Genomic DNA, 72,089 nt, shown 5'->3' on the forward strand with positions numbered 1-72,089 from the left:
CCATACATATCAATGTACTTTCACTGGTCAAGGTGCATTGCCTTATGCAGTCAAATGAGAATTCATAGAACTCACACGCATAATCAACTTAACCGGAATGGGCACAGAAATAAGAATATGTCAATACAATAGGTTATAAACCTCAGGTCATGTGCTAGTGATAACTAAAAGATTTATTCTTGATTAGTTCCTGAAACTATTCAAGACCATTAAGACTCCCACTAACCTCTTGACATATAAGATTCTCTGTCAAGGAACATTCCTCAACAAACAAATATTCAAGAGTTAGTGTGGGTTCTTAAGAAAACACTTCATCTAATTGGTCTTAGTTGGTCTTTGTTTTAGCCAAAACATCACAACTACCAATTTCAAATGTTCAAGAGTAAGAAAACATTTCTACTCCACATTTCATGAGGTGTTATAAACCTACTTAGAACATGTTGCTCAAGGTACAACATGGGGTAACTAGAGTATAACTCTAAAACTTGATTTTGGAACGAAGTATGACTCACCTTTTTGATTTAACCATTTCAACAATTCCTGATTCCTCTTTTTAGTCATACAAATTCACTAAGATGTTCTTAGAGGATCAATTGTGACATGGTTCCATAATCATTAGGATGATCATAAAACATGATACTAAAGTACTCTCCTTTCCTTTCAGATTGGAGAAACTTTTATCTTTCTGCCCAATTGATTCTTCTTATTCGTTCTGCTATACTTTGAGACTTTTCAAGGTATCAGAATTATACATAATCTTATAAGCATAACCATATTTCATGAACCAACAGTAAATCATGATGAATAGACTTTATCGTTCTTTGTGGTAGATCTAACCGGTCCACATCGATGTATACTAGATCCTTTCGCCCTTCACTTGACTCACATATATATGTGAACAAGGAATTTAGTCTTAATTTTCCAAAGATCAAGATTCTCATACATCACACAATTCAAATCGTATGATTCCAAGTTTCTTTCCAATTGAACCTTTGGTGATGAGAATCCTTCCTTATTTTGTAGATTATGACCCTACCACAAGGTATATAACTAAGAATCAAGTTCATTTTCAACATTGCTAATAAGATAAATATAAACACCAATTTTCATAAATGCCATTACAAGTAATCATAAAGTCAATAAGATAAACCACAAAAATTTACTTTATTGATAATGTGCGGAAAACTTGTTCTTACAATGCAAATACACATGAAAACTATGTTTCTAAATATTCCTAAGCAATCTATCATAACTTCTAAGTAGCAGCTCTGAATCCTGGTCACTGAACCATGTGACCGAAATCCATCTCTTCAGATCTGAATTAGCCTTCACTTTCCTTAAGCTTCCTTCTTTCTCTTAGATTCTCCAAAACATCAAAATGCAACTTTCACATCATGTATTAAGAATCTATGAACAGGAACTTAATAAAGGAGTTAGATAGTGGATGTACATGAAGTAGAGTCATACAATTTGACTTTACCATCTTTAAGATCTCTCAGGTAGTCATGGCAACTTCGCTTCCAATTCCCCTTCAATCAGCAATAGAGACAGGTAGACTCTTTAGGAGTGACACGTGAAACTATCTCAGAATTGGTCTTTCTCTTACGGTCAAACTTTTTGACCTTGGCCGATTTCTCTTCCTTAGGAGAAGAAATCATTTCTGGACTATCATCGTTGTCATTGCCTACGTCCATGGAAATTTGGGAGGTAGATCTTCCAAACATATTTGCTTGACCAGTGCGCCAAAGCATTGCTGCTTCAGCAGCAATTAGCAAATATGTCAGATCAAAAAGGGTCATGTCGTGGTAAGTCATATAGTAGTCCTCAACGAATTGACTGTATGAATCAGTAAGCGATTGTAGAACCAAGTCAACAACTAGCTTCCTTGGGAAAATGACACCCAACATTCCCAATCTGCCAATGTGCGACTTCATCTTCAGGACGTGTGCACACATAGAACTTCCATCTCGGTGTTTGCATGCCAATAGCGCTTGAGTGACCTTAAACTTTTCAAGTCGACGAAAATGTGGGTCAGGGAGAATCACTGGAGGAGGTGGAGGAAGTGAAGTCTGATTTCTAGTTCCACCAATGCACGAGGATGGGAATGATCTTTCACCTTGATCGACACTCGGAAGATCATCTTCAAAAAGAAAGCTTTTTCCAAAGGAATGTGGAAGACCATAGTTGTCTGAACTAGACATCTACAAAAGGGAAAAATTCAAGTGAGTTGATTTAATCCTTAAATTAACACCCAAATGAAATATTAAGGCTAGGACCCAATACAATAATTTACAATTCAGAAGAGGGATTCCGTAATACAATTGTAAATTATTATGAAGATAGGTAAATGACGATTTACCAATTCCACCACGAAAAATGAAATTAAATAAATTAGGTTTTATTAAATGAAATTCCTAGATCTTTGAGATTCATTGAAATCTTCAATGGCATGTTTAATCTCGATTACGCCCTTCAAGTTTGTGACTGTGATATCGAGGATCACAAACAAGGTGTGAATAACCATGCAAATTAGCTTGGTACTCTCGATGTCATTTACCAACTAATCAATGTGTCGGTTAACCACAAACGCTCAATTGATCAATGATAATTTACGGGCTACCCATTTCCACTCTTTGTTAATCCAGATTAGTGTGCCGGTTAACGACACACGCTCCCCTAACGACTTGACAAAGTGCAATGTGCAATTTCAAGGATTAGCATCAAATTCACATTTTCCTAAAGTAACTAAGATTATGAATTTATAAAAACATTTAGTTACTTTATATTTATCATTATACTTATTATGGAGAGGATTAATATATTATCCTACCCATTCGGCTATAAACCCTCCACTAGTCAAGAGTACGGTGGGTAAGAGTGGATACCCAATGGCGGTAATTTACATGGCCGCTTCCTTAAACACCCCTTATAGACTAGCTTCGTGAATGAGGCCTACTAACGGTAAGACTGACTTTTCTTATACATATATAATATTAAACTTTTAATATATATATATATATATATATATATATATATATATAGTATAAGGGTGTATTTTAAACATTTCAAAATACTAGGGTTTTTAATCTAATTTAAAATTTTCGAAATTAATACCTTTTAATTTAAATCTTAAATATTAAAAACCTTGATTTAATAATTATCCAAAATTAAACAATTAATTTAAATTATTAAATCTCATAGAATTATCCATTAAATTAAATAAATAATTTAATCTAATCCTTTTATCCCTTAGATTTCGAAATTTTGGGAAGAGATATATCAAAATCATCAATTATCCATTTAAACAATTAAAAGATAATACCTACCCAAAACCCTAGAAATCGAAATCATGAGGGTCAAAGGAAAGGGTTCAAAAACCCTAATCAAATTTCGAACCTAGGGTTTTCAAACTCTAATTTCGAAAAATCCAAGCCCTAGGGTTTAATTACCATAAACCCTTTGTTGTCAAGTTCAATCTATTGTATCAAATCTAATTGAAAAAAAAAACAAAGGCTCTGATACCACTGATGGTTTTTTATACAAACAATCTTATGTGTGCATGCAACCCTAGATCGGATCTATGTTTTCTCTATTAGACATACAAGCATTGAAAACAAAATAGAAAACCCTAATATGCATCTAATAATTCGAAGTCTACATATGAAAGATTATATCACATACCTTTGTTGCTATATATTAATAACAACCAAACCTTGAAGATCCTTGCTTTTGAGAACAAGTACCACAATCGTAGTACCACTAATGGCTCACAAACACACTAGGGAAAAAGGATGAATATGAGAGAGAGGAGAGAGGAGTCACTTGCTCAGAAATTTGGCTTTTCTAGGGTTTCTTAGAGGTGCACGAATTCATGAGGCACAGGGTTCTATTTATAGTTGAGGCTGGCTAGGGTTTTAAGGTGGAAACCCTATCTCCTTAGCTTAGGGCCCAAGAAAGTCCATGGACCCCTTCCTTAGGGCTTGGACGAAAATCTCTAGAACCTTCTAGGGATTTTCGCCCCCCACCCCCTAATAAGGGTGATCCAATGGTTCAAAACCACAACTATCAAATAATTGCAAAACAGCCCCTACACTTTTAATCAGTTCCTTTAATCCCAAAGTTAATTCCGAATTAATTTATGATTAAATACTAAATAATAGTATGATTTATAATTAATATATTATTCTTATAATGTATTAATAAATCATTTTATGCACCAATTTATTATTCTTAATAATAAACTCGGCCTCTCTCTCCAATAGTCATCATGTCTAGTTGTCAGTGTGAAGGCAACCCAAAAGGACCATGTTACCATCAAATCAAGTACATACCAATTATAGTTATGGGCTTAGACACCTAATCCAACATGTTGTTCCACCTTCTTAACCCTAATCCTTCTCTCTTTTTTCTCCTTTGATTGACTGCCAAAGAACACACCGAGGTGTGTTAATTTTTCGATGAGGTCACCGATTCATAACCCTCTTCCTTTTGAAGAAGCAATCCAAACATCCCCTGTCCCTTTCGTGTTTTCTACCTGACGGAAAAGTGGCAATCGAGAGCCACCGGAGCAGCCCTCGTCGACGAAGCAACCGAAAACAGCCCCGTTGTCTCTCCCATCCTTCTTTCTTTTTCTCTGAAACAGTCGAGCACCGGAGGTGCTTTCCCGATCTACCTTATCGCTGCTTCCATTCAACCTCCTTCTCCAATCAGCAGAGGACCGAAGTCCTTCCTCCTCCTTTTTGTGTAGTTGCCGATCGGACCAGAAAAAGAAAAAAACCGTCAGAGCAGCCCTTCGTTTCCTGCTCTCCCTCCCTCAACAAATCTATTTTGTTGTCTCCGATCCACCACCTCTTTTCCTACTTCGATCACACTCCTTCCCGATCAGAAGAAGACGAAGACTTGTTACCTTTTTGTTTGTCTTGTTTTTCCCAAAAACAACCCCTTATTGAATTACTTAACCAAATTAGTCACTTCATGGTTTTAAAAGACCAAATCAGCCCCTTATTTGATTAATTTGACAAGAATAGCCCCTTAGGGTATTTGCATGATCAAAACAAACCTTCATTTGGTAGTTATTGACCAAATCATCCCTTCCAATAATTATACAAGATTTAAAACAACCATTTTGATTTAAATCATTACACAAATAATCCCTTTAGTTTAGTTTGTTACAAAATAGTCTCGAAAGTGTTTCAAAGTTCAAGAATTGTTGAAATTCGGTTTTTCACGTAAAGCTTCACCAAAACGAACATAGATTGAGATCAAACATCAAATGTGAGTTTCTATGGCCCCTCTTTTACGGTTTTCTTGTTTGGGGGAGAATACATGCATGTCTACTGAAATTTTTGATAATTTACAAGTTTTTATACATAAAATGGCATCATACTTTGTTAATGTTTAAAAGATTGTGAAATAGCAACTTAAAATGTTAAAAATCACCAATATATCTTCTAAGTATTAAGTAGGATTCTATAAATGACATGCTTATATTTTGTGGTGATATATGGTTATAAAAGTTAAGAAAAACCATAAACTCATAAGAATATTGCTATAATGATTCAAGTTAATATGACGACTTATAAGACTATGATGATTGTACATACAAGTTTGAGTATGTTAGGAATGTATAAAAGATGTAATTATAGCCAAAGACGTTATTTATGCATAAAAAGAAAGTACATTACCTTAAATGGTGGTAAAACGAAGCCTAAGAAAATATATAACTATTAGTTAACATTATCAAAAATTAACTCTTATTATATAAGGTCATGTAAAAATGAATTTTAAAACGATTCACTATATTTTTATATTAATTATAATAATATAATTCATTTTTACTAAATTACGGATTTTGTTGTATATTATAACATTATTAGCTTCGAGATTTAAAAATTGTTATTTACGAAATTATGTATCGTATTAATTATGTGACTTATTAGTTTTATAAGAATTATTGGTTGCACATTGGTTGAAACCTCGAAAATATCATAAGAATCACCGTTATGCTCCCCAAAATTTATCACGATAAATAATAAAAATGTGGAAATACGTTAAGTCTTACGAATCTCAAATACTAAAAGAATTCAATTAATAATTATTCTTAAACCTCAAAGAATTATAGGTGTTCAATGAACTTATAATGGAAAGTTTAGGATTAGGATGCCTAGACTCATTGTTAGGATCCAGCACTCTCGAGTCTCTCTGTACGAGATACGTTTGTTTTTGAAGCCATATGAGTTAAGATCATTTCCTAAGCTATATGTACTATGTTGTTGTCTACACTAAGACTGGGTGTCTTGGTAAAACCCATCAGTGTCATAGTTGTTAATTCGTATGGAACGAAGAACGTCATGTATAAGATTCATATTACTGGACTTATACGGTTCGACCACCCGCCTGAAGTTGCTAGCTACAACTATCGTCTGACGAGTCGAATTAGGCACGTTCAGTCTTTGTTTATCGCATTGTATATTAAAACGTTGGGAATGACTATCAACACAATCTTTTCTAGAACTAATGTTGTGGTATAGTGTCATAGTTCGGTTATGAGCTCATTAAAAATTCCAGAGTTTATCTAGTTGTTGTATAGAATCAAAATATGATTTATATGTGGATTTTGTTCACTTATACTAGTTTGAAGATATTGTATGTAGTGGGATAGTTGTGGCTTAAAAAGATTAGTGTCACTGTCAAAATTAAGTAAAACAATACTTTATAATTATTGTGAGAAAACACAATGTTTATGTGGGAGGAGTTTACCCCACTAATTAGGTGTCCGTTCCCAAATTAAGTAAGATAACACTTAATAAATTCTACGACATGACCATACAAAGTTTATAAACTGATTAACAATGAGTTATTCATATAAATATTACCATCTCTTGTACGGAAATTTAAACGTGAAAACGGTTAATCTTATACTTTAAATAGGGAAAAATAACTGCATTTTATATATGTTGATATTCGAAAATATTTATTTAAAAGACACTTTTGGATTATAAAAAGTCATGGAGTCAAAACTTGTAGAACTCACCAGCAATCTTTGTTAACGTATCTTAATGCATGTATTCTCAGGTTTATTAACAGATCGGAAGAGTTTGCATAGAAGACTTTCCGTTATTTTACTACATCTTTGTAAACGCCGAATTGTTAGGCGTGTGTCGTGATTTAACAATAGTCACTGTCAATGTAATTTTTATTTCGGTAATAATAGAAGATTATATTTGTATTGTTCAATGTATGTTCAATAACTATGATCATTGATTTACGTCACGCATTTTAGCGTTTCCACCGACAACCGAGGGTGTGACAATTGGTGTTGTAAATGAATTCTCCATGAAGGCAGTTTAAATCTCTACAATTGAATTCTCCATGAAGGCAATTTAACTTCATTTTGACTTGTTTGGTTAAATCATGTGAATGTGTACACTATTAGCATTGTTATCAAGTGTTGTTGCCAAATAAAGAGAAAACGTGTATTTTGTTTCATATATGTTTCCTGTAAATGATTTTACTTTATTTTTTTCATATTGATTTAGTCTTGGAAAAACTCTTTCAAGATGTTGTAGTAAAATGAGAAAATATGCGGATCACATCTAAGCTCTAGTTTGGTTTTGGTAAACAAAAAAGAAGGGTAAATGGTCATTTCCAGCATTCAACATAGTCAATCAAAGCCGTAATCTAACATGGTTTCAGTCAAAGGCAAGTTTGGTCAGAGCTTCATACCCGGTCAGCCCTGACTCAGTCAACAACTATCAAACAACCCCTTCATCATTAACATCCTTAACGATATTCCTTTGAATCAAGTCATACAAATACCTATCACCTCCATCCATCGAATACCCTAAGGTTGTACCCATCGGATATTATTTTTTGACACTCTTCCATAACCGAGCTTGCATGAAAAGATTAAGCGGAAATAAAAATTGAAACATATGTATCAAGACTCAATCCTTACCTATCATCTATTTTCTTCCCTAATTTTCTCTCTTCTCACTTTATCTTGACCTAGCCTTTTTAATTTGAACTCCCATTTAATCCACTCAATTCTTAGTTTAAAACACCCACAAAACATTAGAGAAACATAATGTATCTATCGCATCCACCTACAAATACTCTCTCTCTCTCTCTCTCTCTCTCTCTCTCTCTCTCTCTCTCTCTCTCTCTCTCTCTCTCTCTCTCTTTATTGAAAACCTGGAAACACAACCATCGACATTACCGGACACCCCCACCACACTACCACCGCTCCATCGGACCACTATCTCACCATAATTCTCCACCATCGCACCACTAAAAATACTAACCCTTAGCTCACTGTAGCACACTTGTTGCTAGATCTTCGTGCATACACACACATAGCCTCCGCTACTAGATCTAAGCACACTCACCCACCACTCATGCTCGATTTGTAAATCCTAAAGACTCATCGATTTGGAAACCCTAAAAGATCACCATCGATATCTTTCTCTATCTTCCATTGATTTGTATCTCTAACATTAGACATATATTGATTGCCTGCCTGCTTCATCCACCTGTTTTGGCTTTAGTTGACAGATTGCTTAAAGTCACCCCAGTGAGTTTTACTTTTGGGTGGCTTCCTCACGGTAGATTTGGTATCCCTTTCGATAAGGATGAGCATATGGACCGGGGAACCAGCGGGAACCGGTACCGGAACCGGAACCGGCACCGGAACCCGATGGAACTGGTCGTGCCGGGACCGGAATGTTATTTTTGTGGATTTTTGGAACCGGGAACCGGTAGGAACCGGAACCGATATAACCGGAACCGGTAGAACCGGCAAAAACCGGAACCGTATGAAGCTATTTTTCGAGGACCGGTTTCAACATTTGAAGACACGACAAGAACCGGGAACCGGTAGAACCGGCGGTCCGGTTCGGTTCGTATTTTCCATCAAGTTCGGTTCCCGGGCCGGTTCCGGTTCGGGTCGGTTCCGGTTCGGACCGGTTCCAGGCGGGGCGGTTCCTTTGCTCATCCCTATCTTTAGATCTAAGGTTTTTGAGTTTCTTGTTTCACATTAATTTTTTCTTAGAATTTTAAATATATGATGTGATCTACTTATTCCTAGTTTTTCAATTTTTTTTTACAGCTTGGATTTGTCTTATCCGGTGAGTTTTTGTCTACTCAAGTTTCATGAAATCAGTCCAATTCCCCCTGTTTCTTCACCACGACTCTCTGTATCCCTAGAAATTACATTCAAATTCAAATCATAATTTCAATTTTCAAACCTAACTTGACGCTAATCTCTCCCTCTCCCTGATTCTTAGTTCTTCAGCGTCTTTCATCACCAATTGATTTTGATATTTAGTCTTAATTATTCCTAGTTTTTCAATTTTTTTTATCAGCTTGGATTCGTCTTATCCGATGCGTTTTTGTCTACTCAAGTTTCATGAAATCAGTCCAATTCCCCCTTTTTCTTCACCACGACTCTCTGTATCCCTAGAAATTACATTCAAATTCAAATCATAATTTCAATTTTCAAACCTAACTTGACGCTAATCTCTCCCTCTCCCTGATTCTTAGTTCTTCAGCGTCTTTCATCACCAATTGATTTTGATATTTAGTCTTAATTATGCCTAGTTTTTCAAATTTTTTTTATCAGCTTGGATTTGTCTTATCCGGTGAGTTTTTGTCTACTCAAGTTTCATGAAATCAGTCCAATTCCCCCTGTTTCTTCACCACGACTCTCTGTATCCCTAGAAATTACATTCAAATTCAAATCATAATTTCAATTTTCAAACCTAACTTGACGCTAATCTCTCCCTCTCCCTGATTCTTAGTTCTTCAGCGTCTTTCATCACCAATTGATTTTGATATTTAGTCTTAATTATTCCTAGTTTTTCAATTTTTTTTTATCAGCTTGGATTTGTCTTATCCGATGAGTTTTTGTCTACTCAAGTTTCATGAAATCAGTCCAATTCCCCCTTTTTCTTCACCACGATTCTCTGTATCCCTAGAAATTACATTCAAATTCAAATCATAATTTCAATTTTCAAACCTAACTTGACGCTAATCTCTCCCTCTCCCTGATTCTTAGTTCTTCAGCGTCTTTCATCACCAATTGATTTTGATATTTAGTCTTAATTATTCCTAGTTTTTCAATTTTTTTTATCAGCTTGGATTTGTCTTATCCGATGAGTTTTTGTCTACTCAAGTTTCATGAAATCAGTCGAATTCCCCCTTTTTCTTCACCACGACTCTCTGTATCCCTAGAAATTACATTCAAATTCAAATCATAATTTCAATTTTCAAACCTAACTTGACGCTAATCTCTCCCTCTCCCTGATTCTTAGTTCTTCAGCGTCTTTCATCACCAATTGATTTTGATATTTAGTCTTAATTTCAAAACCTGTATATTCACCTTACACAAACATGCCGTCATTTTCTAAAATACTTTTTAAAACATCATTTATCCAACCATGCTTAAGCCAAAAAAAAAAATTTAAGAAGTCATAGATATTGCTACATATACTACAAATTAAATACCCAAGTTTGCTTGTTGGGCCCTCAATGCTACATGGATCAAAAAACAAACGGCTTACATTAACAAAAAAAAAATGGCAATAAAGACTTGCAGTTTAGGTTTCAATCCATGTTAAGCTTCCCATTAACAAGAACTTGCTGGGAAGTTCTCCACCTGATGGAGCTAGATATGTGATTTTCTTCCTGACATTGTAAATACAACACAAAATTAATTTGTATTCTCTATTTATTATTTAATCTTTAATAAATTCAGAGCTCTCAATCAAACCTTGGAATATCAATATCAGTGATCCAAATAAACCCAGCTATGTTGCTACATTAAAAGCAAATAAACCAAACCAAAATAGTAAGCACCATATATAATAAGTTTTATTAAAACAATTTAAAAGAATACCTTGAAAGAATCTGATCTTGTTCTTTTGCAAAAGAGACAGCAAGAACTAAATTAAGCAAATCCCTGTTGATGTTTACAGGAACCAATCTCATGGGGTCCGCCACAGGCTGTGCACCAATAGGGAGAGCTGAAGCTGGGGCCTGTGGGCCACCCCCAACTTTATAAATACTCAAATCATTGAAATTCGCTATACTTGAGTGAGGGGAAAGGTCATTTGAAAGACCATAAAAATATTCCTGTAATTAATTTAAAATAAAAATGTTAGCCAAAAAATTATATGATCATCTAAACTTTTGACTTATTTTGACTTACTCTTATCCTCTGACTCCTTGCACTTGCTCTGAATTTTGAATTCCTGGATACAACACCACCTGATTTTTGTAGTTTCACTACATCCACATTAGATTTTCGTTTTAGTACATCTTTTAACATGCTGCAAAGTTTCTCCTGTTTTTAAAAATAAATAAATAAAACAAAAAGTATTAGCAATTTATAGTTCAATTTCATCCATCATTTTATGACATACAAAATGATATTATAAACTTTATGGAGATAATTCTTTTACCTGACCCAACACAAGAACAACAGTAGCCTGGAATGTATCAATTGCATGCAAAAGAAGCTGCAAAGAGACACAAAATGCTAGTCAACATAAGTTGATTTTTTTTTCCTAATTATTGTATTGTAATTTTTTTTCAAGGTACAACTTTTTTCAACACATACATCATAACCAAGTCCATCAATGAATCCCATGGTGTTGATGACCATGCCTGCAGCCCTAGATTCAGGATTCCCAGCAAATTGCCTTTCCAATATCTGTGCTAGCTCCTTTACTAGTACCCTATAAAGATCTGCATTAACACTACAAAAACAAAAGTAAGAAATTTTCAAACAAAAACAAAAGTAACAAACACATCACAAAGAAAATAAAGACATAAATGAATGAGTGAGTAAAAGATTGATACGTTGGAGTGTTGTGTCCAAAAAAGTAAACAAGAGGCATTTCAAGAGGAATCCCTTCAACAGGGTCAATTGGCATTTCAATTGGGCTTGCAGCAATACACCCAGGGAGGGTTATAGATCCTTGCCCAATGTCCAAATCCACAAAAGTAGGTTTCCATCCTTGTTTGGCTGCCCAGCTAAGAAGCATTCTAGATAATGTACTCTTTCCAGAATCTGTGGGTCCCACAACAATCACCCTGGGACCCTAAAGAAATACAGAATTTGGTGAAATAGTTATTATTTTGTCATGGAAATGTTATTAGAGATTGAAAGCATAAGGAAAGAAAGGTAAAAGACACCTGGGAAGCATCAGAATCACTAGGAGAGGCTTTTGCACGATTTCTACGCCCTTCAAGTACAGCATGCACGTTTACATAACTGATCATTGGTGTCTTTATATCAAAATAGAAAGCAAAAAAATTAAGATTATTGTAACATTAAGCAAGTAAAATACAATGGTGACGTGATATAATATCCTACCTCATCTGCTACATAATCAGTTTCAGTGTTGTCTTGCATTTCAATGGTGGCCCCATACCATGTAAATATCTGAAATTCCAAAAAGAAGGAAAAAAAAGTATTACAAGAGGACAAGATTCAGGTGATCTTTAATATTCCTAGTGGGATTTTTTTTTTTCAAAGTTGTTAAGAGTTTACAGCAAATTTCATTCTTGGTGGGAAGATGAGCCAATTTTCTGGGGGCATTTCGGTCCCAAATATCTCAGCTGTCCCATTTAGTAGCCTGAGGCGAAGAGAACTGTTAAAATTGACTTCAATCCTGAGTTCACTTTCTTTCTCCAGTTTCACCTGCTTCATTGCAGGAGAACTGCCTGCAGCTGCAGGTGGGCCCGAAGGTGTGCCTCCATATGCCATAATTGACTTTATGTTCCAACAATGCTTCTGTTTGCTGATGCAATTACCTTCAATTATCTCAAACAATGTAAACAAGTTAAGTATTTCTATCCTTGCAGGCACTAGTAGAGTTTTTTAAAGAAAAAAAGGCAGAAAGAAGATGATGTGTTCTGTGATTGTAACAAAATGGAAATTGTTTGCAAATTTCATTGGATTTATAGACTATAGCATCTTATACAGTTATACTCAGATTCCAGAGCGACTACAAAGCCATGGGTATCATGTTTCCTACTTACCAAGCTTAATTAAACATCCACTAACAGTGTTCGTTCTCAATCTATCAGCTTATGTAACAATATTAGTCAGAAATACATTCATATGCGTATTGAAACACTATTTCAGCAACTCTGAATGTGATTAAGACTTATATTCACCATCAATTTTCAAATTCAAGCATTGAAATTGTCTACGGTTGAAAACACATAAAAATCACTGTATTCAAATTGTTCGGTGCTCAGAGTTGCTCGTGAAACTTTGGTTAAGAGACATAATTGCAAGATGAAATGGATCACGCAAACAAAAAAACCTAATCTATTAGATCAACTTCATCAATAAAATGCATAAGAACGATAACATGAAAAATAAATACAAATTTGAGTATGATTCAGACAACTTGGTGATTGAGCACAACGGGAAATCTAATAGCTTACAATCGACAACCGCATAACAGAAAAATGAAGAAAACAGAGTGAAACTGACCTGAGAGAATAACGTAGAAGGGTTTAGCAGAGAAAGGGGACGGATGATGTTTGGAAGCCCAACGTGAAATTGGTTTTTGGGGGAAAACGAAGGGGTGTTTATTTGGAGTTTCGGACTTGAGAGTGTAATTTTTGTTCAAAACCCCTCATGTTTCTGAAACTACCCGTTAAACCCTCTTATTGATTCCGACATTGTATTTGAAAAGTTCGTGTAACTTTAACAAAAATATTATCAATGAGCAAACTAATGTGGGTCTATTTTAATTTTAATAATTTATAAATTATAATAAATTTCTAAGGACAAAGTTTTGTTTTTTTTCTGTCCAAAAGAAACCGAAGAGGCAACAAAGCATGAGGAACTAAAAAGAAGGGAAAAAAAAGGAACCTGAAGGACCAAAGTAGATATTACTGCAAACCACATGACAATTAGTGTAATGTTGTCTAAAATGAAAATTTAAGGGTCTCGGACTGAAAGACAGGGAAGGGGAGACAGCAAATCAGGGGGCGCAGCTGCAGCCGGTAATTTTCTTCTCTTCTTTTATGGTGATTTATCTTGAGACGCTGCAATATAATCCTTTATTTTGCTTGAAAAAAATCATTAATTTCTTAATAGTTTTATAATGCTAATGAGGGGTATACTAAGAGCTTAACTTTTGGAAATCAAGGAGTTAGGACTCTAGTATTCAGGTGAATCATACTTAGGAACATATATGATTTTCGTTAATACTGTATATTTGAAGTTTGAAGCAACAGGTTCCTATTTGTTTAAAACAAGTATTTACATTTTCTTTAAATGCTGCTCTAGATATGCATGGCTTTTGGCTACGAATTTTAAGGAAATAAATATATTTGGTTTTGAATTCTACTTTGCAGCATTGTGGAGTATTAACTTTTGAGGAACTCATCAAGATATGAACCTAAATTCGGATAGAATCAGCACTCTTCCTCAAGACATAATTGAAAAAATTCTGACTCTTATGCCAATCCGAGATGCATTAAGGACGAGTATTTTGTCAAAGAAATGGAGGTATTCTTTGGCAATGCAATCTTGCACGTTTTGTTGCTACACAAAGGTCCGATTTTGGAAATCGTTGTCTGTATGGCTGATACGTATATCTTCAATGAGTTTAACCAGATTATACTTCATCTTTCAAGGAGCAATAACCTCAAGATATTCATCTTTGAGATTTGGTCACCTAATAGTCGCTACAAGCTACCCTCTTTGTTCTTTTCATTGCATGGATTAGAACACTTAGATCTTACAGATTGTGTATTTGAGCCTCCATTGTTATTTAATGGATTTAGTATGTTGAGGAAGTTGAGGTTTCATAATGTTGACATCACTATCAAGACACTTCTACGATTCCTTACTGATTGCCCCCTACTTGAGGAGTTTACCATGGTAAGGTCCATATGACCACTTATGAAGCTTCTTTAATTAGATGTGTTTTGTTGAACAACCTGTCAAGAACTTGGTTGATCTTAAAGACTATTCAGGCCTCAACTTGGCTCATCTTAAAGAATTTGAGATGACAAGTTTCCATAACTATGCTCCAGAGATGGAGTTTTTGAAGCTCATCACGACTAAGTCATCTCTGTTGAAGGAAGCACAAATAGAGCTCAATACATCTGGTTCTGATGAGGAAAAAGTTCAAATGTTTCAAGATTTGCTACAAATGCCATTTCTACATGCATCACTACCAACAGAATTCATTATCGAACGCATTTAAAATTTACATGTGAAAGTAAATTAAGTTTTAGTGGTAGTTTATTTGTGTTGTAGGGTAAATTTAAGGATTGTAAAAGCACAATGAATGCCTTTATTGGCTATTTTGAACTTGTTTAATTGTGTTTTTGATTTGATTATTAGCATTATGATGAAGCGCTATTCGTAAACTCTTCTTCATTGTCACTTTGATGCTTGAGCAATAAAACAAAAGGAAAAGCTAAAAAACAGAATATAAATACAATCACAAAAGAAATACGAATAATGTCTAGCATTTAAAAATGTATAGCTGCTTATTGTATTGATATGCAAATAGAGTCTGTATGTTATAAAGCAGATCCGTTTCCTTCCAAATATTATTGTGTTATAAACCAGATTATACTTCATCTTTCAAGGAGCAATAACCTCAAGAAATTCATCTTTGAGATTTGGTCACCCGATAACCATTATAAGCTATCCTCTTTGTTCTTTTTGCTGTATGGATTAGAACACCTAGATCTTACAGATTGTGTATTTGAGCCACCATTATTATTTAACGGATTTAGTATGTAGAGGAATTTGAGGTTTCTCAATGTTGACATCACTACCAAGACACTTCTACAACTCCTTACTAATTGCCCCCTACTTAGGAGTTTACCTTGGTAAGGTCCATAACTCCATAACTACTTATGAGTTATGAAGCCTCTTCGCTATTTTTGTCGCACCACATCTATCTTATTTTTTCCGGTTTTTTAGGTTGTCATGTTAGGCAACCAAAAAATAGCTTATAAACTAGCTTTTAAAAAAGCTTGACTATCGTTTCAACGAGCTTATTGGGTTTTTTTTAGTTTTTTAGATTCTCCCAAATATACATTTTATTAGTTATAAAAACACTCAATCGTCATTTTTTATCAGCTAGTTCGACAAACATAACCTAATTGAGGTATTTTGATGCAAATTGGAGATCAAAAAGACTTTACAGAGAAAACAAGTGTGCATTTGTTGATTTGTTTGAGTGTTTACCTTCGATTCAAGTTTTGGAACTCTCTCAGTTTTATGGGGAGGTGCTACTTACCTTGATTGTACTATCTCATGCAAAAATATTGTGTTTTAATCCTTGTTTTGGTATTTGGTTAAAGCTATTTGTTGTTCATGGTTCGCCATAGAAGCTCCCCACTTCTCTAGTCCACTTGAGGATACTTGTGCTTGAAGTGTGTTTTCTTGAGCTTTCATCTTGTGATCAACAATTCCCCAAATTTAGACAAAACTCGAGTGAAGGTAAATATAAACTGCATGCTATCACATTTTTGTTTATAATGGATTTTTTAGGGATAGAAATATCCATAGCATGACACGAAACGAAATTGGAACAAAATTAAAATTTGAATTCGTGTCTGTGTACATGTCGAAGTGTAAAAAAGACGATGTTGTGTCGTGTACGAATTTTACACGATATTATGTGTTTGTCGGGGTTTTCATGTTTTGTATGATTAATTATGAATTAAATAAACTAAAATGTTTATTTTATTTTATCTTTTTCGTTTTTATCGTGTTTTTTTAATTTGGTCGTTTTCGTGTTAGTACAACAAAACATGACATAGTGTCGTGATCATGTTATATAAAAATTGTCGTGTTGTGTTGTGCCAGTTAAAAACACTACACGACTGTCTGTCTGATTTGTCACCCGTAGGATTTTCACAATTCCATTAATAAATCTGACTTTGTTTTTCCGATTAGATGTGTTGGGAACATAGCTGGTGTGCTCAACAAACTTTCATGAAGTTTCTTGATCTTCAAGTCTACTCGGGCCTCAACTTGGATCATCTTAAAGAATTGGAGATAACAAGATGTCGTATTAGTGCTCTAGAGATGGAATTTGTGAAGCTCGTCATGGCTAAGTCACCTCTGCTGAAGAAAACACGAATAGAGCTCAATACATTTGTTTCTAGCGAGGAAGAAGTTCAAATGTTTCAAGGTTTGCTACAACTGCCATTTCCACGTGCATCACCAACAGCAAAATTCATTATTGAACGCCCTAAAAATTGAATGTGAAATGTCAATCAAGTTTTATTGACACAATTTATGTTGTTGGGTAAATTTGCGCCTTGTAAAAGCACAATTAATGCCTTTTAAAATCGGCTATTTTGAACCTGACTTTTTTTTTTTTGAACCGGCCAATAAGATATATATTAATAACCACAAGAAAAATAATCAGCCACAATTAGTGGCTTACAAAAGTTTAGCATAAAAAAAGAAAATACAAGGAAGCTAAACTAAAATTGACATAGTCAATAAGACAATGGGCATTGAGACCATGTTGCCCAGTCCAGCCGATTAATTTTTCCCATGTTTTTCACCCAGAGATATGTTGTTGATTTAATAATACCAATGACCTTGTCTGGTGGTAGCCGGTTTTTCTTATAGACTCTTTCGTTCCTTGATTTCCAAATATTCCATATTGTTCCATAGTAGATTGTCAGGAGGAGCTTTCTCTTTTTTTGGCACCATCCCTACCGAGAAACATAGTCCATAACATCCTTCACCAAATGAAAATTTTCCCTGTTCACATTACACCAGTTGAATACTCCTTCGAAAACCTTCCTAGCATAAGGGCTGTCCACTAAAACGTGATCAGTGCCTTCTTCACGTTCATTACACATAAGACAAGTCAATGTTTCCATAAATACCCCTCTCTTTGACAGCTCCAAAGCTACTGGGATCCTGCCCATTTTCGCCCGCCATATAAAACAATTGACTCTCAAAGGAACTTCTTTAAGCCAATAGAATTTCCTATCATTGTTGTGAGGCCGGTAGTCCCATCTTTGTCTGAGAGCACAGACTGTGTATGCTCTATTCGAAGTAAGTCCACATCTCCAGATTGCTCCATGAGCTATGGGTTGTTTAAATATCACAAACGTAACATAAATATCCTTTTTCACAAGGGCCTTTCTTATCCCAGCAATGTTATTCCACACTCCCGATAGAGATCGTTTTGAGTATACATCATCAGGTTTTGTCCTGAGGTTGTGCATGCTTACGATGACTTCTGCCCAAAGGCTGTAAGGTTCAGTTCTCAACTTCCACCACCATTTCATCAAAAGGGATATATTGAGGCTTTTTAACGTACCAACACCTAAACCTCCCGATTCCTTGGGTGCAACCACCGTATCCCAAGAAATCCAATGTATTTTCCTACTTTCTTCCGAAGCACCCCATAAAAACCTACTCCTTAATTTCTCGAGAACTTGGATTACACCATCAGGTGCTACAAACAGTGACAGGTAATATGTTGGTAGGTTACCAAGTACTGATTATATGAGAGTCAATCTACCACCAAAGGAGAGGGTTTTTTATTTCCATTTTGAAAGTTTGGCTTGAAATCTATCTACAATCGGTTTCCAGTTCTTCTTTAAATTCATGTTGGCTCCAACCGAAACTCCTAGGTATGTGAAGGGGAGGGAGGAGGGTTCACATCCAAGAACACTAGCCCAGCTTGAGACTTCCTGCATTTCTGATCCAACTCCAAATACTCTAGATTTGTGAAAGTTTACTTTTAATCCTGATGCAACATGGAAGCAGTGAAGAATTCGACCTAAATTATTGATGTTTCTCCTTTACCACTCACCAAGAAATAATGCATCATCTGCATATAGCAGATGCGAGATCAAAGGTCCCCCATTTGGAAGTTTAACACCTTGGAAGATTCCCCGTTCGCATGCTGATCGCATCGCAACACTAAGGCCCTCCATAGTTGTTATAAAAAGGAACGGAGATAGCGGATCGCCCTGCCTGACGCCTTTAGATATTGGAAATTCCTCGGCCGGGCTTCCATTGACAAGAACAGAGGATCTTGCAGATCCAAGGCATCCTTTTAGCCACATTCTAAATTTATTTCCAAATCCCATGTGCATCAGATTGGTATCTAGGAAGTTCCAGTTTATGGAGTCAAATGTCTTTTCAAAGTCCACCTTAAATAAGAGAACTTTCTTATTGGTCTTTTTCGCCCATGATTAAATCTCATTAACCACAAGAGGTCCATCAAGAATACTTCTTCCTTCAACATATGTTGTTTGCACCTCGTCAATGCACTGCCCCATCACCTTCTTCATTCTAAGCGAGAGGATTTTGGAGATGATATTATAGATGCATCCAATGAGACTTATTGGTCTATAATCGCTAATCAATAGAGGATCCTTGATTTTGGGGACCAGCGAGATGAAGGAGGAGTTACAAGAAGAATCAATTTTACCACATTGCTCAAAGTATTTCTTGACGAACATAAATGTAAATCCATCAGGCCCTGGGGCCTTCTCGTTGCCACACGCCCATACCACATTCTTTATCTCCGGGAGTGAGATAGGTGCCTCTAAAGCTTCCGAGTCACCGACGGGGATTTTCCTGAAGTGTCGGTTCACAAGTTTCGGCCTACTAGGCCATTTTTCACTGAATTTTTCTACAAAGAAAGAACATACCCCTTGTTTTATGATTGTCGGATCAGTACACCATTCACCATTTATCATTAGGCCATCTATCATATTTTTCCGGTTATTTTTATTAATAAATCCATGAAAAAAAACTTGTGTTTTCGTCCCCGTCTACTGCCCACTTAATCCTGGACTTCTGTCTGAGATCCATACTTCTGATCTTTTCCAACTCAATGATTGACTTATACCCTGAGGTCCTCTCCATAAGCTCCTGCTCAGTCAGCTGCCTTGATTCAGCTTCGATATCGAGTTGATGCACCATTTTCTTAATCCTTGATAAATTCCCCTCCTCCCTGGGATGTTCCTTGGCACGCCAATTTTTTAAACCCTTCTTTATATGCTTGAGCTTGGCAGCAAGGTACAAATCAGGTGTGCCATAACCTACAAAGTTGTTCCAATTGGATATGAAGGCTTTTTCAAACCCATCCCTACACATCCAGGAATTGAAGAACCTGAATGGGGCTGGGCCAATAATCTTTACGTGATGTGGACAAGAGAATAGGGCAGTGATCTGATATTTCTCTAGGGAGAGAGGTCACTGAAGCATGAGGGCAGATGTTAAGGAAAGTTGGACACACCAGGAATCGATCAAGTTTGCTTAACTTAAGGTCTGAGTTGCGGAAGCACGAAAACCGATGACCACCCATTTTCATATCAATGAGGCCCATCTCATGTAGGAAGTTATTGAAGTCACTTGCAGTTTTTGCACAAAAAATTGAATTAAATCTCTCCTCTTTCCTTCTCACAGCGTTAAAATCCCCCATTATGATCCATGTACCTGATTTGGAGTTTTTAATTTCCAATAACTCCTTCCAGAGAGTGGCTTTATCAGTGCTTGACTGAGGTCCGTAGACGTTAGCAAAGATCAACGGTTCACCCACACCATTCCACTTACCAATGTTTATTAGAAAAATGTTTAGCCGAAATAACCTCAATAGATTGGAACAAGCTACTGTCCCACACGTTCAAGAGGCCACCCGACCTACCTGATGAGTTAACCTTGCTCGAGCCAAAGGTATCAGCTCCCCAACACCCCCGCATGTCAATATTCTCTGCCTCCATTAACTGTGTCTCTTGGATCGCTAAGAAGGAGACCTTTTGTTTCAATTTTAGCCTCCTAACCCAATCCACCTTATATCTCTCACCAATTCCCCTAATGTTGATCGATAGAAAATTCATTGGGGCACGTTTTACTCTCCATTTACTCCAAGAATTTCTACCAACAGCTTGTTGGAAGCATCGATTTCAAACCCAATCATAGCTCCAACTTCAACTGTGACCTCAATTTCACTGATCCTCGGAACTTTGTTAGCTTCAGTGAGTTTGGGAGACGATGAGTTCAACCGAGGAGATCCAACCTCTGAGGAATGCCCGTCACCAACGCCAAACAAGTTGTGAACTGGGAACTTCGATAGTTCGTTTGTCGACGATCTACTAAGAGAGCGCCTTTTTTTTCCTGAACGCCCCATTCCGTTTACCTGATTCTCGATAGCTTGTTCAGTGAGTGGGGAAGTAATCACCTTGGACGGGAATGATCCAAAGCAACCGGATTGTGCGAGATTTGTGGGGAAAGAACTAGGCTTGCGAGAGCCCATCAACGAGTGATCCAGATTGGAAGCATGGGTCCTAATTGGAGTGTCCATGACCCGCCCGGTTACTATAGTATTTCCAGCACATGTTTCAATTGGGGTATCTTTCATATTTAATTCATTATTTCCCCATGAGTCTTTTCCACTTCCCCATTAACAGAGCATGCATGTACCTGTGGTGGTTCTAAGGTTGACCGCGACTTTTGAACTGGACTAGTTTCATGTGCATCGTGATTGCCGGAACCTCCATCTTCATCGGCGCCATCATGTCTCCCGCCACCAACTATTTCTCCATCTTCAACCTCGTCCACCCAGGTATTAGATATACCTTCTTCATCTTCAGCATCGTCATCTGGTTCTACCTCAGAGGTTGCATAATTCGACTCCGACTCGTATGGTTGGTCTTCGTTTTCAAACTTGAATGGGAACCACGGTTCGTCTTCATACTCAACCACCCCAAAATCAAAGATTTTTCCTTCAGCTTCTATTCTAATTACTTCGTTTATTTTTTTCTTCATACCAGTAAGAATTCCCACTTTAACCACTGAGAGGTCCAATCTATCTTCAATGTGATCAAAAGGAACTATGATTTTCCCAAACTTATGAACAATAGCAGAGAAGTTCTCCTCACACCATAGACGGATAGGAAGCCCAACAATCCTTATACAAGCTACTCTCTCAAAATTGTACTCATCGTCTTCCCCATATTTTAAATAGTTAAATATACCTCTCCAGTTGTTTTCATTATTCAAAAAGTTCTTAGCTAGAGTCGATGAATCAAACTCAATTATGGCCTTCATTCCACCAGCATATTTAACCTTCGCTCCAACCTCGCTATGAATGGAGATCAACGCTGGCAGGTGACCAAGATGATCCAATGTTTTCACCTCTCTGGTAAGTATTTTCCCGCTAAACATCCTCTTCATCCTGTCATCTACTTTTAAACGAATTGGAGGATTTACTGGATTTTGATACCTGGGTAAAGTGGATCTTGCACCAATAACTTCCGCATAGGTTCTTGTCACAACTAGCACTTTTGGCTAGGAAATTCTTTCCTCAGGTAAGTAAGGACTATTGTGAGATTTGTGCTAACACTCCTAAGTGTTCAATATGAGTTTCTAAAGAGCCATAAAGTGTTAGAATGCAAATCTCTCCAACTATAGTGAATCTCTCCCAAATCTCTCCAAGTATGTGAAATCTCTCCCAAATCTCCCTAAGTATGCGAAATCTCTCCAAGAATAATGAATCTCTCCCAAATCTCTTTAAGTATGCGAAATCTCTCCAAGAATAGTGAATATCTCCCAAATCTCTCCAAGAATAGTGAATCTCTCCCAAATCTCTCCAGGTATGTGAAATCTCTCCTAAATCTCTCCACGTATCTCAAATCTCTCTCAAATCTCCCTAAATACCTTCCTTAGTCGAAAACAGCTCAAAACCGGAAGAGGAAACCCCAAAAGGACCCTCTTGGTCCGGAACCTCTTGGTCCGGAACCTCTTGGTCCGGAACCCTCTTGGTCCGAAACCCTCGTGGTCCGGAACCTCTTAGTCCGGAATGCCTCCTAAGGAACCAAGAGGACTCACCACTTCGGAACTTCCCCCCTTCTTGCTTCGAAACTTCGCTTCGGAAGACTGCTGGCCGGACCGGACTTCGCTCGCATGACTCCGGAATTTGGAAGATGGCTTCGGAATTGATCAGACGACTTCGGATCCGAGAAGAGCACTCCGGAATGGCGAGATTTTGCTCCGGAACTTCACTGTTTGCTTCGGAATTTACTCCTTTGCTCCGGAAATTTCATAATGACTTCGGATTTCGCTTCTAAGCTCCGGATTTTTGCCATTTCCGGACCTTTTTATCATTTTAGGACATTTTGACGCCGAAAATCACACCAAACTCTCATTTTTCCTATCCTAAACCCCTTAAACCCCTATTTTATGCTAAAATTAATTATTTTAAGCATATTTTTCATAAAAATAAATGTTTGGGATTTAGGAAAACCTTATCCTAAATCAAGAAAAGGACAAGGAAGTTGACTTTGTGATTTGATAAAATCCTCATTTCCCATGCAAATCATAGTATTCCATGCTTTACCCACCAAATATCCATGCATGGACCACCAGATCCCCATGCATCAAAGATTACTTTCCTTTCCTTATACTCCAAAGCCACGACAGTAAGGGAGTTTAGACTCCACTTTCTCTCTCACTTTTCCCATTTTCTCTCAAAAACTCATCTTCAAGCAAGAACATGGGATCTTGCTGAAAGGAAATTCTCAATTTCTCCCTGGAGTTGAAAGGAAAGCATCCCTCCCAGGGAAGTTCCTCATCTCAGCAAGAGTTTAAGCTTGAGATCTTCACTCCATAACTCCAGACAACTCCTCAACTAACTCAATGTGAGCTTCATACCCCACCTTTTTCAATGTTTTAATGTTTTTGGGGGAGAGTACAAGTCAAATCTTGCCTAGATTATTAAATCATTGCATATATACGTATGTTTGTATGTGTGTGTGAAATATTATTAAATTATTATTTAGTAATATACTCATGAACGAAGGATTTCTAAATTTCATAAAGAACAGAGGATACTTTGTACAAAAGAGCCTCCCAACTATTGGGTGTGTCCAACTTAACCCCTTTATCTATGCTCTCATGTCTAGAGATATAAATCATAAAAAGGGATCTTGATAAGTGGACACCATTTCTAGTCATTTTCGAAAAAGGAAACTTTGTGACTATTTTGCAAACTGTCAGGGAGTATTTTGTAAATATTCAATATAAAAGTTTGCATCAAGAAAATATCAAATAGAGCCTTTATGACAGAAATATTTGTATGTCATAAGCTGCTGTCATAGAACCTCCAAGAACATAAGTAATGTTCTATATGTCATAAAACAGAAAATGCGTGTCATAACCTGCAGTTATAAATTTATATAAATTATAACTTGACACTTTTTCTCTCTTGACTAAAATGACTTATTTTTCAATAAACGAAAAGAACGAACACGAGCACCTAGTTAACGAGCACAATCAACGATATGGAACGAGAACGATATTCTTATTCAACAAATACGAATTTCATTATTTATCTAACAAATAATGGATCTCTAACGATTGCTCAAAAGGTTGTTAATATTCTAGTCAGACAAATCTCAAAAGTACCTAAATATAAAAATATTAGTGTACGTCTAAGTCCTGTAAGGAGTTATAGCCAAAGTCTCCTGGAGAGAGAGCGGGAATTTGTGTATAGATCTATACGGGGTTGACACCTCGCACATTCGTTGTTCGCTACAGCTAGACAGACCAGTCTAGGGTGACAAATGTCTTTTCCAAACCGAGGGCGCCTGAGAAACGCCAAAACAGGCACTTCGTCAGATTAGTATGGTTATAACGACTCACTAGAATATGTTATGTCATCTAGAAATTTATGTAAGGAAAAACCTCATAAATAAATTTTTTGGCACGTTGTGTTGACCGTCCTATACATGATAAGTGATGGTCCGCATTTGTTGCGTTGACTGTCCTTTTTCATCGCGTAGAATGTCTACAATTGCCACGTTGATTCTTTCTCCTAACAAGTATAGAGTCGTAATACTGCTATTTTTACAAATTAAAAAGCGTAGGACTCTATGGAAAACGTTTGTAAACGATTTTGAAAACGATAAATTAACGCACGCATATACATAGTTGGAACTAGAATTTACGAATATTTTATAGCAGAAAATATAGGATTTTCTGGAGAAAACGATCTTCTACGGTTTCGATAACAATAAACTAGAACGCACACTCAATTTTACTCGATAAGAGGAACAAGATTTTCAACCATATTCTCTTTTTGAAAATAAGGGATTTTTCTGGAAACGATTGATTTTTACTATTCAAAAGAACTATTCTCGGACACAACTCGCTTTCACAAATTACAATACTTTTCAAAGATCACTCCTTATAAGGATGAATAAAAGTAATGGCATGCACTCATATATCCATGATTTTCAAGGCAAGACTTCAATCGATTTCATAGAAAATATCGGATTTTCTAAATGTACAATACGAACGATCCTAACAAGTGTAAACAATTTTATACAAAAATGTTTATGAACTCACCAACTATTTAGTTGACGCTTTTCAAAACGACTTGTATTCTCAGGGATCTAGTAAGCAGGTAACAAGGGACGCGGATGCAAGACTTTTAGCTGTAGCTTGGATTTTTCTGCTTATGTCTCTTTTGTGTAATTCGAAGAACAAATACAATATGTAAATAATGTAAGTTTGTTATCTCAATGTATGATGTTTGGATTGCTCCGTTTCATTTATATTCAATTGTTATGATATTGCACAATGAAGTCACCCGCCTCCGGACGTTTCCACCGTCTGGTCCGGGGGTGTGACAGTTCTGCTTCCAGCAAAGCCACCACCTGCTGGAATTGAAGTCAGCGTATGAGATTTGTTCCCAGACTTGATGGATGACTTTGGCATCTTCCTTTTCATGTTTTGCAATATTAATATGTAGCTTATTGTTTCTGCATAACGTTCCATTCAAGCTTGCCTCGAGTGTTCTCGCATTAGTGACTCCATTAAATCGAATGAAGCCAAAGTTTTTACCGTTCTTCCCTTTTTTGCCCCCGAAGTAGATGTCTGTTAGCCCACCAAATAGGTTGAATATCTTCCTGAACTCCTCCTTTGTAGCCCCTGTGGGTATGTTCGATACGAAGAAGCTAGTTTCATCCAATCCAGTTTGAAATTTCGCCGGTGTTTTCCTGCGTCGTACCTCCGTCCAACCATCCATTTTTTTTAAACCTGACTAATTGTGTTTTTGAGTTGATTATGAGTATTTATTGAACGCCCTAAAAATTGAATGTGAAATGTCAATCAAGTTTTATTGACACAATGTTGGGTAAATTTACGCCGTGTAAAAGCACAATTAATGCCTTTTAAAATCGGCTATTTTGAACCTGATTAATTGTGTTTTTTAGTTGATTATGAGTATTTAGTAAGAGCTTTTACTGGAATATCTTGTGTTGAAGGAAAATAAACTCTTCCGCTACTTTCTACTCCTTAATATTCCCAAACTCATCATAACCACTCGATTTTGATGCTGGAGCAATAGAATACAAGTAGAAGCTAAAATATGTAAAGGGTGCTGATTCTTCCAAGGAAGAATTTGATTAAGCCACTGAAATACAAGTCCAATTACAAGTATACCCTTGTTTAGATACGTAGGAGATTTTAATTATGTTTAGTTCGTCATTTCTTCATACAACAATTATACCAAAAATAAGAAATTAACATTTTATAACCCCATCTTCTTTTTCCTTTGAGGTATTGACATTTTACAACCCCATCTTTTTTTCCTTTGCTCTTCCTTTATTGTTTACATCAATATCTTTTTTACAATAAATCCATCATCTTAATATATATATATATATATATATATATATATATATATATATATATATATATATATATATATATTGTCGTTGTTTACACCACCATGTTTTTTAAAGATGATATAAACATATTTATCAGATAAAACTATTACACAGTCAACCACTTAATAGAAGAAAAAAATTACTGAATTCTAATACGTGATATTAAAATTTTAGTTTGTGGAATCGTCACAAACACTAAAATCGTCAACTTCTATCTTTGTCTTCCAAATAAGCAATGAAGTATTTGATAATATTAGTTATATAAGTGATGATAACGCAAGTTTTGGGCTTCTTATATGAGAAGTCTCAAGTTCAAAATCTCGGGATTCAATCACTTGATTTAAAAGTGTATCCAACTTTCTCACTTAACCGGTTTCGACTTAAAATAGGTAAAAGAAATCGGTTTTCGGTTTTTAAAATATCTGATTCCTAATCGTCGGTTCAGTTTTCTCAAAACATGTTTTTAACAAAAGCGATTTAGTTTTTTCGTATCGGTTCAGGAAAACGGGTTCATTTTGTACACTTCTATACATGAGTAGTTTGAATATTTGATATGCATTAGTTTGAATTTCTTTATTGGACAATATTTTATTGTGATCTGATATACTTTAGTTTGAAGTTATGTTTTTTTCTGTTGAATGATTGATTGTGTAATAGTTTTATCCTTTATAAAATCTTTATAAAAACTTAGCTATGTGAAGAAATTACCAAAGAAAAAATAAATATTAAGATGGGGACGCATTGTCAAAAAAATGATGGCGAAAACAACAAAGAAAAAGAAACAATTAGAGAAGGGGTATAAACTTTTAATTTATAAAATCTTTAGATAAAAGTTAGCTATGAGAAGAATTACCAAAGAAAAAATAAATATTAAGATGAGACTCATTGTCAAAAGAAGAAAAATGATAGTGAAAACAACAAAGGAAAAAAAACAATTGGAGAAGGGGTATAAATTGTCAATATATTATTTTTAGTATAACTGACGTAAGAAGAAACATCCCAAAAAGCATTAAAATTCACCATATATATAAATATGGGTATAATTTTCATTAGACTCATAATTTTAGTGTACAGAAGAACCCGTTTTTTGAAACCGTTATAACAAAACTAAACCGGTTTTGTTAAAAACATGTTTTGAGAAAAATGAACCGACGGTTAGGAATCAAATATTTTAAAAACCGATTTTTTTTACTTGTTTTAAGCCGAAACCGGTTAAATGAAAAAGTTGGATACACTTTTAAATCAAGTGATTGAAAGCCCGAGATTTTGAACTTGAGACTTCTCATACAAGAATATGATAATTTTTAGTGCAAAATGGGGTCATTCTCGGATTTGAGCTTGTCCAGAGGAGGTGGTTTCAGATCTGGACACCTCTAGGCCTCCATGAACATAAAGTGGTGGACTTTATCTAGTCTTGGCTCTCCTCCATGCCCTAAACCTCTTATTAATCTTAGTTTTAGTGTTTTAATCCCTTTGAAACCTTGCATGCATGTAAAGTTAGCAACTTTACGTGGTATATCAGTCCTAAGAGGCTAGATCTGTAGTTTGGCGCCTTGGGGTCGACTGGAAAGGGCTGAACACGTTAAGACAGAAAGAACTCGACGAGTTGCGTAACCAACTCGACAAGTTGATTCGGGTTTACCCACCTTCTAGATATTGAGTGAACTCGGTGAGTGGGTAAGATGACTCGGTGAGTTGACAAAAGTTTTCCCGATCTTCTGAACAACTGGATGTGACATCCCCAATTTCTCGGCCAGAAAGACCGATCTAGTTTATGCTTTTAAAATAAAATCAGAGTAATCTCTCCAATAAAATATGCGGAATTTGTCCCAAAACAAAATATGATAAAAAATTATTTATCAAAGCATTTCTTAAAGAAATGTATTTTCATTTCATTACAAAACTCGGAATGTCCACATCGATATAGACCAAAAGCATAAACAGTACATTATAGGCCTTACAACAGTTATTTACATCTACTGACCTATAATCTAAAAATCCCGCGTCATCATCCAACTATGCTCTGGGTCCACTACCTGTAATATAGAAAGATGAGTGGGTCAGGCTTGGGAGCCTGGTGAGCATATAGGGTTTTCAACCCACAATAAATAAATTTATTAATTTCATCAATCAGCAATAACTTTATTAATTTCATCAACCAACAATAACCCTGATTACCCGTTCCCGTTATCCTCACTTTACGTCCCTAAACACCTATCATAAGGGGCCTAGCCTAAGGATAATCATCGGGATGGACTTTACTGCTAAGGGGATTCCTCAGCCATATATGTCCGTAAGGCAACCATGAGGGGGATGGAGAACACCAGTGAACATATTGTTCACCAACACCTACAGGTTGCGAGTCTGCTAGCGTTCCACTGGACTGTCTAGAAAGGTATGTGGTCGTCATCTATACTCCGCTAGATGACTACAACAACAACAACATCGAGGCCTCTCATCATTTTATCACACATCAACTATTTCATCTACCCATGTTTTACCCAACATATTTGTAGATAAATATATATATATATATATATATATATATATATATATATATATATAGTTGAAAACTTGTATAACACATCTATTCAACACTCATCTCAAATAAACAAACAATATATATACACATAGCACGTATTTTATAGAAAATACTTAATATCTATGTGTGAGATGAAAGTGACTACGCACTCACTTGATAAGACGGCGGTTGGACAGCACTTCGTCCCTTAAAATAATCTTTGTCGATGAAACCGGGAAGTTTTCTAAAAAACCGGGCTTCACGCGGACAAAGTTTCGCCTCGAAAAACCCTTTTCTCGAGATCTTCGGGCTCTCTGGGGCTTGCTTACGATGCTAGGATGATACTCTAGGCTTGGGGGTATTTATTGTAGGTAAAAAGAAAGTAGAAGGTGAAAAAGGGCAAATTTTGTAAACATTTTTGGGGCAGCCTCGCACCCTATTTATAGTATCCGAAGCACCTCCTGGTACGCGGGGCGTACTGCCTTGCAAGGCTCTTCGTTGGGCGTACGCTTTCGTACGCGAGGCGTACGAAGGGATCAGCTCGGACGCGTCAAGGCTACGAACACGTGTCCATCATGCGAAGGAGTAGGGGTGACTGACTTCGGATCACGTACACGAGTACGCTGGGCGTACTCCGACTTTTCAAACTTCAAAAATTCGTAACTTTTGCATATGAGCTCTGTTTTTGACGTTCTTTATATCCACGCGTAGGTGAGACCGTGCTCTACAACTTTCATTTAGACTCCGTCGGCTATTTTTGAATTTATTTTTAAAGTTATATTTTTAACAGGCCGGGACAGGAAAAGTCCGTTAAAAATTCATAACTTCTTCATCCGACGTCCGTTTTCGTCTGTCATTTTACCGTTGAACTACTATCAACAAGATCTTCGATTCTTGTTTAGGTTGTGTCGGCTAAAAATCGCTCGATCTATATTTCGAATTCCAGGCTGCATACTGTTTTGCCAAATCTTAGAAAATTCATAACTTCCTCATACGAAGTCAGATTTGGACATTCTTTATATGCACGCTCTCGGTTTAACGTGTACTACGACTTTCATTTAGATCGATAAGGCTAAAAAGCACTTTATCGTAAACTCATTTTTTTACGTCACACAGCGTCGTGCTGGTTTTGTCGCGAAACTTCGACATGTCATAACTTTTTCGTTATAACTCGAATTTCGGTATTCTTTATATCTCCGGAATCCTTGTTTCAACCATTACAACTTTCTTCATAGATATCAGGTTTATCTAACATTTATTTTCGACGCTTATTTTTATGCTTAATTTATTAAATCATAATAATTAAGTATAAGACACATAAATTTACATAATTCATTCTTATTACTTCAAAACGAGTTACAAAGGTTGATCTAGACTATTACATCATTATTAATGTCTATCCTAGAAACACGGGCGTTACAATTCTCTCCCCGTTAGGATGATTCCGTCCCCGGAATCACATCAGCAAACAAATGCGGATAGCAACTCATCATGTCACTCTCCGTTTCCCATGTGAGATTTGGCCCATTCGTATGTTTCCATCGCACAAGCACTAAATCGACCATCTTGCGTCTCAACTTCTTAGTCTTACGGTTAACGATTGCCTCTGGTTCTTCAATTAACCTCCAACTTTCATCCAACCTTAATTCAGAAATTGGAATTATATCGGGAACTTCTCCCGTGAACTTCCTCAAATAACACACATGGAAAGTGTTATGAATACCATCTAGTTCTTCTGGTAGTTCTAGCTTGTAAGCTTGGTTCCCAATCCTCTGAAGAACTTTAAACGATCCAATAAACCTTGGACTCAACTTTCCTCTTTTACCAAATCTTATAAGTCCCTTCCATGGCGAGACTTTAAGTAAAATCGAATCTCCAACTTCGAATGTTATCAGTTGTCTTTTCTTATCATCATCGCTCTTTTGACAATCTTGAGCTGCTAACATCCTTTCCCTAATCACTTTCAGCTTTTTAGCAGTCTGATGAACTATCTCAGGTCCCATAAACTGCTTTTCTCCAGCTTCACGCCAACATGACGGCGTTCGACACTTTTGTCCATACAAAGCTTGATAAGGATACATCTTGATGCTCAAGGGGAAACTATTATTGTAGGAAAATTCTACGAGAGGTAAGTGTTCATCCAAGTTACCTTGGAATTCCAGGGTACATGCTCTTAGCATATCCTCCAATGTTTGAATCGTTCGTTCGCTCTAACCATCGGTTTGCGGATGGTAGGCTGTACTTAGACACAATTTCGTACCCAATTCCTCTTGTAGACTTCTCCAAAATCTCGACGGGAAACGCTATCACGATCTGATACAATTGTTAAAGGAACACCGTGAAGTCTCACTATCTCCTTCACGTAGATATTTGCAAGTTTATCCATAGACCATTTTTCATTGGCTGTTATGAAGTGTGCACTTTTAGTAAACCGATCAACGACCATCCAAATCATGTCGTGACCGCTCTTCGTTCTGGGCAGTTTAGTCACGGAATCCATGGTGATATCTTCCCATTTAACCATGGGTACAGGTAAAGGTTCTAAACTCCCATATGGTTTATGATGTTGTGCCTTAACCCTCGCATATGTCACACACTCGGCCACATACATAACAACATCGAGCTTCATCGTCGGCCACCAGTAGTAGGGTTTCAGATCCCTATACATTTTCGTGCTGCCGGGATGAATCGAGTACATGGTCTTGTGAGCTTCTTCCATCAGAAGATCTCTTATTCCTCCCGTCTTAGGTACCCAAATTCTATCTTGGAATACCTTCAGTCCTTAACCGTTTGTATCAAACACTAACGTTTTGCCCAAATGTTCTTCCTTTCGGTTATTTTTCTCTAAAGATTCTTTCTGAGCTTTCTTGATACTTTCTACAATCGTTGAGACAACTTCGATTCTTAATGCTCTCGGCCTTTTCTTTTCAAGGCTCACTTTTCTGCTTAAAGCATCAGCTACAACATTTGCTTTACCAGGGTGGTAAAGTATTTCACAGTCATAATCCTTAAGCAACTCTAGCCAGCGTCGTTGTCTCATGTTCAATTCTTTCTGATTAAAGAGATATTGAAGACTCTTATGATCAGTGAAAAGTTTGCACTTTGTGCCATAAAGATAATGCCTCCATATCTTTAGGGCGAATACTACCGCTGCCAACTCCAAATCATGAGTAGGGTAGTTCTTTTCATGTTCGTTCAATTGTATCGATGCATATTCTACCACCTTATCCTTTTGGGTCATAACACAACCTAACCCAACTCCAGATGCATCGCTATAAACTGCGAAGTCATCAACTCCTTCAGGTAAAGAAAGAATCGGTGCTTCACACAATTTCTTCTTTAACTTCTCAAATGCTTCCTTATGCTTCTCATTCCATGTATAAGTAGCTCCTTTGTGGTTCAAAGCTATCAATGGAGCAGCTATCGAAGAAAAGCCTTGGATAAATCTTCGGTAATATCCAGCTAATCCCAGAAAGCTTCGGATCTCCGTGGGACTCTTTGGTTGTTCCCACTTTATTATAGCTTCAATCTTAGTTGGCTCAACCATAATCCCTTCTTGGTTAACCACATGACCCAAAAGTTCGACTTCTTGAATCCAAAAATCACATTTAGAGAACTTTGCATACAACTTCTCCTTTTTCAGAACTTCTAACACTTCTCGTAGATGTCTTTCATGCTTCTTCTTGATTTTTGAATAAATCAAAATATCATCTATGAACACTATCACAGATTTATCAAGGAATGGTTTACAAACCCTGTTCATCAAATCCATGAATTTTGCTGGAGCATTGGTTAGTCCAAACGACATAACCAAGAACTCGTACATATCTTGTTCTGAATGCAGTCTTCTCAATAGCATGCTCTCTCACCTTTAGCTGATGATATCCTGACCTAAGATCGATCTTCGAGAAATAGCTCGAACCTTGCAGCTGATCGAACAGGTCATCAATCATTGGCAACGGGTACTTGTTCTTTATTGTTGCTTTGTTCAGCTCTCTGTAATCTATGCACATTCTCATGCTCCAATCTTTCTTCTTTACAAATAACACCGGAGCTCCCCAGGGCGATGAACTAGGTCTAATGAAACCTTTGTCCAACAACTCCTAAAGTTGCGTCATAAGCTCATTCATCTCTGTCGGTGCTAATCGATATAGTGCTTTTGCTATTGGTGTTGTTCCTGGTAACAAGTCTATTCGAAACTCCACTTGTCTATCAGGGGGCAATCCAGGAAGATTTTCGGGAAAAACTTTCGGATAGTCACACACTACTGGTATACTTTGCATATCATTTTTCTCCTTCTTAGCATCGATCACGAATGTCAAGTATGAGGTACATCCTTTAGACAAACATTTTATTGCTTTCATTAGGGAAATGATTCCAGAATTTACTCTGCGCTTGTCTTCGTATACCATAAATGACTCTTTTCCAGGCGGGTTTACCCTCACTATCTTTTTATTGCACAGTATCTCGACATCATTGGCGCTAAGCCAATCTATCCCCAGAACGATGTCGAAACCATTCAACTCAATGGGTAATAGCTCCTCGAGGAATTCGTTTTCGTTCAAGTCGATAACGATATTCTTAATGCAGTTGTTAACAGGTATGAATTTGCCACTAGCAATTTCTACAATTAGGGTGTCATCAAGTTTTCTATAGACAATGCTAGTCTTTCACAAAATTTATGTGATATAAAGGAGTAATTCGCTCCAGAATCAAACAATAAATTAGCAGGCAATCCATTTACAAGAAAGGTACCTGAATCGACATCCGATGCATCCTTTGCGGCTTCCAATGTCATCTGGATAGCTCTGGCTTTTGGCTTTGGTGGGAGATTGGGTTTCGCTGCCTCTTTCTTCTTCGGGCAGTCCCTCAAAATGTGCCTTTCTTCGTTGCACCCATAACAGACTTTCTTATTTAAGGTGCACTCGTTGGCATAATGCCCAGGCTTTCCACATTTAAAACAAGTGACTTCCTCACCACATTTCCCAACATGTTTCTTCTTACACTTGTCATATCATTTTGCTTCGCATCCTCTTCCGAATTTCCTCGAACCAGACTTCGAGAACTTGCTCTTCTTGTTGGAACCTGAAGTTCATTCAAACTTGCTATTCTTGTTGGAACCTGAAGTTCCTTCAAACTTCTCTTTTCGCCAACTTCAACCTTGCTGGCGGCTCTTCCTTTAATCATATCTTCAACAGACTTGGCAGCCCAGATAGCTGCCTCCAAAGTAAGTGCCTGACACACTGGCACCGCATACTCCCATGGAAGTCCCTTTGCATACCTGTCGATTTTTGTCAGCTCGTCTAGGACAATACGCAAGGCAAACTCCATTTTGTCTGTGAAATTATTGGTGTATTCATCGATGGACATGCCTCCCTTCTTTAATGTTAGAAATTGGTTCTCTAGCTCAAGCAGATTTTGGGCCGAGCAGTACTTGCGCTTAAAATGCACCAAGAACTCTGCCCAAGTCGGTTGCAGTGGCTCATTATGGCTTAGGGTCTTCCCCAGAGTGTTCCACCAGCGAACAGCGCCACTCTTGAACTGACGCACTGCAAATATGGTTTTTAACTTGCCTTGGCAACCACATGTCATGAAGGCTAATTCCATTTCCGAAATCCAATCCATTACTCCGACGGGATCTTCCTTTCCAGTGAAAGTTGACGACTTGCAAGTCATAAAGTCTTTGTACTTGCATCCATTTCTCTCAACTCCATCCTCTTGGTTATTCCTCTTAACCACAAGCGGTTCATTTTGACCAACATATCTATTGTAATTCCCTTCCTCTGACTGACTGTCATTTAATTCAGGTTGTTCAACTGGCATTGAAGGTTCATTCCTGTTGTTCAGCAATAGTTGTCTCATTTCTTCCCTTTGTTCAGCTATCATTGTCTGAATCATGGCTTGTACTCCAGCCATTGTGATTGGTCATGGTGCAGCTTATGCTATAGGCACCTGTTCCATCACTTGGGTTTGAGGTTGTTGATTTCTATTTGCATTTCCAGCTCCACTTCGGGTTCTTGCCATCTTGATCTATACACCAAATTAGGCGAATGTAGATCTTTATTCACGATAGACGTTTAAATCTTCATTATCACTCTAAAACGTTACATGCTAGTTCTAATATCGTAGTCATACGCTTAGAATCCTGAACACATAAGGTTTCCAGATCCGGTCGGCAATAGACCATAGATCCGAACAAATAATATCGTATATGGCAAACATATAGCATTTAGCACATAAAAGCATTTTAGGCATCTTTCCTAAAATATACTAGTGCTCGTGTCTAAAATATGGTAGACACTCATCTCACGATCATCACTTAGCATTCTAAGTTTAAGTCTAGAAATCCTACAAATTCCTGGTTCGCTTAAACTAATGCTCTGATACCAACTGTGACATCCCCATTTTCTCGGCCAAAAAAGACCGATTTAGTTTATGCTTTTAAAATAAAATCAGAGTAATCTCTCCAATAAAATATGCGGAATTTGTCCCAAAACAAAATATGATAAAAAAAAATATTTATCAAAGCATTTCTTAAAGAAATGTATTTTCATTTCATTACAAAACTGGGGATGTCCACATCGATATAGACCAAAAGCATAAACAGTACATTATAGGCCTTACAACAGTTATTTACATCTACTGGCCTATAATCCAAAAATCCCACGTCATCATCCAACTATGCTCTGGGTCCACTACCTGTAATATAGAAAGCTAAGTGGGTCAGGCTTGGGAGCTTGGTGAGCATATAGGGTTTTCAACCCACAATAAATAAATTTATTAATTTCATCAATCAACAATAAATTTATTAATTTCATCAACCAACAATAACCCTGATTACCCGTTCCCGTTATCCTCACTTTACGTCCCTAAACACCTATCATAAGGGACCTAGCCTAAGGATCATCATTGAGATGGACTTTACTGCTAAGGGGATTCCTCAGCCATATATGTCTGTAAGGCAACCATGAGGGGGATGGAGTACACCAGCGAACATATTGTTTACCAACACCTACAGGTTGCGAGCCTGCTAGCGTTCCACTGGACTGTCTAGAAAGGTCTGTGGTCGTCATCTATACTCCGCTAGATGACTACAACAACAACAACATCGAGGACTCACATCATTTTATCACACATCAACTATTTCATCTACCCATGTTTTACCCAACATATCTGTAGATAAAAATACATATACAGTTTAAAACTTGTATAAAACATCTATTCAACACCCATCTCAAATAAACAAACAATATATATACACATAGCACGTATTTTATAGAAAATACTTCATATCTAGGTGTAAGATGAAAGTGACTACACACTCACTTGATAAGACGGCGGTTGGACAACACTTCGTCCCTTAAAATAATCTTTGTCGATGAAACTGGGATGTTTTCTCAAAAACCGGGCTTCACGCGGACAGAGTTTCGACTTGAAAAACTCTTTTCTCGGGATCTTCGGGCTCTCCGGGGTTTGCTTACGATGCTAGGATGATACTCTAGGCTTGGGGGTATTTAGTGTAGGTAAAAAAAAGTAGAAGGTGAAAAAGGGCAAATTTTGTAAACATTTTCGGGGCAGCCTCGCACCCTATTTATAGTATCTGAAGCACCTAATTTCGCTGGGCGTAATTCCTGTTACGCTGGACGTAATTCCTGGTACGCGGGGCTTACTGCCTTGCAAGGCTCTTCGTTGGGCGTACGCTTTCGTACGCGGGGCGTACGAAGGGATCAGCTCGGACGCGTCAAGACTACGAACAGGTGTCCATCATGCGAAGGAGTAGGGGGGTGACTGACTCCGGATCACGTACAAGAGTACGCTGGGCGTACTCTGATTTTTCAAACTTCAAAAATTCGTAACTTTCGCATACAAGCTCCGTTTTTGACGTTCTTTATATCCATGCGTAGGTGAGACCGTGGTCTACAACGTTCGTTTAGACTCCATCGGCTAATTTTGAATTTATTTTTAAAGTTGTATTTTTAACAGGCCGGGACAGGAAAAGTCCGTTAAAAATTCATAACTTCTTCATCCGAAGTTCGTTTTCATCTGTCTTTTTACCGTTGAACTACTATCAACAAGATCTTCGATTCTCGTTTAGGTTGTGTCTGCTAAAAATCGCTCGATCTATATTTCGAAATCCGGGCTGCATACTGTTATGCCAAATCTTAGAAAATTCATAACTTCCTCATACGAAGTCAGATTTGGACATTCTTTATATGCACGCTCTCGGTTTAAAATGTACTACGACTTTCATTTAGATCGCTAAGACTAAAAAGCACTTTATCGTAAACTCATTTTTTTACGTCACACAGCGTCGTACCGGTTCTGTCGCGAAACTTCGTCAGGTCATAACTTCTTCGTTATAACTCGGATTTCGGTATTCTTTATATCTCCGGAATCCTTGTTTCAACCACTGCAACTTTATTCATAGATATAGGGTTTATCTAACATTTATTTTCAATGCTTATTTTTATCTTTAATTTATTAAATCATAATAATTAAGTATAAGGCACATAAATTCACATAATTCATTCTTATTACTTCAAAACGAGTTACAAAGGTTGATCTAGACTATTACATCATTATTAATGCCTAGCTTAGAAACACGGGCATTACACTGGAGGAATTCGACGAGTTGCTAGATGCACTCGACGAGTTGGTTTAACATGGACTGTTGACTGTTGACTTTGACCATGGTTGACCAAGTTTGACTTTAAGGGTATTCTAGTAATTTGGATCTTGATGGAATTGGTCCTATGGTGGTTGCAGGTGTTTGAGTTTGGAGCTGTGATTCGAGATCTTGATCTTTTCAGTTCAGTTCGACATTATGATGTGAGTTCTTCTCACTATATCAACAGGGTCTAAGGCACCAAGGCCGACCCTTTTTGGATTGTATCATGGTTATAGGATGATGCTATGTTAGTGATCTGTTGGATTGTATCATGGTTATAGGATGATGCTATGTTAGTGATATGTTAGATCGGTATCCTAGTTATAGGATGATGGTATGTTTATTGATCTGTTAGATCGGTATCCTGATATATAGGATAATGTTATGATTAGTGATCGGTAGATCTGTATGACTGATATGTACATGCTAGCTAGTGTATGATATTTATGTGTTTATTGTGTGATTGGGGGTGGGTTGAGGCGGTCCTACTTTGTGCTCTAGGCCAACATACCCAGGGCGGCCCGGATAGACTGCAGACCCATCAGGGCATACTAGTCAAGCCGAAGGCCCGGAGAACGGCCCAAACACGATGAAGGCCCGGGAGGGCGAAACAGACATGCTGAAGGTCCTCGGAGTAGGCCAGATAGATCAAAGGCCCGGTGCGGGCGGTCCGGTCATACTGTAGACTCTATATGCATGCTGTTTGTTATGATATTATTATGATTTGTATGTCGTTGGTATTTTGGGGGAACTCACTAAGCTTCGGACTTACAGTTGTTAAATTTTTTTCAGGTACTTCAGATGATCGCGGGAAGGCGAAGGCTTGATCGTGCACCTCCTCACATTTTATGACTTTATTTCTGGGATTCTCTGCTATGAAACTATTTTGAAAACACTTTGTAATAAATAATGATTTTTGGATGTTTGAAAAAGTTTTAAATTGACATGAATTTATAGATGTTACATGATTCATTTGTGATTCACATGTAAATTATAAGTGAATCATATGAATTATATGTGATCCGAATATAAATCACATGTAATTCACATATTAATCACATGTAATTCACATGTAAATCACACGTGAATCACATTTCAATTACATGTGCTTCACATGTAAATCACAAGTGAATAACATATGAATTACATGTGATTCACATGTAAATCACATATGAATTACGTCTATATGCACACATGCATTTTGTGTGAGTGTTCTTCGTTAATTATTTTTTTAAAATTTTCTTGTGAATTTCACATTTGAATCTTAAAAGATACAATCACATGTGAATATCACATTATATAATCATATGTTAATCTTACATGATATAATCACATATGAATCTTACATGATATATACATGTGCATTTTTGTGAGTGTTCTTGCCTTAATCGATTTTTTTTAAAATTTTCTTGTAGATTTTGAAGAATTTGTGGAAAATATTGAAGAGTTAAAAAGTGATAAATTGAAGAAAATATGGAAATCTTGATATGAAAAAATGATAACAATGTGAATCTTTGTAGTTTTTTATTTTATTTTATTTTGTATCGAATAAAATACTTGTAGTATTATGTTTATAGATTGATTAATAAAAATGATATTTTTTATGATTTACTTACGAATATTTTGGTATAAGAAATATGTATATATGCATTTGAAAAAATATGCATATATGCACCTAAAACGTTGATTTTTTTTTGTTAAAAAAATTAGAGTTTTTAATAAACTTTTTAGTTTTTTTTTATTAATTTACTGATTTTTAAAAATTTACTTAAAAAATGTATTTTTTTTTTAAAAAAGTTGCAGTTTTTTTTAAAAATGCAGTTTTTTTTGAAAAAATTGCAGTTTTTTTGAAAGAATTGCAGTTTTTTTTTTTAAATGCAGTTTTTTTTTAAAAAAAATTGCAGTTTTTTTGTTGAAAAAAATGCAGTTTCTTTTGAAAAAATTGCAGTTTTTTTAAAAAAAATTACAGTTTTTTTAAAAAAATATATTTTTTTCATTTTTTTTAAATTCATGTTTTCTAAATAAAATTAAAAAATCTCCATTTAAAAAACCAAATTGACAATTTTTTTTTAAATCCGAAATTTGATTTAGTATGTCAATTTTTAGAAATTTTTATTAATATTTCCAATAACAAAAAAATTAAACATTAAATGGGATTGGTAAGATGACGAGCATGTCCTTACTGAGTTAATTTTAATCTAACGCTTCACCTTTAGTTCTCAGGTTCTCGTAAAATTATGAGTTGTCAACGGATCTCAACCTTATATATATATATATATATATATATATATATATATATATATATATATATATATATATATATATATATATAAGCATTTAGCCTCAAATGCTGAATTTTAAGAAGTACAAAATCAAATGCAAGTTGTACAATGAATTTATGCATTGAATCTTATTTAGTCAAAAGGTCAAACTTTGAATAGTCTCACTTATATCCCTTAAAAATATCCACCTAATTAGTGTGAATAAAACCGGTCAAAATGAAGACTTATTCCCAATCTGTTCCTTGAAATAGGGGAATCGAGTCTTTTTTTGAATCCGAGATCTTGGCAAATATATATGTAGATTCTGGCGATCCTCCCTTATACCTTGCGTCTTCCTGTTGAACTTCTCCCTCACCTTCCTCAAATTCCACACTATTTCATCGACTTCCTCTATCCCTCTGTCTCCTGCGAAGAGAAACGTCGCCTTTCCCCTTCCCACAAAACCAGCCTCCTCCACCTTTCATGCAGTCACCAACGCTTCCCACGAATGTGAATTGAAAAATGACAAATCAATCACAGACCCCATTCATAAATTGTTCAAATTACAAACGTCTCAACGAAACCTAGATCACCCCCTTGAAGATAAACTCACTCTCCAACAAAAACGCCACTCTCCAGCAAAAAAGGTAAATACTTTGTTTATGTTCTGAAAGATACACGTTAGTTTCGGTGCTTCTTCTTCATTCATTTTGTTGTTTATACCCGTAATCAATTTGCCCTCTTTTTCCTTATGTTTCTTTCTATATATTACAGAATCGATCCGATTGAGGTATCTATTTCATTAATTTTATATTCACAAAAACAAAGCGAATAATACAATGAGTCCGTTCTTGGTTGGTGTTTGATACTTTTCTTTTTAGGGCTCCAATGCAAGATAAAATCTTTATAATACAGACACCTTGGTGTAACTTTCTCTAAGGTTGCATTCAAATTTGATTTTTTATGTTAATATCAATCCAACTGCTATGGTGGGTGCTTCTTTTTGTTGATTTTTTTATGAACATGATTTTAGACTTCACACAGTATTTTGATTTTCTGTGCGTTTTGTTTTCTCTAAGCCTCCAAACAAGCTCCTGCAATTCCTTTGAACAATGGATAAAGCCTAAAGGTAAACTCTTTGCAATTTTTAGATTTTTTTTATTTTTAGTAACAATTTTTGATTTGGGAAAGGTATTGCGTGTGTATATGGGGAATTTAGCTTCTGATTATCATTGTAAATTGCATAACAAAATAAAATTTATGATTTTTGAATTGATGTTCTGAAAGACAATGACAATAGCATTGACATTTTTTTACCAGTATAGTATGCACTCGTGGCTAGACCTTGCTTGGCTTTTCTTATTCCTTACTCACACTCTCATTTTCCCTGATTCCCACAAGAGTTTTATTGTTATGCCAACACAATAAAATGACAATCTTACCCTACTGGATTATTTTTTCCGATCATCTCAATAATGTTGCTTATCAATTTCATTATATACTTTGTAGATGACATACTTACTAATGTTGTTGGAGATGAGCCATCTTGTTGCTGAAAATAGACCCAAAAATGACATGAAGTTCATTATTAGGTCAAAGGGTCACTTTGAAGTATGATCAGAAGTAAACAATCATGTGAGTCATGAGAGGAATCTCTCATGAACTATGGATGCTGAAATTTATTCCTTGCTAACTCAAGTTTAGAAATGGGTGGTGAGAGGAATCTTACCATCATGGAACAACCACAACAAGCATCTCAATTCTCAATCTAGCAACGAGACATAATTTTTTGCGTTCCAGAGTTTGTTGAGAGTTAGAGAGGAATCAAGTTAATCAACTTCATAAAGCAAGTGAAATTAAGCAGCAGAAGTCAGAATAAAATGTTGGCAGGGCTAATCAATTCCAGGAATCTTTTTAATAATTATGTTACAAAGTAAGCAGCTATGTATTTTTTGTATCTTATGCCTAATTTTTTGACAGAAGACCTTACTCTTTTTTTTTCTTTTTCGAATTTGTTTAAGGTGGACTCCCAGGTAAGATCCAAAGCAAAAACGTGAAAAAATCGATATTTTAGAAATCAGTTTTTAATAGTTGTTCATTTTTGTGCAGGTTTTGTAATCTGGGCCTAAGGTTTTGGAATTTGGACCTAATGGAATCTTGTAATAACAGACTCACTCATTACTATGATGTTTGATACAAATATTTGCAGGTTCATCAAATCCTAGAATAATCCTACAAGTTACTTGATTTAACATATTGTTTAATAATAATATTTGCAGGTTTTTGTCACTCAGTTACACCGCTTTGGCTACCCTGTTCAAGTTTTGGGCAAGTCTGTACTGAAGAAGACTGAACCTGTCCTTATCCAGTTTATGAACCTTTTGTTTATGATTTTGCTCTAAATGGGATGCAATATTTGGTTCTTAGTTCATACTTCTGGAGAGAAATTAAAGGTTTGATTTCCAAATGATCTTAAAAATCAAGGAAAAAAGAAAATATCCTCTCAATATGTTTATTACTGGTGTGTAGGAAACTGGCAGAAGAGGGACAAGAAAGAGGAAAATATTTTTATATTCTATATTGTCTTAGAGATAATCATATCTTTTTTGGTTTTCTAGGATTGTGCATGTGGTTATTTCTTATATTGAGAGGACGCAAAGGGGTAAAATACTTATGTGAGAGGATTTATATGGAGGTAAACATGTTTATATGTTTTTCAATATGATTTGTTTACATGTGTATGTTTGCAATTTCTTCAATTATCCCCTATCTTGGTCTCTCTATCTCTCAATTTGCATTTATGAACTCTGAATATGTGAATTTGACCGATTTTTTGAAGATTGCCTTTTGTGATTTTGTCCAATTGATACAACCTTAAAGCCTATAATGTAACATTTTGTATATATTCTTGTATGTTGTCATTATTATTTGTTATTACTGCTTAATGACAGCTTTATTTCTTGTTGTTTTATTAAAGTCATACCAGCAAACGCAAACATTCTGTTTCTTGCTTTTGTCAGTTGTGCTCAAAGAAAACATTATTTCTTTCTTTTGTAGTAGGGCTTATCATTATCATTTATGTACACTATGTAATGAGGATGGTAATGGAAGTTGTTGCTTGGCTAGGTGATGTCTAGAATCAAAGCTACAATGCCGATTTGTCTTTGTGTAAAATTGTATTTTGATGTGGAAGATATAAACCCTTTGGATTTGTTATTTTTTTTAAGCCAAAACATATTGTCGGCAATATTGGAAATTCATTTGTCAAAGACTATACATAAAATTACATGAATACATTTATGGTGCTTACTACTACTAATAATTGAGCACCTTTTGTGTACTTTAGCAACAAAACTTTATTTGCTGGAATTAACAATCCTATATAAATATAATACGATTCATTATAAAATAATAAATACATACATGTAATCAAGGGATTTGGGCTATAAGTGGTAAGTATCCCCCTATATCTTCATTTCTTTTCTTTATATATTTCTCTTTTAAATTTTGTCCCTATAGTTTGCTGTTTTTTGGTGTTTTGGTCCCTATGGTTCCGAAATTGTAAATAATCTATTTTCAACAAAATGGATACAACATTTGCAAGCACTTATACAACATACATAAAAACGAAGAATACATTGTGCGTTGAAAATAAAACAAATCGTTGAATTGAAACTAATGCTTTGCCATACTTGTCAATACATTGTGTCTTATTTTTAATTAGAAATTGCCCATCCCCAGTCCGCAGGGACGCATGGTAATTTTCAATTGCCTTTGCCAAACTTTTAATTTCCAATATCCGTTTTTATGAGATTACATTGTGTCTTATTTTTAATGAAATGTTTCTTAAAACAAATTAATCGCTGAATTGAAACTATTCATTGTTCAATAAACTAATCGACTCTACAAACTAATTTCTACAAACTATTAGCCTCTGATTGGACTAAATGCAAGAAATAGAAATGTACTTTCATTTGTTTGTATAATTATAGAATCTAATTTTCAATTCTAATTTTAACTTTTTTTTTTTAAATATTGTTTTTAAGACAAGAAATAATTGTTTCTTGATTAATCATAACAAAAAATAAACAGGGGCATTTGTGAATGAACAATAAACACCGAAATGAAACGATTTGTCGAAAAGTAACTGGTGTTCCTTGAAATATAACATGTTTCTAAATTGAAATTATTGCCGAAATAAACTATTCGCACCCGTCGTTTGGCGCGGGTAAACGGCTAGTGTGTGTGTATATATATATATATATATATATATATATATATATATATATATATATATATATATATTAAGATGATGGATTTATTGTTAAAAAATATATTGATGTTAAGAACAAAGGAAAAAAAAGATGCGGGCTATAAAATGGCAATTCCTTATTTTTTGTATAATTGTTTTATGAAGAAACGGGCGAACTAAAAACGGAATTAAAATCTCCTATATATCTAAACATGGATATACTTGAAATTAACCTGTAATTTCAGTGGCTTAATCAAATTCTTTCTTGGAAGAATCAGCGTCATTTGTAAATGGTATATTATGATTTTACGACCAAAATTATAATATAAATAAAATCACAAAAGATATATGAAATAAATGTCACGCAATTAGAAATGTATATCTGATTTATTTTTATTTATTTTGTAATGGTATGCAGCCGTTAATTCCGTGTTTGCCTAGTTGGGCCCTATGCTATTAGGCTGTTGAGCGTAATTCAGACAAAGAAGGACCAAGCCTTGGGTCCCTGATCGCTAGAAATTTGATGGCACATATGCTTTGGTAGGCCTTATGAAAAGATAATGGTTTTCCGATTTTCTTATTAAAAAAATTCATATATTATCGTGAACTAAGGTTGCACAAATAAACCCGTTCATGATTCGAAATTGGTTTAGGATCCAAAACCGGTTCATGATTCGAAATTGGTTTAGGATCCAAAAAAACTGATACAGTTAGAAACCGGTTTTAGCTAAAACGGTCCAGTATGAATCCGAACGGGCAATTTGTATAGGTTTGAAATTATTTTCATTGAAGCTGGATTGGAACGGTTCGAGAAACCAACCATTTTTTTTCTTTGATTTTTATTTATTATTTTTTTATACACAATAACTATATAGGTGTTTTAGTCATTTTAGAGTCTTTCTTTGTATAATAAGAAGACCCTTTTTCACCTCATTTGTTAATATACTTGGTCTAAGACTCATGTATTATATAGGTTAATTAAAAAAAATTAAATATAAAAGTCTAAATATTTAACAACTTTGGATTTATAAGAAAATAAGAAAAATAATAAATAATTAAAATTGGTTTTTTTTATCTTTTAAATTTAAATAAATAAACTAATAAGATTTAATTTGAGAATTTTGAAATAAGAAGGTAAACTCATTAATGAAATTGATATTCATTTATTACTACATTTATTGTAACTATTACATTAAAATATTATGTGAAATTTATTAAAATAGAAAACTCATAAAATAACATGTGGAAAAAGAAATTAATTCAAAATAACCACAAAATGACATCTGACAGATTGAATGAGAGTGTGACATTTGACAAAAAACCTTCATTTATTAGAATATATATATATATATATATATATATATATATATATATATATATATATATATATATATATATATATTGAGAGAGAGAGAGAGAGAGAGATATGAATATACGGTATATAAGCTTAGGTACCCAAACTCACCATAGTACGTCGTTTTTGTATCGTACATGCATTGTAATTGTCCAAAGTTCTTAAAATTCAACTCCTAGCTTGATTTACTTCCAATATTTTTTGAAAATTCACAATTGTCTTCCTCTTACATAATTTTCATTTTCAACTAAAATATATATAGCATGATAGGTGTTTTGTAGAAAGATGTGATGTCAGAGAAAGATAATAGTGAAATTTCGAAAATTTTAGAAGTAAATTAAGTTTGGAGTTGAAGGTTAAGAACTTTGGACGATTAAAATGCATATATGATACAAAAACAACGTTGGTCAAGGAAAAGCTAGTTTTAAAAAAATCAGTAGAAATAGGGTGATTTTGTTTTCAAATCATATTAAAAAAATAGGTAATTTTGGAATTGAAATTGTCAACCTTAACCTTACCCGTTTAATTCTGTGTCGTGTCGTCTCAACTCATTAATTAAATAGGTTGAAATATCTTATCCAAACATGTTTATTTCTTGTCAAGTAGCGTGCCGTGTCAATTTTTGTCATCTCTAATAATAATGATGGTTGTGATCATCCAATTGCACGGTCAAACCCTAAAATGGTTTTCAAAATCCAATGTACTTAAGTATAGAGGAAAGAAGCATTTACTAACATCGATTTGTCAAACTATCTTTAATAATCCACAAAACAAATCATAATGTAAAACTCTATTTACGATGGTGTTTTTTCATTTTTTTAATTGGGAGTTTTATAGTCCAAAGTAAAGTGGAAGGATGGGGCGAAGCAGGAAGCCATTGATCGCATTTGCTGAAAATATAGAAATCTAGAAATTAACGCATGGGACGTAGGGCGCCCTTTAAAAGGCACGATGCGCCTCCGTCCCATGGCGGATCCTGTTTTTAGGGTTTATGGGGTATTTAAAGGTCATTAACCCTTAGGGTTTGTCATTTCTTAGCCTCCATCAACCCCTGATAATCCTTGAGAAACCCTAGCCTCCATTTGAAAGTTTTGAGCTTATACTCTCCCATTTCATCCATTTTGATGTGTTTTTGTGGTTTTGGAGTGTTGTTATCTTGCAAGATTGATCTTTGAAGCTTTGAAACTAAAGAAATTAGCCCTCATCCATCCTATGGAGCTTGGTATGTCTTAAAGATTCAATCTTTATTGGTTTTCATCTTTTGATCTTTGAATATTTGGAGTTTTAGATTTTAGTGCTTTAAAGGTTGTTTTGGTCCCTTTGATGGTTTGATATATAGAGTTTGGAAAACTCCATGATCTAAGTGCAATAATCTACTTCAAATCTGAGGTTTAAGTGGGTATAGAGTGCATACAAGAGCTCTCTTTACTCCATGCTTGAAGAAAAATGCAATCTTGGACATTTTAAAGGTTAGGATTTTAGATCTAGTTTGTTTGGGATGTCTTAATGAATAAAGTTGAAAATTTATCCATTTAGAAACCAAGGAGATCCATATCTGAAATTTAGAGGCTTGGACTTAATGGTTTAAGTTAAAATATAAAGGTTGGACAGGGTAAGACGTGACACATCCTTTTGTGGGCGCAATGAAACATCCCAAAAATACGGTCCAAAAATTTCGTTTTTAATTATTACTAAAACCATAGTTATCAAATCATCACATAAAAACCATAAGTCAATGTATCTCAAAACATCATAATTATCTATCAAATATATCAGAGTAAAAACATCCCAGGCTAAAATCATGGTGTGTGCACTACAGTCATCCCGAGCTCTTCCCCTTGCTACCGAAAGTACCTGAAACCAAAACTGAAAATTGTAAGCACAAAGCTTAGTGAGTCTCCCCAAACTACCACATACCATACACATAGTCACATAATCACATAATAACATATCATGGGCCTTGCCCGGTACATCGGGCCCCGCCCGGCATCGTCCGGCATCGGGCCTTGCCCGGCATCAGACCGAGATCCGGCATCGGGCCCCGCCCGACATCGGGCAAAGCTCGGTATACATCTAAACATATCAACAAATACACATAAATAATCACATAACATAAACATATAAACATTCCTCGGGCCCCGCTCGACATCAGACCGAAATCCGAAAGCATACAAACATTCCTCGCGCATTGCCCGACATCGGACCGTAATCCAGAAACATACAAACAGACACATGCAAGAATCACGAAGACATCAAGCATACAAACATTCATCGGGCATTGCCCGACATCAGATTAGAATCCGAAAACATATAAAGCTACATCAGGTGCTGCTCGACATTGGACCTTAGTCCGGAATATACTAACATACATAAATAGGCCGACATTAGTGCCTTCGACCCGTTCCTACAGGAGGAAACTCACCTCGCAAAGCTGAATGCTGAACATCACGGTTGTAACACCGTAAAATTTCAAACAATTTTTTTCAATTTCAAATCACATAATTCTCATAACACGTTTCACGAAAATCCCATTTATTTAATTTACAAAACACAACATAATTTTTTGATTAATAATCCAGGATCCTCAAAACATAACTCTTTCTCTGGTGTGTACAATCGAACCGGCGCCCTCCCGCGATCCTGAGAAGAACCTGAAACACATATCACAAAACACGGTAAGCACGAAGCTTAGTGAGTTCCCCAAAATACCACACATATCTCATTAGCCTCTCATGGCTATGCTTAAATAAGACCCTCCGGTCACGTGTCTCATGTGAGGACCCTCCGGTCTCACAGCTCGGTTGGACCCTCCAGTCCAGTATCTCGGTGAAGACCCTCCGGTCCTATCTCGGTAAACACAAAATATTGCATATATACCACACAGACAAAATGCATAATATCACATAACTCAAATAAGCACATAAGACCCTCCGGTCATACATAGATACCACTCATGGTAAGTATAGAGAGATGGCTCACCTTGCAAGCAAGCAAGCAAATAACCTCGCACCCGAATCTCGAACTAGCCTCTGCCTATCACAAGGGATTAATATCTCTAATTAATACTCTTTTCACGGCTCTAATAACCGAAGGCTATTCTTTCTCTCTCCAACTCTTGAAGTGGATAAAAGACCATTTACCCCTCCATGGTCTCCATTACTCATGATTGACCTAACTCTAAAGTCAACAGAAGTCAAACTCGAGTCAACAGTCCATGTTTGACCCGACTCGCCGAGTGCACCCATGTGACTCGTCGAGTCCACTCGTTTCCTTAGAAGTCTCGCGAAGGTCTAGCTCAGCTCGTCGAGTTATCGCATGATCAAGCTCATCGGGACAAACCCTCACCGACTCGTCGAGTCAGGCCATGGACTCGGCGAGTCCCTTTTATGTGATTTCTCATACAGACGATTTAAGGCAGATCTATCACTCCAAACACTAGATCTACGATCCTAAGGCTCGAATGACACGTAAAGCTTCGATCTTTACACTCATGCATGGTGGTTTTGCTCCAATCCACTAATACATGTTCTCATAAGGTGTTAACCACCATACTCCTCATATGGATGAATAAAGTTGGGACTTTTGGGCTCTAGGGACCTCACAAGGTCCAGATCTGAGGTTTAAACCTCTAGATAACTTAGTATTCTCGAAGTCCCAAATAATATGTGATGAAAACCCTAACTTCTCAACTCATGAGATCTAACCAAATAAAGGGGAAAGATTCAAGCTTTTTACCTTCCTCTTGAAGCTCTGGACGAAATGGCCTGAACCCCAACAACTCCTTCTTGTTTCTTGCTGAACAAACTCCTCTTCCTCCTCAAAGATGCACTAAAATCCTTCAGGGTTAGCTTGGAGACTCTCTTAGCTCACTACACTCATTTAGGGTTTTACACAGGAGGGTTAGGCAGCTGGTGAGGCAGAATGGGGCATAAGTTCCCTTATATAGGCCCTAACCCTGGGAAATTAGGGTTTCTCTGCCCAGCACCTACTCGGCGAGTCGGCTCTCTGACTCGTCGAGTCCATTCATTAATCCCATGCGGACAACTCGACTCTACTCGACGAGTTGGACTCACAACTCGTCGAGTCACTCTATAAATCTCAAAATTAATCACACAATAATATACCTAAAAGTCCGGATGTTACAATTCTCCCCCACTTGAATTAGATTTCGCCCTCGAAATCGCCCCACAACAACACATAGATCGAACCCAAAAACCCGAAAAGTACCACCGAAAGGATCTCGTACGACACAACTCTCTTCTTCCATGGACACCTGAATTCAAACAGGAACTCCCAAACCCAGAAAAGGATAGACCCATATGCCTCTATAATGCCCCTTCTGACTCTCTAGAATCTGGAAACTCTAGTGGCCTGTCTCACTGCCAAACCGCCCTCTCAGATATCACCATATTATTCGCTCCTCGAATAAAAGACCCTGATAACTCACTGCCCCTCTGATTCTCTCGTTGCGACTGATAGAAACAAGTCAATGCCCAAAAATTGGCTACCGATCACTCATACCAGACATTTTAAACAATCCAAATCATACTCCAAGGAATGAAAGGATCACATCACACCAGGGACCCATCCATTGTACTGCAATCAAACCCATCTGAACAATGGACTTTCAACACCCTGTCCTCAGACACAAGAAAAAGATCACGCTTGCTCAGAAGTATCCTCTGACATCTAACAATCATAAACCCCAACTCCCTCCTCAAATATCCCTTTCAACACTGAGCACCAGGTCATCTCCCGACCCAACAGTTGAAACTCTAAAGGTTACCCATTGCATACCCCAAAACGTCTCACTGACTTCCTTCTCACACTAACTATCTCGGCCCAGTGTGACACACAAGTCACGAAGTTCGCTTTACCCCAAGCGAATACTACAACCCCAATCTATACGCAGCCTTGCCAACCCTGGCGATCACTCGGAATGGGCCAATATACTGGGGACCCAATTTTCCCCTATTCATGAAGCGAATCCCACATTTCCAAGGTGAGGCCTTCAGCAGGGCCGGCTCCATGATTTTAAGGGCCCTGTGCTAAAAAGAAAAATAGGGCCCTAAATACAAGTTTTTAATATATAAGAAAAACAAACTTATAAAAAGTTTAAGGGCTAATTATGTAACTTCTGAAAACTGATTTGTTAAACATATTGGAAGAAGGGGTTGATTATGAATATATAGGAAAAAGTAATGGCTAAAATTGTAAAATTGTAATATGAATTTAAAAAATCAAAGTACCGTCTATAGGAAGAATCGAACCCACGCTAATTTTAGAGAAAGGCGACGCTTATGCCACTTAGGCTACCCAACATTTATGGTAAAAGTTGAATAAATTCATATATATATAGTTACTAAAGATATAATTTAATTAAAATTCGGGCCCTATTTTTTTCGGGGCCCTGTGCGGCTGCACCTCTTGCCCCCCCTTAAAATCGGGCCTGGCCTTCAGTAACACCATGTCGCCGACCTGAAACTCCAAATCGGATCGGCGTCGGTTGGCATAGCTCTTCTGCCAACTCTGAGCAGTGTCCAATCTCTGCCTGATCTGTTGAATCATCTCCGTGGTATGAAGGACCACTTCGGTCTGCCCTATAACTTGGTGACCAACCTCGCCCCAGCAAACCAGGGTACGATATTTCCGCCCATACAAGAGCTTAAAAGGCGGAGCACCGATGCTGGAGTGACAACTATTTTTGTAGGAGAAGTCTGCGAGAGGTAGATAGGAGTCCCAACTCCCACCAAAATCAATGACACAAACTCGCAACATAACTTCAAGGGTATGTATCGTCCGCTCACTCTGGCCATCGGTCTGCAGGTGATAAGTTGTGCTGAAGTGCAACCTCGTGCCCAGTTCCTCATGGAACCTCTACCAAAAACGGGAGGTGAATCTAACATCACAGTCTGAAACAATGGAGACCGGAACTCCATGGCGAGCAACGATCTCGTGAATATACACATCGCCCAACGTTTCGGCCGAAGAACTCTCCTGAATCGCCAGGAAGTGGGCACTCTTGGTTAATCGATCCACGATGACCCAAATAGCGTCGAAGCCTTTTGCCGTCTTTGGAAACTTGGTGATGAAGTCCATCAAAATCAGATCCCATTTCCACATGGGAACCTACAGAAGGTGCAGCTTGCCATGCGGCCTCTGATGCTCAGCCTTGACCATCTTGCAGGTCAAGTACCTCTCCACGTACCAGGCTATATCCCTCTTCATACATAGCCACCAATAGCTCAATCTCAGATTTTGATACATCTTGGTGGCCCCCGGATGGATAGAAAAATGAGACTTATGAGCCTCCTCCGATCTGTCTAACCCCACCAGACATAGGAACCCATACCCGAACACAACAGGTCAACAGTCCACGACTATCCGGTACGAATCTGGTGAACTCACCCCTGATCCTCTCTAACTTCCAGTTATCTTCTCGAACACCCTCGGCATGAGTCTCCCTAATCAACCCCAAGAGCAGAGAATCCACTGATATCCTCATACACGATGCCCCACCTGAAAACCCAGCCGACTTGCGGCTCAAAGCATCTGCCACCACATTTGCTTTACCCGGATGGTAAATGATCTCGTAGTCATAATCCTTGACTACATCCAGCCACCTGCGCTGCCTCATGTTCAGGTTTGTCTAACCCATAATATGTCTCAAACACTTACAATCCGTGTAGATAGTACAACGGACCCCATAAAGCTAATGCCTCCAAATCTTGAGGGTAAAAACCACAGCCCCCAAGTCCAGATCATGCATGGTATATCTCATCTTGTGCGGCTTCAGCTGCCGCGAAGCATAAGTTATCACCCATCCTCTCTGCATGAGGACAACTCCCAAAGCAGTGATGGATGCATCACAGAAAACCACTAAATCCTTAATTCCCTCGGGAAGGGTCAAAACAGGGGCTTCACATAGCCTCTGCCGAAGGGTCTCAAATGTTGTCTGCTGCTCGGGGCCCCATCGGAAATCCACCCCCTTCCTCGTCAGCCGAGTGAGGGGTACTGCAATCTTGGAGAAATCTTGAATGAATCTCCGATAGTACCCTGCTAAACCCAAGAAACTCCTGATATCCGACGGAGATTTTGGAACCTCCCACTGCATCACGGCCTCAATCTTGGCCGGATCGACCAATATCCCCTACTAGTTAACGAGGTGTCCAAGGAACTAAACCTCTCATAACCAAAACTTGCACTTTGAGAACTTAGTATAAAGTCGTTCCTGCCTCAACACCCCCAGAAGCTCATGAAGATGCTCCTCATGTTGCTCTCTGGTCTTGGAATATACCAAGATATCATCAATGAATACAATAACCGAACGATCGAGCATCGGCCTGCACACTCGATTCATCAAATCCATAAATACTACAGGCGCGTTGGTGTGCCCAAATGCATCACCACAAACTCGTAATACCCATAACGAGTCTGGAACGTGGCCTTCTCCACGTCCTCCTCTCTCACCCTGACCCGATGATACCCAGACCTCAGATCTATCTTGGAGAACCAAGAAGCACCATGCAACTGATCAAAAAAGGTCATCAATCTGTGGAAGGGGATAACGGTTCTTCACTGTTAGCTTGTTCAACTCCCGGTAATCAATACACATCCAGTGTGAACCATCCGCCTTCCCCTGGCACCCATCTGTGATCCTCAAAGTAGCTGGTGTGGGTGGCTGCACTGGCTAGGCGGCGAGCAACGGACAGTTGACCTTCACATGGCCAACCTGATCACAATGATAGCAAATCCTGGTGCTCTGGACAGGGACCAACTGGCGACAATCCTCACATAGTGCCACCCCCTGTTACACTTGTGGCATACACCTCCTGATCGACATGCCCCGTCATGAACCTTTTCGCACTTCCCACAAGTGTGGCCTCGCTGACCCCAATACCTAGAATCAGTGGCTTTGAACCGCTACAACGCTGGTTGCGACTGCGTTGGGGCCGACATCTGCTCTTTCGTCTGCAGCTCTATCTCAATCTCACGCCAGCTAGCGGCCTCCTACATCACCAACAGAGAGTCATATCGCTGGGTGGAAAGAAACTGTCTGATATCCGACTTGAGCATGCTCAAGTAACGGGTCATCTGAGCCTGCTCCGAAGCAAACTCAGGGAAAAACATGGCCCTCTCAGTAAACATCCTATGATCTCTGTCACCGACTCTGATCCCTGCCTCAGATCCAAAAACTCCTGGGCCAACTTCTCGCGCTAACCCGTGGCATATATCGAGTACGAAACATCTCCATGAACTGATCCCAAGATACCGCAACCCTCTGTTCAGCAAAATATGATCCCGTAACAAGTCTCCACCTATCCTTCACTCCGGAGCTCAGGAGGTTCAGAGCGCACCTGACCTTCTGGTCAGTTGGGCAAGAGCATGTGAAAAAGCATTGTTGGGTCAAAAATATGGTTTATACTTTGCTTTTCTAAGAAAATGTATTTTTGTGTCTTGGACCGTAAACAGCTTGGTGTTTACGGCCGTAAACCCTTTTACGGCCCATGTTTCTCATGTCTTCTATATATAGGGAGAGGAGTGTATAATTGTATTTAGACTACAGGAGCTTAAGTGTGTGCATTTGAAGGTGTTCTACAGAGAGAGAAAAGAGAGTGGGTGTTAGTGTGTGTGAATCTTGTATCCGGATCTTCATTCATATCAATACATACAAGATTCATCATCTTCTTCTTCTCCTTCTCTTCTATTTGATCTGACATCATCCGTTTGATTGGGATTCCGCACCATCAAACGGATCTGATTGATACACAAGCAGATTAGGGATTTACAATTGGTATCAGAGCTTGGTTGTATCAATCAATTTTTGTCAGATCTGGAGCTTATTTGATCTTATTTTTGAAAAATTCCTGCGTTTTTAGATAGATCTCTGAAAATTAGGGGGGGTTTCTTCTAATTTAAATATTAGGGGGAGAATTAAAAAAAAATCAAAAAAAAAAAAATCAAACAAAAATCAGAAATTTCAAAAATCAAACAAAAATCAGAAAATTAAAAATCCAAAAATAGTGTTATTTCTGTTTTATTTCTTGTTCAACAAAAAAAATCAAAAAATATTTTTGTTTCCGTTTAGTGTGCTAAATTTTCTTTTAGTTTTGTTTTGTCTTGAAAAGTGAATTCAGGTGAAGATGAAACTCATGGAGTTTGTGTCGAAAATTTTTGAGCCAAGGCTTCATCCGTGAGCATTTAAGAATTCTCATTCGAAGGAGCAAGAAATGAAGATTATTCTTTCGACATTCAATCTTTCAACCCCAGAAGCAAGGTGAAACTGACTTGAAGATTATGTGACAGATTGCATTGAAGCCTCCTCAATCAGTCTGCTGCTATCTTGAACCTGCTGAAGTGATCCAGAAGATTTGTTCTATCTGATGTTCTCTCTGAAGATTCTCAAGATGAAAGCGCTATCTTTCAAGAATCAGTACGTCAAGCCTCCTCACCCAATGTGCGTTCAATGCCAAATTCTGAAGAAATGCTGAGCTGCTCAAGATGAAGTCAATTATTGAAGATTCATCATGTTCATCTTGAAGCTGTGAAGAATTCGAAGATTAAAGCTGAAGCCAAAGCTCCCAATGAAGATTATCAATAAAAGCCAGCTACTTTTTAGGGGGAGCTTGTTGGTTAAATTAAGAAAAGAAAGCTATTAACCAAGGGGGAGATTGTTGGGTCAAAAATATGGTTTATACTTTGCTTGTCTAAGAAAATGTATTTTTGTGTCTTGGACCGTAAACAGCTTGGTGTTTACGGCCGTATACGTGTTTACAGTTGTGTTTACGGCCGTGAATAGGTTTACGGCCGTAAACCCCTTTACGACCCATGTTTCTTATGTCTTCTATATATAGGGAGAGGAGTGCATAATTGTATTTAGACTACAGGAGCTTAAGTGTGTGCATTTGAAGGTGTTCTACAGAGAGAGAAAAGAGAGTGTGTGTTAGTGTGTGTGAATCTTGTATCCGGATCTTCATTCATATCAATACATACAAGATTCATCATCATCTTCTTCTCCTTCTCTTCTATTTGATCTGACATCATCCATTTGATTGAGATTCCGCACCATCAAACGAATCTGATTGATACACAAGCAGATTAGGGACTTACAAGCATCCCTCACGTCATGGATGAAATCGGGTCTTAAACTCCATCGAAAGTCGGGGGCTTCGTATTATCGAAGTCCCGATAATGAAAAACCCAACTCTGTCCAACACCTGCAGCTGTAACAGCTGTGGAGGCTGCTGCAGCGGCAGTCTCAGCAATGGTTGCGTATCTGTCATCAAAGAACTCCATAACCGTGGTCTTAATACCCCCAAATAACTTTGGTATCTAACCCTTGACAATAGCCACAACCTCCTCATGGAGGATCTCCCTAATCCTGTCATCCAATGCAGCTGACCCACCCTGACTGCCAGCTCCTGATCCTGATCCGGACCCAGTCTTAACTCGCCTATGTTGGGTTATGAGCATTCTAACACTCCTAAGTGTACATGCAACCCTAAATACCTTGGATCTATGTTTTCTCTATTATACATACAATTATGAACATCCAAGGTATTATCCTAATCTAGCATACAAAATAATAAATATAACAAGATAGAATACATACCTCTTTGATGTAGAATGTCTTCATGAAGCTTGAGTGCCTAGTGCCCCAAGTGTGACACCTCAAATGGTTCACACAACACCAAATACACTTGGAATAACTTGAGAGAAACTTGAACACTCCTTGAAATCGTCTAGCCCTCACACTCACACATTAGTGCACGATTTCTTGAGCCATGGGATTCTTTTATATGGTGGCTATTAGGGTTACACCATGTAACTCATAACTTTACCCATTCCTTATGCTCCATGGATTTTAACCTCCATGGAGTATCCATGGGTCACCCCATGGACTTAGTCCAACATAAGGAATCTTGGATCACAAGCCCACATATATAAGAATGAATGATTTACACAATCAACCCATATATTTAATTAGTCTCCTTTTGATCACTTAATTAATTCCAAATTAATTCTTGATCAATACTAATTAAATAACCTTATTAATATATTAGAACTTATAATATATTAACCAACCGTAAGTGTTATTTCTCTCATTATAGTCTATCTAAATGCATGATGTCATGCAACCCAAATGGACCATGCCGGGTCGGGTCAAGTCTTACCAATTATAGTTATGGACTTAGACATTAATCCAACAGTCTCCCACTTGGATAAGTCTAAAACTATTATTGCGTATGACTTCAGGAACCGATCAGCAATCGTAGCTCTCAAAAGCTTCTGTCGAACTCTGACCTTGTCGATGAACTCTGACCTTTGTCAATGACTTGTCCATTAGATAAGGGATCATATATTCCTCCATTCTAGATATCATATGGACTGAGACATGGATTATCAATCATTCTCTCTGTCCATTTGTTGTTTCCCGATTTCCGATTCATGATGACTGACTGATTGAACAAATCAAATCAGTCCTGGCTTGGCCAAGCACTCACATGTATCATCTTTAAATCATCGAGGGGCCCACAGATATCGCTTTTATCCTGAAGGTAAAAGGAATGGATAAACTTCGACTCATATGGCTTGTTCTACTACTTGTTGAATCATACACAAAGGCACGTTTTATAACATCGAGTTACCAATGCGTTTTCGTGCAATCAATGTATAACCAACTCATAGTAACAACTCATATCTCTAGGTTTGAAGAATATAAGATATTATCGTCTCATGATCACTCGTGATAAAATCCATGAAGTGATTCAAATGAGAGCTGGTTGAATCCAATACTCAGAACTTATGAGCACTCATGAGTGTTGTAGCACCACTTTGTCCACCAACTTGGACCTCTACAAACCAACCCATGACAGTCTTGATTCATATCTACTTCCAACATATGACCGACTGTGGATGGTTTGAATAACTTAATCATTCAGGAAGAGCGACTTAGTTATTCTGGAAGTCAAAACATGCAAAGTGAAACACAAGAATAAATGAATCAAATATGGTATCAGACCATATGAATATAAATAAACACTTTTATTTATCACCATACTGATTACTCATTATTCATTGTTTCGGTTTTATCAACTTTATACTTGAATTTAAAACAATAGTTGTCCCATGCTCCAAGCATGTACACTATGTTTTCTAAACACTAGTCATGCCATACACCAAGTATGCATACTATGTTTGTCTATGATCTTTACTTTGTAAAATAGATCAATTGAACATCACTCCAATGATCATCTTTTCACAGTCCCAAATCCTTACTGCAAATGCAAGAATTCCAAATTCATGCCATTTACTGAAATCTGTTAGATTCTAAACTTATATGCATTGATCCTCTTAATGATTATGCTTAATCATTTTAGTCATATCCAATTCTAGACCTTTTCCCTTCATAATGCCCCAGGCATTTGGAAAATTTTAGAAAGGATGAATATAGCACATGTAATCGATCCTATATCCGAAGCATATGGGACACGATTCATGATGTCTCACATAAAGACTAAACCAGTCTTTTGCTATAATATTTCCATTTCAATTTGCCAAGTTCTCAAAATTCAGATTATGAAAAGGGATGCCGTAATCATAATCGAATTTTAGAACGCAAATAATGGACCCATATATAGAATTTCCTTATGTTGAGCCATTCCAACATGAAATTCATATATATATCCTTGATTAAATACGATTAAAATCTCAATCTAAGCTTTTTAGAATTGAAATGAAGTATAATTTCTTCTCCCTTAATTATAGCAAAACAACTTTTTCAACCCCTGCAACCTCACGAATTGAAACTTTTGTTTTCTATAATTAACATTGCTAACTTGCAACCTTTGTCATAATTATCATGCTCCCACTAACATGATGATTATTAGCATAATACTTATGCTCCCATTAGCTTTGACATGTACTCAGAAATCAGCTGACTTTCTTACCAAAGTTCAGATTTCTGATACTAGATTGTTTTGATAAAACTTTATCAAAATCATACACCTCTCTTAGATAGCTCACATGTGTGTCTAAACAATTTTAGAACTATGAAAAGGGATGCCGTAATCATAGTCTCAATTGTTTAGACCTTTGCCACTTCTCACAAGTCCATGTTAGTGTGCCGGTAAACCACACACGCTCCACTAACGACTTTGAGAATGCAAATATCACAATTGCTATCTAGCTAAAATCTACTTAGTGAAAGTGTTTCCTCACCATCATTTTCATGAATCGGAGAGAAACCTTATGACACTTAGATTTAATAGTGTATGTGTTCTTATCCATGTGAATTTGTCAAAACCATAATCACAAGACAAGGTTAGTGACAAATCCAAACTCATATTGATTAAACTTGTGCAATCTTAAATTCTTGCCATTTGGCAGCTCAGGTGCCTGCCATTGCTTCCAAGTAGTTATGCAACCAATTGAGAACTCTCAGAACTCCTATGCAAAGCCAACTTGAATAGGCACAAAAATTTCAACACGATAGGTTATAAACCTCAAGTCGTGTGCTAGTGAAGGACTTTAGGTTTTATTCTTGATTAAGTCTTGAAACTTTCAAGAGCTTTAAGACTCCCACTGTCCTCTTGACATATAAGACTCCCTTGTCAAATATTCAAGAGATAGTGCGGATTCTTTATCAAGACTAACACTTTACACAATTGGCCTAAGTTGGTCTCTGTTTTATCCAAAACATCACAACTTACCAATTTCAAATGTAGAAGAGTAGATAACCTTTTACTCTTACATTTGACTAGTGTTAACAAACCCTCTTTAAGATATGTCACTCAAGTTACAATCTTGGAGTATGACTCTAAGAATTGTTTTGGAACGAAGTATGACTCATCTTTTTGATTTAACCATTTCAACAATTCATGACTCCTCTTCTTGACTTTAGAGGACCAGTTGTGATATGGTATCTTAATCATTAAGATGATCATAAACATGATACTAAAGTACTCTCCCATCTTTTCAGATTTGAGAAACTTTTATCTTTCTGCCATACTTTGATTCTTCTTATTCGTTCTGTCTCACATTGAAACTTCTCCAATGCTACAAACTTATACTTAAACTTATAAGTATAACCATATTTACTGAACTTAAGTAAATCATGACGAATAGTCTTCTTGATCTTTTGTGGTGGACTTGACCAGTGCACAAGAATGTGTACTCGATCCCTTAGTCCTTTCCTTATTCACATAAGGAATTAGTCTTAATTTTCCAAGCTGAAAGTTCTCATTCATCATACTATACAACTTGCATGATTCCAAGTTTCGGTCCAATTGAACCTTGGGTGATGAGAATCTTTCCTTATTTGGTAATATTAGACACTACCACAACCGAAAGAATCAAATCCATTTTTCCAATATTGCTATCAATGGAATCTTATAAGCAACAACTTTTCACAAATGCCATTGTAAGGATACTTAAAATAAATAAAATCAAAACCTTTTTTTCTTTTATTTTAAAACTTTGCGGAAAAACTTATCCTTACAATCCATATGAAAACCTTGTTGTTATCTATTCCTAAGCAATATAAATATCATAACTCTTAAGTAATAGCCCAAAATTCTGATCACCGAACCATGCGATTGAAATCCATCTTCGCGATCAGAATCAGCATGTACTTAATAGAGTTAGACAATGGAATTTACCTGAAGTAGAGCCAAACTTATTGACTTTAACATCCTTAGGTAAATTTGGCAGCTTCGTAACCAATGCCCCTTCCTTTGGCAATAGTTACCTATGGATCCTTGATAATGGGACTATCTTAGACTTCGCCTCTCTCTTTACCATTGGGTCAACAGAGTTGACTATGGCCGATCCCTTTCCATTGGGAAGAGAGAGCTTTACTGGATATCCAATGGCATCATTGTCAATGTCCATAGCATTTTAGGAAGTTGATCTTAGCAAATAGATAAGATCATTAAGGGTCTTGTCTTAGTCTGTTTCATAGGATTCCCAAAAGAACTCACTATGTGACTTAGAAAGTAGTTGAGCCACCAACTTTCTCAAGACTTTGACACCCAACTCTCCCGGCTTGTCAATATGTGACTACATCTCCAAGATGTGATCACACCTAGACCTTGCCTTGCCAATAGGGTTTGAGTGACCTTAAACTTTTTAGGAACTTGTGGGTTAGGGAGAATAATTGGAGGAGGTGAAAGAAGTATGATATCCATGGGACATCATCTTCATTTAGGAAAGCTTGTTTCAAGAGATTTGGGAAGATCATAAATGTCTAGACCAGACATCTTTTTGGGAAATATTCAAGATAGTTGATTTAAAGTCCTTAATATGACACCCAATATGAAATATTAAGGCTAGGACCCAACAAACTATTTTATAACTTAGAAGAGGGATGCCGTAATCCAAGCTATAAAATATTTGAAGGTAGGTGAATGACGATTCACCAATTTCCACCATGAAAAACGAAATAATTTATTAGGTTTTAATTGGATTTGAAAGTCCTAGATCTTTGAGATTCATTGAACTGTTCAAAGGCATGTTTCAATCTCGAGTGTGCCCTTCAGGTTTTGTGACTGGGATGCCGAGGATCACAAAACAAGGTGTGAATAACCATGCAAATATACTTGGTACCCTTAATATTTACCCCTTAATCAGTGTGCCGGTTAACCACACACGCTCCACCGATACTATGATAAATATTAAGTTACCCTTTGCCTACCTTGTTAAGTCCAAGTTAGTGTGCCGGTTAACCACACACGCTCCACTAACGACTTAAGCAAAGTGCAAAGTGTAATTTCATGGGTTAGCACCAAATTCACATTTTCCTAAGTAACTAAGATTGGGTATTAATAAGAGTTTAGTTACTTAGTATTTATCATTAATACTTTTAATGAAAGGAGAATTATAGTCCTTGTCCTACCCGTTCGGCTAACGACCCTCCACCAGTCAAGGAAGCGGTGGGTGAGAGTGGACACCCATTAAACTGCCATTTTATAGGCAGTAACCTTATACCCCCTTTATAGACCGGCTTCGTGAATGAGGCCTACTAACGGTAAGACTGACTTTACTCTTATACATATATATAAATATTATTAACTTATAATATTATAAAGTATAAGGGTTGAATTTTAACTTTTAAAATTCTAAGGGCTAACTTGGAATTAAAGTATTCATAAGTGAAAACTTTTCAAATTCCAAAACTTGAGGGCAAGTTTTGAAACTATTCAAAACTAATTAATTCCATAACTTATGAGTTTAAAGTAGTTTTAATTAAAAAAAAAACTACTTTAATTAAAAAAAAACTCTTCAAGTTCCATAACTTGAGGACAAGTTATGGAAGACTTTAAACTAATTAATAAAAAAAATAACCTTTTTTTATTGTAACTTATGGAACTAATTAAGGTTACACTTTTTTTTTAATTTAATGAAGAGACTCTTCATTTTGTAACCTTTGCCAACTTTTATGAGTTTTATGATTCTTAAATGTGACTTTTCATATAACTTAAGGACAAGTTACAAAAACACACTTTGGAATCAACTCTTAGATTAAAATGGATTGAAAACAACTATTTTACACAACTTTTCTATTAATCTAAGAACCTCATAAGAACAAGATAATTCAAATCATCAATCTTCAAGAAATTAGCATGAACATACAAACTAATACAAATCTTGAAATTATGACAATTATCTTAGAAATTGGATTAGCATGAACATTACCACATCAAAAACAAGTTTATAAGTCCAAAAACATCTTAGGGTAATGTTCCTAGTCCAATTCCAGCCAAAACAATCGAATATATGCATCCAACTCGATTTTTCAGCTACTTTTGCAAGTATAACAAGAAAACAAGCCTAGGCTCTGATACCACTGTTGGGTTATGAGCATTCTAACACTCCTAAGTGTACATGCAACCCTAAATACCTTGGATCTATGTTTTCTCTATTATACATACAATTATGAACATCCAAGGTATTATCCTAATCTAGCATACAAAATAATAAATATAACAAGATAGAATACATACCTCTTTGATGTAGAATGTCTTCATGAAGCTTGAGTGCCTAGTGCCCCAAGTGTGACACCTCAAATGGTTCACACAACACCAAATACACTTGGAATAACTTGAGAGAAACTTGAACACTCCTTGAAATCGTCTAGCCCTCACACTCACACATTAGTGCACGATTTCTTGAGCCATGGGATTCTTTTATATGGTGGCTATTAGGGTTACACCATGTAACTCATAACTTTACCCATTCCTTATGCTCCATGGATTTTAACCTCCATGGAGTATCCATGGGTCACCCCATGGACTTAGTCCAACATAAGGAATCTTGGATCACAAGCCCACATATATAAGAATGAATGATTTACACAATCAACCCATATATTTAATTAGTCTCATTTTGATCACTTAATTAATTCCAAATTAATTCTTGATCAATACTAATTAAATAACCTTATTAATATATTAGAACTTATAATATATTAACCAACCTTAAGTGTTATTTCTCTCATTATAGTCTATCTAAATGCATGATGCCATGCAACCCAAATGGACCATGCCGGGTCGGGTCAAGTCTTACCAATTATAGTTATGGACTTAGACATTAATCCAACAGCCTCGTCATCACCAAAATGAAAATAAACCAAGGAATATCAAATAACACGCATAAAAAATAGGTAACCAACTCCCACTGAAGCCCTAGGGGTTGTGACTTCCCCGTTACGCGTACGGGTCCTATGCTTCCAGTAGTACGGGCCCATACTACCTTCCACACCTACCCACATTTGTTCCAGGGGATTAACACAACACCCTAACGATACACACTAGCATAAACATACACTCGATCCTCACACCCTAGAAGAAAGGCTAATTATCTCTGAACTGGCCGGCTGACCCCACACAGCCTATCCATAAAACTTCCACCAACCATGCAACACTCATGTATGCTAGTCATACATAACGCTGGACCCCATAGACAGTCGAATATTTGATCCTACCCTAAGCCCTTCATCATAAAATCAGGCAATTCTATCATGCAAATTCCTAAAGATCCCTAGCCTATCACTAGCACGACGTTCTAACATATCAAAATATCAATTACAGTGTGGTAATTTGGGGTCTACTTAATGGCTCCGGCTGATCGTACACATTGCATCCTCCTTCATTATTTTGAAAACTTTTGAAAATTGTTTTGAAAAAAATCATTTCCTTAGTTTGAGACTGGACTCACACGAGTGTTTCATCGAATTCACTCAAACCAAGGCTCTAATACCAACTTGTAACATCCAAAATTCACAAAAATTTAAAACTTTTAAAACAATCCCAATTCATCACTTGTTGACAAAAATAATTTTCCAAAACATGTCAATTATCAGAGTTTTCCCAAAATCATAAACAAAACATGAGGAAGTGCATGATCAAGCCTTCTCCTTCCCACGATCATCTGAGGTATCTGAAATATAACCCAAAACTGTAAGCCCAAAGCTTAGTGAGTTTCCACCAAAGTACCAACACAACACAAAACCAGAATAATAACAATAAACAACATGCATACAGAGCCTTGAGTGTGACTGTAATGCCCCATCGGCCTACAGTCTACATGGTACGCTCACAGAACCTTCAACATGACTGGTATGCCACATCGGGCCTTCAGCCCATGTGGATCATTCTCCAGGCCTTCGGCCTGACAGGTACACCCTACGGGCCTTCAGTCTATCCGGGACGCCCTGGGTCTGTTAGCCTTCAACACAAAGCAGGTCCGCCTCAACCCAACCACTCATACACCGTGTCGATATATATATATATATATATATATATATATATATATATATATATATATATATATATATATATATATATATATATATATATAACAGATAATCATACAATTAACCAGCCAATAACAAACAGACAGATCTTACAGATCACTAAGGAGAGCATCATTCTATCTACCAGGATACAGATCTAACAGATTACTTCGATACTCAGTCATGCAATGATCATGATAACAATCCAAAAGGTCTGACCTTGGTGCCTTCGATCCAAAAGTACAGTGAGGAACACTCACCTCACACTGCTGAAATCACACTGGAAGTCTCCGGCTGCTAGCTCACTAAAATCCCCGCACTATCACAACATAAAATCATCCAATCAATACTTGGATTACAATCTAAGCTGATAGTTCAATATTAAGGTAAATGGCTACTTTACCCTTTTTCCTCAGTTGGGCTAAGACCCATGCCCAAATCTTGATGCAAAAGGCCTAACCATTAAATAACAATCCAAGGCCCATTATTGGCCCAATTTTCTAAAGTGGGCCCAACTCCATCTTGGGGTTTTACCCAAGGCCCAATCCTTCACTTGGCCCAAAACATCAACACTCAGATGGCCCAAAGAGGACCCAAGCATCTAATCCCAAAAAGGTATCCCAAACTCAAAGCACAAAACCGCAAAGCCCACAGACTGAGTACGCGGGGAGTACTCAACTGTACGCTAAGCGTACACACATTGGCACTTGTACGCTGCGTGTACTAGCTTGTTGTGACAACCCGAAATTTCTTTCGTTCAAATCGTTAAAAATAAATCAATTTGGAATTTATTTCTGCTCTTGCCGTCATTATTTTGAGCTTAATTAAATATTCTAGGATCGGTCCAATTAAGTTTTGGGTTCGAAAACGAGGTTTCTAAGTCAAAGCATAGCATCCGGGCCAAACACCCCTTCGAAAGGAGTTTACGGCCGCAAACTCGAGTTTACGGCCGTAAACCCCCCACCCCACCCCTTGGCCGTAAACTCACCCCTATATAAGGGATGAGTGGCCTTCATTTCAAGCTCTAAGCACTCAAAGGACTTTCTCTCTACTCTCTCTCTACCATTTTCTAGTTTTGCTCAAGGATCTTCAAAATGTAAGTGATTCTTCACTTCTATGGTGTTTCAACCCCTTTTCCAGTGATGAATCCATGTTTCATATCATAAATTTCATCTTTTTCTAGATCTTCTCTCTCACCAAGAACACCAAGAACACACACTAGTTCTTGGTGACTAAAAACCTCATTCCAAGCCTCTTACAGTAAGTAACTACTCCCTATGCTTGTTATCTATTAAGAATCACTTGTTTTCACCTAGAAATCGACCTGAAATCATGAACACGAAATGGGTTTACGGCCGTAATCCCTTTAATGGCCGTAAACTCCATTTTTGGTCGATTATTGGCCTTTAAACTCTTCCTTGAGCTGGGCACAGGGCTTAGAACACTTCCAAGAGGCTAGAAAGGACCTTGAAACACCAAAAATCGCACCTTTCACCAAGTGTTTACGGCCGTAAACACATGGGCCATAAACCCACAGGCCGTAAACCCATGGGCTGTTGTGACAACCGTCAAATTCTAGTCAAAGTCAAACAAGTCAAACCGGTCGAATTTAATTAGTGCTTGTACGTTAGATGTTATTCTATGAATAAAAATGTGCATTTGTATGTCAAAAATTTAAGTGTCTCGAAAAATCAATGTGTTAACAACGTGAAAACCCTAAAAAGAGAGTTAAACGCATCAAAACACGACTAAGGACCCTTTCGGGGACTTAAAACAATCATAAACGAAGCATAACAGGGTTCACGAACCTAGCATTATGAGATTTTACGATAATAATGGCTAAGATGAAATCTCTCCCAAATCTCTCCAAGTATGTGAAATCTCTCCCAAATCCCTCTAAGTATGTGAAATCTCTCCAACTATGTGAAATCTCTCCCAAATCTCTCTAAGTATGTGAAATCTCTCCTAAATCTCTCTAAGTATGTGAAATATCTCTAGATATGTGAAATCTCTCCCAAATCTCTCCAAGTATGTGAAATCTCTCCAAGCATGTGAAATCTCTCCCAAATCTCTCCAAGCATGTGAAATCTCTCCAAGCATGTGAAATCTCTCCCAAATCTCTCCAAGTATGTGAAATCTCTCCAAGTATGTGAAATCTCTCCCAAATCTCTCCAAGTATGTGAAATCTCTCCAAGTATGTGAAATCTCTCCCAAATCTCTCCCAAAATCTCTCTCAAACTTTTTATAGTCATCCGGGTCATCCCGACCCTTAACTTGGTCAAAAATCACGCAAAACGGAAAGATTTCTCGAAAAACAGCCATATAGAACCGAAACTCCTCTTAGGAACCGAAACTCCTCTTAGGAGCCGAAAGTGTCAGAACTGAAAGTGTCAGAAGCCCCTTCGGACCGAAGCCAGCAGCGAGGACCGAACCTCCCCCCCCATGCGAGACCTCGGACCTTCGGACACCTACTTCGGATCTTCGGTCTACTTTCGGTCCTTCCTTTCCCTACTCTCGGTTCTTAGCCCTTTAGAGCCGAACCTCGCAGGTTCGGTCCCTAATGCCGGTTTTTGACTACTTTCGCCTCCTAAACCCGTTTTGACGGGATTTTTTTCACCAAATTCATATTTTTACCATTTTTAACCCCCAAAACTCATATTTTACTTATTTTTCAAGGATTTTTAATTAAAAACCATTATTTTATTATAAGAGGAGTATTCTACCCCACAAGTGGGTCAAGTGTGCCCACTTGCCTCCATGTGTCATCCTCTCATTAGCTAACCTTATCCACATCACACAAACCAAGGCACACATCACTTCAAACTCACAAGTTGCTCCAGTAACCTGCTATATAAAGAAATCCCTGGAGGATTTCTTGATTTACTTGCTCATTTCAAAAACTTCCACACTTCTCATATCACCCCAAGAAAGCTTCTTTCTCTCTACATTCCACCACCTTGTGCAAGTGTTCTTGAATTGCTACTGCACTTTTTGGTAAGTATTCCATCTAAACTCAAGTATTATTCCATAACTTCATAACACTCTTGGATCATTGACTCATACCTTAACGCCAAAAATCGTTCTTAGGGTCATCCAAGTCCTCACGTGTTCACCAAGTGCCCTTGACTTGATATTTCTTAACTTCAACCTCCCACTCTTCAAGTCATCACTCAAGGTGAGTTCATACCCCTACATTTTCTAGTTTTCTTCAGTTTTCAGGGGGGGAATACAAGCTAAAACACCAAAACATATTAAAAACTTAACTTGACAGCTTACAACAGAAAAGTTGTGACCTGTTCACGAATTGTTTTACCCAACTTAAACTTAATATTTCTCAAAACTGTTCAATATGCAAATGGTTCAGGTTTATACCTTTAAAATGACTACTTGCACATCCCCATACGATTTTTTTCTACAATTTTTGGTGATTTTTACAAAACTGCCTATCACTGCAGCAACGAAATCAGACCAGGTCGTGAAAATGAACATTTTCACACTGGTTTGAGACCACCAAAAATTATAAGAAAATTTGTGAACATAGTAGACTCTTTTTCCAAACTCTCCGAGTTTACGGATTTAGTTTTCAACTTACGATGATTTTTCTATAAATAAACTAAAAGAGTGACAGTTAAGAGTTAAATTGTTAAAACAAGTTTAAGAGTTATTCACACCTTGTAACATGCTGAGCAAGGTGTGTAAGATTTTATACCTAGCATGTTAAATGTTATTTTATTGAAATACAAGGTCATGCATAACAAGGTTTCTTTCATCTAAAACATTTTTATAAAACTATAATAGGTATAGTTTGGACACCTCATTTAACAAAGAAATGGTAATACTATCGATTTACAAAGCGAGTGTTTTATTACAAACTACGTGAACATGTTAATGAATAAATTTGTGAGACATTCATCTTCGGAGTACTCTTTAGTACAACAGAAAAGTCCTGTAGTTATAGCCAGAATCTCTTGTAGGGAGAACGTGATAATTGTGTATAGATCTATATTGGGTTTGACAACCCGCACCTGAGCTGCTTGCAACAGCTAGACCGACAGGTCTGTGGTGACAAGTGTCATAACATTCCGACGCTTGAAGAACGTCGAGTACGAGGTCTTCGAGTCATAGTATGGTTATAACAACTCACATGGGAAATTAACAAACACACCGTTCACGGGAATTTAAGGATTTCACCAAAAGGAGTTTTATTTAAACACAAAACCACATATAAGTATGATGATTTACTTACATATACTAAGTCTTGGTTCAGTTAAGACTACAATAAACCTTTTAGAAAATGTTGGATTTTCTGGAAACACACGGGTAACAAACATTAAGGAACAACATGCATTTTTCATTCATAATTGCTTATGAACTCACCAGCTTTAATGCTGATACTCTTTCAAAAACAACTTGTATTCTCAGATAATCAGTAATACAGGTAACCACAAGACTTTTTGAAGGCAAGACGCTAAGGCGTAGATTTCTTTTGAACTATTTTGACATCATATGTAATTTATTTGGAAACATGTATTTTGCAACGATGTAACCTTTTAAATTATATTTATGATGGTTGTGTTTACTTTCTTCACTATGGTTATGATACTGAGCATGACGTCCTCCGCCCCCGAATGTTTCCGCCGTTCCGGTTTGGGGGTGTGACAGATTGGTATCAGAGTTTTGTTTATAGTGAACTAAGTATATCGAAGCACATAAGATATACAAACTATAAATACAACGGGACAAAATTCTCTGACGTTGCCTTTCAAAAATACTTTTAAAAATAAAAATTCGTATTTTTATAAAAGTATTCGCACAATCGCACATACTAATTCAGTATCATAATGGCAATAACATATAAGTATCAAGACCAGTTGAACACCATGATTCAGCTTTGGGGTATGTAGTCAGATCTTGGATGAATATAGCCTGATCAACTATATTTAGCCAAGGTAGGGCCAATGTATGCCGAAGAAGGATCATGATGAGCAACAAGTCTGCAACTTACCAAAAATTCCAAGAATCAAACTAATATATATATATATATATATATATATATATATATATATATATATATATATATATATATATATATATATATATATATATATATTATAGGAGTATTTTAACACAAAAAGCCGTAATCACAACTTCTTGTTCCCAAAGTTTCTCGTGACATTCCTCCTTACCCCCATTCTCGTACAGGTACGATGGCAGGATTTCATTTGCCAGGTGACCCCTACTTTCCCAACCAAGGGAATGCCGGTTGGATTGTAGAAGACCCAGAGGAAGATTCCGAAGAGGAACCCATGGAGGATGAGGAACCCATGGAGGATGAGGAACCCATGGAGGATGAAGAACCCATGGAAGAGGAAAAATCCGTAGACGGTGAAGAGGAAGAAGACTTAGATGGAACCGACTCCGAACCCGAAGTTTACAATCCACACCCAGCCCCTATTCCTCCACAACACTACCAGGGCCCGACGCCCCAATGGGCTGAAACTATACATCGATGGAGCCGAGAGCAAGGTCAACGACCCCCTATGGCATGCAACGAGGTTTCTACGATCTCAGCAGAGGAGGGTCAACCGACTGAGCCCTCCCTGTCATAGTTCACCGTGTCACACGCCACGAAGAGCAAACAAGAGTTAACACCCGACATCTCATGGAGGTTGGTGCCACCAGCCAAGTCAACTCTGTTCGTATTCGCCGGTTGGATGATGACCACGATCGAACTCGAGACCGCACCGAGCTTCTTCGACGGGAGATGGCCGCGACCCGAGCTGAAGTACAAGAACTCCAAGAACACCGAGCTACTCTAGAAGGACGTCTGACAGACACAGAACGCCAGGCGGCTGAATCCAGAGCCGAAATGAGGAACTTCGTGTCTTCATTTCATGATCAGCAGAGCTTCAACCACCACAAGTAGTACTTGCACTGCTCGCTTCAGCTTAATCTAGTTTTGCGGATAGATATTACTATTATTTTCTAGTATGTTATGTCCGATCCCGCGATTGAAGTGTTTACACTTCTGGGATCTATTAGACGGTCAAAAATTTTCCGTACATTGATGTAACATAGACCCTTATAGGGTCAAATTTTTCCCAATATTGTATACTAAGTTATATCAATGAAATTGACACGCAATTTGCTTTATCACATCAAGTTCATGACAAGGATTGTTTTCAGACTAAATTTACTGGTGTCCGATTTATGATTGTTTGATTTATAAGCAAAGTTATATGTAATTGAGACCATGTCGACCTAGAAATGGTGGTTCCGCCTTGGATCCTGTTCCTTGTTTGGCTGTGGGCCCAGGGTAGAACCATTAGATTCGAAAGTTATTTAATCTTAATTACATGTAAATATTATACATCAAGTGATTATTGGTTGGACCCGGTATGGATACTATCACAGACATTTCATGAGAATCAATACTATCGAAATTCATAAAGTCTATATTTCATTGTTTATAGACTTCTAGTATGAATGAATTCTTACAACATTTTTACAAGTCGGAATCATGATGCATATAAAAGAACTAATAATGTTTAGTTTAACACTCGACTTGTATCAAAGACTTATTGTCTTTCCATTCTTGTAAAATGGCAGAAAATGCCACCTCGTAGAAATCCTAGACGCGGCGAAGTAGCTGGGACTGCACCACCCCCACCACCACCTCCTCAATTCGACCTAGCCATGTTCCAGGCTGCGATAGCGGCCGCAGTGGCAGCCGTGATAGCCCAAATCAACCCCAATAATTCGGGAGGTGCAGGCAGTGGTGCCTCGAATTCTAATAACGGGGACAGCCAGGGACGCTCGAGAGAGTGTACCTACAAAGACTTTACTAACGCCAAGCCCAAAACCTTCAACGGGAGTGGAGGTGTCATAGCGTTGCTGCAATGGTTCGAGAAAACCGAGACCATTTTCGAAATATGCGCATGCCCTGAAGCAAGCAAGGTCAAATTTGCTTCATGCACATTCTCCAAAAGGGCCCTCACCTGGTGGAAGGGTCACGTCAAGGCACTAACGCTCCCAGTGGCTAATGCGATAACATGGGAAGATCTGAAAACCATGTTAATGAAGGAGTACTGCCCCAGGGGTGAGATACAGAAGCTGGAAGAAGAATTTTGGGGTCTTAAAATGAAAGGCTCTGACGTCCTGTCGTACACCTCGAGGTTCAGCGATCTAGCCATGCTGTGTCCCGGGATGGTTCCTACTGAAAGCAAGAAGGTGGAAAGATATGTGTGGGGATTATCTCAACAACTTCAAGGGCACGTATTGGCCTCAAAGCCAACTACCTTCGACAGTGCCAAGGAACTGGCACAATAACTCATCGACCATAACGCCAGCCATGGCACTGTAACGACCACCTCCGAGCAAGCAAAAGGGGGAAACAACAAAAGAAAATTCTGGAACAAGAAAAAGAGCCAGCCTACTCAAGACCCTGCCAAGAAACAACAAGTGGTTGCAGTGCACGCTGCCACAACAAGTGGTTGCAGTGCACCTACCAATAGATATACTGGCACCCTCCCTT

At 37.2% G+C, this 72,089-nt stretch overlaps 1 protein-coding gene and 1 pseudogene across 2 annotated transcripts; one reads left to right on the forward strand and one right to left on the reverse strand.

Moving 5' to 3' along the window:
- Positions 1-10,425: 10,425 nt before the first annotated feature.
- LOC145109439 (protein CLP1 homolog) lies at positions 10,426-13,588 on the reverse strand. Of its 2 annotated transcripts, none has more exons than XM_079046589.1 (11): positions 13,508-13,588; positions 12,554-12,816; positions 12,377-12,445; positions 12,196-12,288; positions 11,860-12,101; positions 11,618-11,756; positions 11,460-11,516; positions 11,207-11,341; positions 10,895-11,130; positions 10,769-10,813; positions 10,426-10,683 (listed from the first exon to the last, which is right to left on the reverse strand). In XM_079046589.1, the coding sequence occupies exons 2-11, from the start codon at positions 12,767-12,769 to the stop codon at positions 10,596-10,598; spliced, it is 1,320 nt and encodes a 439-aa protein (XP_078902715.1). In that variant the 5' UTR covers positions 12,770-12,816; positions 13,508-13,588; the 3' UTR covers positions 10,426-10,595. The 2 variants fall into 2 exon arrangements, with proteins under 2 accessions (XP_078902715.1, XP_078902716.1); XM_079046590.1 differs by having other exon boundaries at positions 12,554-12,826; positions 13,508-13,560.
- A 408-nt stretch (positions 13,589-13,996) lies between these two features.
- LOC145107095 (F-box/FBD/LRR-repeat protein At1g13570-like) lies at positions 13,997-17,257 on the forward strand (annotated as a pseudogene).
- Positions 17,258-72,089: the final 54,832 nt, after the last annotated feature.

Source organism: Lactuca virosa, chromosome 4 (genome assembly GCF_052849685.1).
Source record: "Lactuca virosa cultivar CGN04683 chromosome 4, Lactuca_virosa_CGN04683_v6, whole genome shotgun sequence".
Classification (NCBI taxonomy): Eukaryota; Viridiplantae; Streptophyta; class Magnoliopsida; order Asterales; family Asteraceae; genus Lactuca; species Lactuca virosa.

Bases quoted from the DNA above. Each gene is read 5' to 3' on its own strand.
- LOC145109439 (XM_079046589.1), bottom strand. From the start codon at position 12,769: ATGGCATATGGAGGCACACCTTCGGGCCCACCTGCAGCTGCAGGCAGT. The intron at 11,342-11,459 runs GTAAAAGAATTA...TTTTAAAAACAG, and splicing joins TTGTTCTTGTGTTGGGTCAG to GAGAAACTTTGCAGCATGTT. The intron at 10,684-10,768 runs GTTTGATTGAGA...TTACAATGTCAG, and splicing joins ACTGATATTGATATTCCAAG to GAAGAAAATCACATATCTAG.